General features: G+C 44.9%; 1 protein-coding gene across 1 annotated transcript; it reads right to left on the reverse strand.

Annotated features, from left to right (window-relative positions):
* Positions 1-7,137: 7,137 nt before the first annotated feature.
* MAL2 (mal, T cell differentiation protein 2) lies at positions 7,138-46,260 on the reverse strand. The gene is made up of 4 exons (XM_075827977.1): positions 46,042-46,260; positions 27,204-27,374; positions 14,744-14,896; positions 7,138-7,716 (listed from the first exon to the last, which is right to left on the reverse strand). The coding sequence occupies exons 1-4, from the start codon at positions 46,168-46,170 to the stop codon at positions 7,645-7,647; spliced, it is 525 nt and encodes a 174-aa protein (XP_075684092.1). The 5' UTR covers positions 46,171-46,260; the 3' UTR covers positions 7,138-7,644.
* Positions 46,261-72,089: the final 25,829 nt, after the last annotated feature.

Below are 72,089 nucleotides of genomic sequence, written 5' to 3' on the forward strand. Positions count from 1 at the left end.
ACACCCGATGAAGCCTTCAAGTGACATACCTTCTACCAGAAGACCACTTCAAAGGGATAACACCCGATGAAGTCTTCAACCATGTACCTTTTTTGGGGGACGCATACCCCCGATGCGACCCCCCCACCATTTTGTACTGACTGGCCTCAAGGACTCCCCCCGCCAGCTGCCATGACAACAGAACCTACTCCGGAAAAAAGAAAAACATGTTAAATAAACACACAAAATAAAACACAACGCTCATATACGGACGTACAGAAGACCTAAGGAGTAACAAAACAAGGGTGGGAGGGTGGGAGCTTTGCTTCTTGTGTACTACTCCTCCCGCTGCTTCCGGCTCAATGCCGAGAAACAGCGGGAAGCGCAGTAACGGCCCCCCCGTCCCCCCTAGCTCCTCCCCGTCCCTCCTTCAGCTTCTTCACCTTTCCCTCACCTCTTAACGTTAACCCTTTCCCTACCAGGACGGTCATGTCGGCTTCCCTCAAGCCTGCAGCTGCGTCCAGCCTCTTCTTGACCTGCCTAGGTAGAGTCGTGTGTTAACCTTAAACCATACTATCCCCCACCCCCATTTAGTAACGACACATGACACCGAGGTTGGATGTGAAATGGCCACAGCAGCCGTTTATTAATTTCACAGTTTTATAAAAACAATTTAAATCCGAAACATTCGGATAACTAGTTAGGAATCCACCAGAGAATTCCTCCTAATAATTCACATGACCCAACATGGGTCAGAATCATAAATAACCATTAAACGTTAACATTAACCCGAGCAGAGGAAGTCCTTGAAGCCCCTTCAGATGTTCCTTTCAAGAACACACCGAATTAGCCATCTGCAAACCACTAATTACCTCCAGCCGTAAACCAGCTCGGAAGCACCGTTCACCTCTGCAGATGGCTCCACCCACTAGAAGTCCACTTCAAGGGGATAACACCCGTTGAAGCCCTCAAGTGATATACCGACCACTAGAAGTCCACTTCAAAGGGATAACACCCGATGAAGCCTTCAAGTGACATACCTTCTACCAGAAGACCACTTCAAAGGGATAACACCCGATGAAGTCTTCAACCATGTACCTTTTTTGGGGGACGCATACCCCCGATGCGACCCCCCCACCATTTTGTACTGACTGGCCTCAAGGACTCCCCCCGCCACCGCGAAACAGGCCTTGACCACCTTAAGCCTGTGAGTTCCTCCACACCACCACCGCCCTTTCTATGCCTTCTGCTATAGCCAAGCTCCAAATATCAATGCCAACCTCGGTCAGATGAACCCCGTCACTCCTCCAGAAATTCCCCAATCCTGACTCCAAATCCCTATGCCTCACGCAAATGCCCCCGTTCTTTGCCACAAAACGGGACACCGCCCGGTTAACTTTTATCCGAGCCTTATTGACTCTCTCCACCGATCTAGCTAACCGCCAATGCTTCCTTGGGACTATGTCCGACCACACTACCACCAACTTGGGATAAGATACCCACAAACACAACAAATCATGTTTGATATCCCGCACCAACTCACGAAAAGGGCGGACTCCTAAGTCATTCCCACCCACGTGCAACACTAAAACCTCCGGAACCCTATCAAGCCGCACATATGTCTGGAATTCCGCCAACACCCTGTTCCACGACATACCTCTAAACCCCAGCCAATGCACAACCGCATCCTGTCGCGGAATGCGCAACTGGCGACCATCCGGGCGGGCGTCCGCCCTCAAAGCCCCCCAGTGCACGTACGAATGACCCATCAACCACACCAGACAAGGAGGCGAATCTGAAACGGAAAACACAGTTAGGCACCACCATATACATTTGCAAGCATAAACAACAAAATTACAACATATGGGGGCGGACATAGGACTTAAACCTTTTAGACTCCCAACGACCAATACGCCTCACCCCCTCATCATCCAACCCCCAGCGCCCTGCTTCCGTTGCTGCGCCAATCCGGAAGGAATGAGATGAATATGAGCCTGCCGCAACCCCAACCGCCGTCAAACATTTTTTTAAAAACAGCTCCAAACTGAAACCTGGACAAGAACGACCCGTCCACATGACGTAACAAAGGCAAATCTGGAGACCCCCTGTTTTTTGTAAAACCACGCATGCACTCTACTGGGCACATGACCGACCCCGGGAGAGCGAACAAAACTATCAGTTTTCCCTTCCCTAATTGGTCAGTTTTTGATCTACGCAACCATACCTCCAACCGATCTGCAAAAAGGCTCACCTCCCCAGATCTCAGACCGAAACAAATCCATTTCATCTGCAGAACGACATACCGATGCCAATGAACCACCCAACAAGCCCAGCAAAGCAAACGACACCGGCCTTCTACTATCCGCCTCCACCCTACCTCTGCGCAACCCCTTCAAAGCCTGCGATACCAGAAATTCCTTCGATACATCCCGCAAGCCCCGCAACTTAAGCCCAAACGCCACCGCGGATATAAACCGGTTCACCTTCGCTACTGAAAACCCTCCACGTCGTGCCCGCCAAAGACCTTTGTAACAGCTGCTCTACGGGACCGATACCAGATCCCATAGATGATCCGGACACGCCAAACCAATACGTTCCGCTCCCGGAGCCAATTGCCGAAACCGGTCCCACTGCGAGCGAGAAAGAGCATCAGCAACACAATTCCGTACACCCGGGACATGCACCGCCACCACCCACGCGTTCAGCGACAAACACACCAACACTAAATGTCGCAACAATTGAACTACCGGAGGAGAGGACGCCGTGATGTTATTAATGGCAAGCACCACACCCATGTTGTCGCAGTAAAAACGGACCTTCTTATCCCTGAGCCTGTCCCCCCAAATGGTAGCCGCCACCACGATGGGAAACAGCTCGAGCAGGGCCAGATTCCGCGTCAATCCACTGGACACCCAGCTAGCCGGCCATTGACCTGCGCACCACGGACCTCCCCCGTAAGCTCCAAAGCCACCCGCCCCAGCCGCATCCGTGAAAATATTCAGATCACTCGTATCCTGCGCTGGGCCATCCATAGCGAGCGACCATTGTACTGGCCCAAGAAGTCATCCCAAACCTGAAGATCAGCTCGGTGCTCCTCCTTGAGCCTCACAAAATGATGCGGCGCCCGCACTCCCGCCGTTGCCGCCGCCAACCTTCTACCAAACACCCTCCCCATCGGCATAATCCGGCAGGCGAAATTCAACTTCCCCAGCAGCGACTGAAGCTCCCTCAACGACATTTTCTTCCTTCTACAAGCCCGTCGCACCTCCAGCCTCAAAGCACCCAGCTTATCCGCCGGGAGCCGACACTCCATTGCCACCGAGTCAATTTCGATTCCCAAGAAACAAATCGTCGCTACCGGGCCCTCCGTTTTTTTTTTTTTTTTTTTTTTTTCCGGCGCCAAAGGGATCCCAAAATCCCTCGCCACCTTCTGCAGGGCATGAAGCAAGTTACCGCAAACCGGCGAACCCCCCGGGCCAACGCACAAAAAATCATCTAAGTAATGGATCAACGAATCGACCCCGGATACTCCCCTCGTTACCCACTCCACGAAGCTACTAAACGCCTCGAAGTATGCACAAGAAAGAGAACACCCCATCGGAAGGCACCGATCCACGTAAAAGGCCCCATTCCAAAAACAGCCCAACAGCCGTTGGCTTTCTGGATGCACCGGCAACAACCTAAACGCCGCCTCGATGTCGGTTTTTGCTAGCAGCGCCCCCAGACCCGCAGCCCGCACTAACCCCACCGCCTTATCGAATGAGGTATAAACTACGGAACACAACTCGTGATCAATCCCGTCGTTTACCGACGAACCTTTGGGATACGATAAATGTTGAATCAAACGAAACTTTCCGGGCTCGCGTTTAGGGACAATACCCAAAGGGGACACAACTAAATCTTTCACCGGCGACTCCACAAATGGCCCCGACATGCGCCCCAACGAAACTTCTTTTAACAACTTTTCCGACACGACTTCCGCATGCACGTAAGCCGATTTTAAATTTCTCCGCGTAACCGGAACCTCATAAGGAGGCGGAGGAATAACAAAACCAACACTAAACCCTTCATAAAGCAACTTAGCCGCCGCCCTATCCGGATACTCATTTAGATAAGGGGCCATCCTTTCCACCCTCACCGGCGACACCCCCTTGACCAGCCCCGTGCTGGTTCCCGGACCTCTTTTTACGCAGACATTTTGCCGCCCCGTGTGATGCCCCATTACACTCGGAGCACACGTGCTTGAACTTGCACGTGGCCCCGAACTTACACTGGCCTTCATTGAATTGCCAGCAAAACCCCGCCTTTCCCCCGCCGCTTGGTCCACTCTGACTAGTCTGGCCTCCCTGGCCACCGCTCCCGGGAAAGGGCTGCCTAACCGGAACCGTAACCCGTAACCAGAGAGCAATATCCTTCTGGTCCCACCGAATCGCCGGCCGAACCGCCTTCCGCTGACGGAATTGCTCATCATATCGCAGCCACGCCTGACCCCCATACGCCCTATGAGCCTCCCCAATAGCATCAAAATAACAAAATAACGCCGAACAATTTTCCGGCGCCTTTTCCCCTATCACACTAGCCAATATGGCGAACGCCTGCGACCAATTAACGAACGTCTGCGGGATAAGCCTATACCGCCGCCGTTCCTCCTCGTCCTTTTTACTCTCATCCCGCTTGCTCTTATCCAAATTGAATTTAGCCAGCGGCAAGAGAGAAAAAATTTCAACATATTCATCTTTCCAGATCCGATCACGCACCTCCTGCTTTAAATGCGCCCCCAACGGACCCTCAAAACAAACATACACCTCCCCCCGAGCACGATCGTCCATGCGCACTCGATCGCCGTCCTTCTGTGCCTCAGTCTGCACCGACACCGCGACCGCCTCTCTAACCGCCACCACAGGACGCGCCTGCAACGATCCCACTTCCCTGGGGCCTTCCCAAACTACCGCAGGGGACACTTCCGTTACTACCGGCGCCGCGGCCCTATCCAGGCGCCCCACCAGCTCCCGTAAGCAACCCACTAAATCTGCCAAACCCGCTCCGTCGCGTCCGCCCGCGCCACTACCGGCCCCCGATGCTATGCTAGCAGCCCCCCCGCCGACACCCGACATAAAAATCGCTGGATAAGACAATAAAGGAGTTATACACTCACCGGGCTGCACAGGCGCTGTGTTCCCGTCAGCCGGACCATCCTGACCTCGACGATAGACGTCCAGTTCACCTTCCTCCAGTTCTTCTCTCGCCGACGACTGTCCCTCCCAACGACCTCTTCGGAAAGGGGATGAGGACGCGCTGACCGATGGGCCGGCAACCTGCCGCCCGACCGCCGGGACCCAGACTTCCGACCGGACCTGTTGCCTCGACGTCGCTGCAGATCTAGTCGTCCGTCTAGACGATCCTGACGAAGCCTGCCCCCTGGCCGGAACATCACCATGCGGGGCGGCCGTACCTTGCTCTTGACATCTTCCATCTGATGGGGGAGGGGTGACAGGGAGCCCGGCCTGCGACTCCCTGCTTACCGCCGGACCCCGTCGCGGCCTGGGATTCCTGCCAGGACGCAGGGCCTGGGAAGGGGCGGTCCTCCCAGCTGCCTGGCCTGCAGCGTCCGGGATCGGGCTCCCTCTGCGACGCCGTGTCCGCGGGACTACCTCCGGACTCAGGCGCTCTGGAGGTCGGGACCGCCGAGAGGGACGGGTCGACACAGCCTGCATCGCCGTCACCCCTGCTACCGCTCTCTGCCTGCCCAGCGCAGGAGCGGTTGTTGCCGACTCCCCCCCCGCCGCCATAGCCATGCTCGTAGGGGGGCCGGGGGAGGGGAGCCTGTCCCTTACAACAGACCCCGAACGCCGTGCCCGACGTGGCGAAACGGCGTCCGGGATCCGCGTTAATGCAGCCACGGTCTCCTCCAGCCATCCGGGACCGTGGTGCACAGCAGCGGCACGCAGCCGCTCTAAAATCAGGGCCTCTGCCATACTAAAAAGCCGGGCAACGGGGAGCTTTGCTTCTTGTGTACTACTCCTCCCGCTGCTTCCGGCTCAATGCCGAGAAACAGCGGGAAGCGCAGTAACGGCCCCCCCGTCCCCCCTAGCTCCTCCCCGTCCCTCCTTCAGCTTCTTCACCTTTCCCTCACCTCTTAACGTTAACCCTTTCCCTACCAGGACGGTCATGTCGGCTTCCCTCAAGCCTGCAGCTGCGTCCAGCCTCTTCTTTATGTGGGGACCAAAAAGTATTAGCAGCATAGTCACAGCAGAATGTGAGTACACTCGCTAATATACATTCCGTCGCACTGATTCTGAGATTTTCATCGATTTTTGTACCGCTGCCGGGGGACCGGAAGTCTAGTTGCACAGTCTTATTTGGTAATTCATGTAACTGGCCCCGCTGTAGTCTACATAAAAGTAGAGTCGTAACGTCCTCAACTAGACTTCTGGTCCTCCGACAGCGCTATAAAAATCTCAGAATCAGTGCGACGGGGAACCGGAATGTGTATTAGCGAGTGTACTCACAAACTGCAGTGGCTACACTGCTAATAGTTTTTGGTCTCCACAGAACCCCTTTAACCACTAGACCACCAGGAATCAATGGTGAATGTACCATAGAGGCCACACATGCAGTTACTATGTGGCAATCGGAGAGAGAGGCCAGACCTAGTTTTTCCATTCCTTTTGCTATAGGGTGGTGAGAACCTGAGCAGGGCTCCTCTTCTCTTGGCGTTCTGCATTGTTTGCAAACATGGGGGTGTGGATTTGACCTTGGTGTCATGGAAAGCACATGAATGGGGAAAGAAAAACACCCGACCCTTCTATTCTGGGAGGCAAAACCCGACACTATAATAGGAGGCCCATTTTGATCTTTGCAAGGAGGACCCTCTCTCCTCTATGTACGCCACTGCCAGGGACATTATATATTAACCCATAACACCCTAGAGCCGCTATGGATAATGGATATCAATATTAACTCTTTCATTACGCTAGACCACAATAAATACTAAGTAGTAACTGCTAAACCACTCTAGGCCACCAGGAACACTATTAACCCGTAAACCATCCTATATAAAAGTGACTGTAATGCGTGGATATTTTGGATATTTTAAAAATCATGTGTTTCCCCTGAATGCACCCTATAAAATGAAAATAAAAAAAAGATGACACCTAGCATTGCTGAAAGGACCTGGACAGGTCCCCTTTAAATGGTACCATTCAGGAGATATAAAACATCTAGAACTCGGGACCAGCAGTACTGTGCATTATACATAAAAAGCAGTTTTATATTTGTCTTTACATTTTCTATGATGAATGACCTTTGATTTTTTTTATTGTAAAACTCCCATATAAACACATCCCCGCGCATTACTTCCCAGTACGAGAATAGATGTCCACCTGGGATAGATTTATATTACAATGTACAAGATCGGCAGCTCCCCCACTCTCTGCGGTGTTGTCGTAGGTATGTGATTTACATTTCTCCGCCAGCACAAGGACAGGTGGTCAGTGATCAGTCTTTTCAGGCTGTAATGTCTCTGCAATGAGGCCCGGTTCTCTCGCCCTCCCCGGGTGACTCTTGTAATAAGCCCATTCATATGACAACACATTCTTGCTCTTTTTATCCATTGACTGCTATCAGATTCCAGCGGGTCGGTCTGGTTCAGTTTGTTCCAGGACGTTATTGTTTCCATCTGCGAAATCCCAAGACCATGCTACACCCATAACAAACAGTGACTGCGAAAGCAAAAATCTGGGGGGAAAAAAAAAAGGAAAAAGGAAATTCATGTTATTTTGATCTGCAAAATGAAGGAATTATATTTTTTTCTTGAAATTCCTGTCTAGTGGTTTATGGCTTTGACCAAGCCAACTGTTAATAGTATCATGGAACATTAATGTGCCATAATTTTAACATAAATTCACAGTCCGGAATATTTAAATGGGTTGTCCATGTGCCCTATTAGGGCTAGTTCACATGTGGCGTAAACACTGCAGATTTCCACAACATATTTTGTTGTGGGAAATCCGCAGCATAATACAGTAGCAGAGGAGTGGATGAGATTTCAAGAAATCTCATCCACACGCTCCGTACTCGATATGCGGAGATAGCGTGCACAAATTGACCTGCGGAGCGTTTTTTAAAGCCGCATCATGTCAATTGTGGTTACAGAATCGCCGGTATTTTGTTGCGGGTTTTCTCCATAGGGAATACATTGTATTAAAAGTTTCCGATATACTTTTTGTGTCAATTCCTCACAGTTTTTAATATTCATTGTTTACTTCCAGTAGCTAAAAACCTCTAAGGATGTGCAGTAACTTTTAATGAATGACCTTAGGATAGACAAAATTCATCCTTCCCAGCCCTCAGGCGGCCATAGACGGATTAGTCATTGGGCCTTATGACAAATTCAGCTCTGCTTAAACAATATGACCATTCAGGTGCTGAAACAGGTTCAAAGGCACACAACCAAAGTAATAAATAGAATGGGTGAACTACAGGAACCAGAAAAGACTATCAAAATTAGGGTTATTTAGTTTGGAAGAAATAGGGCTTAAAAGGTTGTCCACGAACAGGCAACTGATGACCTATCCACAGGTTAGGTCATTAGTATATGACTGGTGGGGGTCCGACACCGGAGCCCGGACTGATCAGCTGCTTCAGCTGCCTTCGAGCACTGGGCGTCCATGCAGGAAGCAGATGGCTCCGGTCACGGAATAGCGGCCAAACTGTAGTACTGCAGCTCTGCTCCTATTCAAGAGAGTAGGAGCAGAGCTGCAGTTCTGCAGAACGTCCGCTATGCAATGTACGGAGCCTTCTGCTTCCGGCTCAAACTACTGCAAACCCTTCAAAACATTCGGCGCCCGGAGGCAGCCAAAGCAGCCGATTGGTGCGGGGTCCAAGTGTCGGACGCGTACTGATCATATACTGATGACCTGTGGATAGATCATTAGTTGTCCATTCGTGGACAACCCCTTTAAGGGTGACCTAATAACTAGGTTTAAACATTCAATGCATTTGGAAAGTCTTCTGACCCTTTCACATTTTGTTATGCTGTGGCCTTGTGCTAAAGTAAAAAAAAAAAAAACAAGTTTCACATAGACATAAATATTCAGACAATTTTCTATAAAATTTGACATTTAGCTCTGGGGGCCTCCCATTTCTCTGGATCTTTAAAAAAATGTTTCTATACCTTGATTGGAGTCCACTTGTGGTAAATTCATTTGATTGGACAGGATTTAGAAATACACACCCCTGTCTATATAAGGTCTCACAGCGGACAATGCATATCAGAGCAAAAACCAAGTCATGAGGAAAAAAAACTGCCTCTAGAGCTCAGAGACAGGATTGTGTGGAGGCACAGATCTGGAGAAGGGTACAAAAAAAATGTCTGCTGCACTGAAAGTTCCCAACAGCACAGTGGCCTCCATAATTCTTAAATGGAAGAAGCTTGCAACAACCAGGGCTCTTCCTAGAGCTGGCCGCCCCACCAAACTAAGTAATTAGTGGAGAGAGGTGACCAAGAACCCAATGGTCACTCTGGCGGAGCTCCAAAGATCCTGTGTGTAGATGGGAAAACCTTCAAGAAGGTCAACCATCACTGCAGCATTCCACCAATCTGGGCTTTATGGCAGAGTGACCAGAAAGAAGCCTCTCCTCAGCCAAAGACACATGAAATCCCGCCTGGAGTTGGCAAAAAAAAAAAAAAAAAAACTCCAAAAGGACTTTCAGACTGTGAGAAACAAGATTCTGTGATCTGATGAAACCAAGATTAAAACTTTTTGGCCTCAATTCTAAGCGTCATGTCTGGAGGAAACCAGGCCCTGCTCATCACCTGCCCAATACCATCCCTACAGTGAAGCATGGTGGTGGCAGCATCATACTGTGGAGGTGTTTTTCAGCGGCTGGGACAGGGGGACTGGTCAGGGTTGAGGGAAAGATGAATGGAGCAAAGTACAGAGATATTCCTGATGAAAACCTGATCCAGAGTGCTCTGGACCTCAGACTGGGCTGAAGGTTCACCTTCTAACAAGACAATGACCCTAAGCACACAGTCAAGACAACACAGGCGTGGCTTAGGGAAAACTCTGAGAATGTCCTTGAGTGGCAAAGCCAGAGTCCTAACTGGAACCCAAGCGAACATTTCTGGAGAGACCGGAAAATGACAGTCCACCGACGGTGCCCGTCCAACCTGACAGAGCTTGAGAGGATCTGCAGAGAAGAATGGCAGAAAACCCCCAAATCCAGGTGCTTTAACCGTGTGGCATCATAGCCAAGAAGACTGGAGGCTGTTAGTACTTAGAAGAAGCACCTTTGGCAGTGTTGAGTAAAGGGTCTGAATACTTATGGCAATGCAAGATTTTAGTTTTTCCTTTTCCAAAAATTAGCAAAGAACTAACATTCTGTTTTCACTTTGTCATTATGGGCTATTGAGTGCAGAATGATGGGGAAAATCATTTTATTTTAGCAGAAGGCCTCAACATAACACAATGTAAAAATATTGAAAGGGTCTGAAGACTTTTCGAATGCATTGTATCAAAGGTCAATACAGAGATCTCTCTTATGATCTATTTATACACAGGACTGTAAATATAAACTGTAAAAATAAGGTTTCTGCACCAACATAGAAGAGGATTCTTTACGGTTAGAGCAGTGAGACTATGGAGCTCTCTGCCAGAGGAAGTTGTTATGTGGAATTCACTAAAGAGTTCAAAAAGGGACCTGGATGCATTTCATGAGTGTAATAATATTACAAGTTATAGTTACTAGATCATTTGGGCTGGATCATTGATCCAGGGATTTATTCTGATTCTCAGATTTGGATTTTTTTTCTAAGATGAGGAAGCTTGTAAGTTTTTTTTTTGTCTCGCTCTGGATCAACATTGTAGAATAATAGGCCGAACTGGATGGTTTATGTCTTATTTTAACCTTAGTATGTTACTTGCTCAAGCTTCCCTTAGGAAAACTGAAAAAACCCTTTCCCATTAAAAACTAAAGTATTTTTCCTAGTGAATATTCTATTTTGTGGGCAGGACCCTGAAGAACATAGATCGGGGGAAGCCTCCAGTATCTAATTAAAAACAAGTCAATTTTTCTTGCTTCTAGATTGACTTTAACCTAGTTTGAGGGTATTTGAAATGGTTATATAGTTTCAGACAATCATTTTTTTTTCAATGACAAACCCTTATTATATAATAGGACACTCAACCAGCCCCAAAATCCCTTCTCATTAGCCTTTTGTGACTGCTGAAACCAAATCACAAAGTCCTAAACTCAACATTTATACTCGTGCTATGACTGGCGCGGGGCCCAAGGGGGCGGTGAATGACACAGAGATTTAAGAAACACCACAAAGTTTTCCTGTGTCATGTACTGCCACCTCAAGCCCTGCACTAGGAATAACTCAGCCAATCAGATTTGCTTGGAGTGTTCCTTTAGGATACAAGCATGAATTGACCAGCCACATTTCCATTTCAACACAGTCATACCCAAGGAAAGAAACCTTTGAAAGTTGCATGGTGATATAACTTAGGCATCAAGTGTCCTGTAATTGCACTACAAATACTCAAATGCAATGAAACCTTATCTGCAGCATTCCAGCATGGAGTATAAAATACTTACACAACAGTGCAAGACCTTGTACTTCTAGAGAGTAACGTAAGACAAGAAAAATGCAGAATAAATCACAGGACCAACAGCAGAGAAAATCAATACACAAGAACAGGAAGAATTTCTAGACACAAAAGACAAAGTAACTCCACAATGTATATGTCAAATGTCAAGACACTATATAAATAACAGGATTTACTCAATCATATTAACCACAATCTCACGTTTTCTGCAAAGATGGATGACAAACATATTGCTATCCACAACTCTGACGTGGCATTGAACCCTAGATGTTCAACGCAAGACAATCCCATTAGGAGCGGACTATGGAGACAATCACTTGCCACTGGGCTCTATTTATTATGGGATTATTCACAAATAACCTCTTAGAATATATAGAGGATATGTCCTGTGTATAGAATGATCACAAAAAAAGATGATGAAATTAAAAGTAGACATGTTCTGTATAGATGGAGGGTGGGACACAGAGTCATTTCCTCTGGAGAGTCCAAAGGACCTCAGTCCGACACTGGTAGAGACAAAGTCTATGTACACCTTCCTAACCGATTATTTTTTATTATTATTGTATCCAAAATGAAATGTGAAGAAACTTTGTAAAAAGTCTTCATTACAATGTTTCCTACCGTTTTGTGCCCTTAGTGCTATGCAGACCTATGTGTCTCCATGGCAACTGACTACAAACAAATCCTGTGTAGTCTGATCCTGCAGTCATACTCCCTTCCTATTTATCCTCTTTTTCTTCCTCACATATATGTAGTTGATTACAAAAAAGTAGAAGGCAGATGGAAGGAAGTATGACTGCAGGTTTAGGCTATATAAAGTTTGTTGTTTGCAACCACGGAGACACATAGATCTGCATAGGAGCAGCGGACACAAAACGTTAGAATTTTTTTGTTTTATTTTATATTGGGGAAATAATTAAAAATGATTGTCAAGGTTGACATAGACTTTAAAAGGAAGTGTATCCCTTTAAAAATTAGGACACATTATTTAAAATCAGGTTTTTGTTATATAAAAAACATTTTTTTTTTTAATTTTTGGTGTGTTTACTTTTTAATATATGTCTATACACCTAATTTTTTTTTTTTTAAATATTGCAGTTTCCACACTGGCCACTAGAGCAGTCACAATAATCTGATATTTCCTGTTCTCTGTTGGTCAGTTGCCAGCTTAGCCATATATACAAGCACAAGATGAGGCACATCTGAGATTTCTCTGTAAATTTACTTAGATTAATTTCAGCTGCCATAAAGCGCATACACCCCGCTGCACTGACTACACTGCATGCACAGGAATTAAGTGTGTCTCTCCAATATGGCCGACCAAAAAAGTTTAATGAATAAACCTCTACGACATTCAAAAAGAACACTAAACATTATGCATCATCTATATACTTAAATCTAATTCATGAAATTAAAATTAAATGCATGACAGCATCCTTTAAAGAGGCTCTGTCACTACATTATAAGTGCCCTGTCTCCTACATAATGTGATCGGCGCTGTAATGTAGAGAACAGTGGTTTTTATTTTGAAAAATGATAATTTTTGACCAAGTTATGAACAATTTTAGATTTATGCTAATTAATTTCTTAATAGACAACCGGGAGTGTTTTTACTTTTTACCAACTGGGTGTTGTACAGAGAAGTGTATGACGCTGACCAATCAGTGACCAATCAGCGTCATACACTCCTCATTGTTCCAGCCCATTGTTACAGTGTGATTGTGCAGGGAAAGAAGCTGCGCTGGAACAATGAGAAGTGTCTGACACTGATTGGTCACTGATTGGTCAGCCTCATACACTTCTCTTCACAACACCCAGTTGGTGAAAAGTAAAAACACGCCCAGTTGTCTATTAAGAAATGAATTAGCATAAATCTAAAATTGCTCATAACTTGTTCAAAATTCATCGTCTTTCAAAATATAAACACTTATCTACATTACAGCGCCGATCAGATTATGTAGGAGAAGGGGCACTTATAATCTGGTGACAGAACCTCTTTAAGCAATGGAAAAAGTAAGTAAATACCTATCTTCCAAAAGGTAGACTCTCGACTGCTACTTATCTGGGTAGACATCCAGTAGATCCAGATCTACTGACAGATCTTTGATATGTCCTGTTTAGATCACTGATGCCTTAGTTAAAAAAATATAAAGTGGCACTTCAGTCCATAGTTTTTGGACTAAAGCATTGTAATTGTTATACAATAGTCCACAGGAAACCTCTGTTTCTGTTTGTTACCATTCTGACCAGTGCAGTGTCAGACTGGGTTTACTTGGGACACCAGAGGAGATGATTTTGAGGCCCCCCCTTCATCAGAACATGAACACATCCACTTTTAATTGCTTTGTTATCATTGTACACACAGGACATGTCACCTAGAAGGTCAAATAGGTTATATATGTTGTAGGACATCAGCATAGAACATAATTCTCAAAAACTACAGAACATGAGATGCCCTGTTAACATCTGCACTGAAATACTGCTTCTCCTTAAAGTGAATCTGCCACCATGATAGATTTAGGGTCGAATACATCTGTTCTTGTCGTGGCAACAAAGCACACTCTGTATGTAAATGCCCCCTCAGTTAATAAGCGGAGATGAACCATGTGGTCACATCCATGGCTTCGTAGTAAGAAAATTACAGTGAATGTAGTCGCATGGCCCAACTCAGCCAACTAAGAGGGCCGTGTTATATACTTATAGAGCATACTTTGTTGTGACACCTAAAAATAGGTGTTCAGAGGGTCATTTAGCATGTCCACTGTTAAAGGAACCAATATTTCCTGAGACAGTAGCTAAAACAGGACCATAAATGTAAAATTTTACCGCATTCTTTAAAGCCTGAAAAAAAAATGAAGGCCAGCAGACGCCATATTTTTCTGCATTTCCCATACAGTTTTAAAGGACAAAAAAAAACGGAATGAAAGGCCACCAGAAATGTGCATGCATTGGTCCTCAAAATGCCCTTGTACCCAACCGGTAATGCAGGCAGCAATACTTGTATATCAATGAAATTCTTAAAAATTGAGGATATCCATTCTCTCGTATCTAGTGATATCATTGCTGCCTCAGTGATGTCAGCAGTTTGTGACAAGTTGGCTGCCATTAATGTGTGTACGAATGGGACAACTCATCATTTAATATCATACCGTTGCTGCTACATTCAGTCCAATCTTGCGGTTATCGAGATGAATAACAGTCGAGTTTTCATTCTTCATTAGATTTGCTAGTGCGGACACAGCAGCTTGCAGAACAAAGGCTCCAAAATAAAATACAAAGGCAAAGAAGTGGAAAGAGAGGTCCTGAAAAATAGAAAAAATATAATAATTAGTTATATCATGGAGAATAAGCAGGCCGTGAGCTTCACAAATATTACTCAACCGAAAATCTAAGGGTATGTGCACACGATAACTGCAATTACGTCTGAAATTACAGAGCGGTTTTCAAGACAAAACAGCTCCTGAATTTCAGACGTAATTGCTCTAACTCGCGTTTTGCGGGGCGTCATTTACGGACGTAATTTGGAGCGGTTCTTCATTGGAGTCAATGAAAAACGGCTCCAATTACGTCCCAAGAAATGTCCTGCACTTCTTTTGACGAGGCTGTATTTAAACGCGCCGTCTTTTGACAGCGACGCGTAAAATGACAGGTCGTCGGCACAGTACATCGGCAAACCCATTGAAAGTAATGGGCAGATGTTTGCCGACGTAATGGAGACGTTTTTTCAGACGTAATTCGAGGCGTAAAACACCTCCATTACGTCTGAAAATAGGTCGTATGAACCCAGCCTAAGGGGTGGCCCATGTTCAATGGGACATCGACCCATCCTTCATCCCGGATGTGCTACTGATTAAGGGTTCAGGTTCTTCCCTTTTCCATGAGAAAGGAGAGGGTTAGGTTGCTGCTTCACAGTTTCCAAAATCAAGCCATCACACACGGACCTACATATATTAGCAGTCTACACTTGGTTGGATACTTAGTTGAAGACGTCATATACGGTTAGTTTTAGATGTTTTTGCGTTTTATTGCATCATATTTAGTAGGACCTAACAATGAGGTATGGCATAAGTGCTGAAAAAAAACTTGGTAATACTTTAAGTCAACAAATTGCTTTGATGGGCCAAGAGGGGGTCTTCAAAAAGGGTGTCCGCACCTACCATAAGTACTGGTACAAACATATAGCTACAATCCATGGCACCCGATATGCAAAAGACTATTCTCTCACATAACTTGTGTAATTTCTCAAACTTTTAATACACTGCACATCCTCATATTTTGTGTGTTATTATTATTATCCTGCTAGAATATAGGTCATCCCTTACGGCCCAGTCCAATTTTGGCCTTGATGACCAGAACAATTTCTTGAATTTTCCTCTTTACATCCCGAAGCTCATAACTTTTTATTTTTTGTTTGACGTAGCTGTAGGAGACCTTGTTTTTTGCGGCACAAGTTGTACTTTATTTAGGTGGCATTTTTTTGCTACATCTACATTTATTGTTTAATTCATATAAATTTTTGGGCTACATTCAGACGAGCGTGTCAGATTTGTGCGTGTAAAAAACGCAGCATTTTTTCTACATTTCATGTCCGTTTATTGGCATCAGTGTGCTTGTGCGTGGCATGAGTTTCACGTCCATGCAAGCACTTTTTAAAAAAAAATTCCTCTGCATTTCTTTAGTAACGGCTGCGTGAAACACGTACAACACACGGATGTTGTCCGTGTGCTGTCCGCAGTTTTCACGCACCCATAGACCTCAATGGGCGACTAGGTTCGCAAAAATGCAGCAATATAGGACATGCAGTGAGTTTCATGCAACGGACTCTTACTGCTTGAAAACTTGCGCATGTCTTAATAGCTGCATTGAAATTAAAGGGTCAGTGTGCTGTGTGTGATTTCAACGGACAGCACACGGTCGAATATTACGCTTGTCTGAACGAGCCCTTATTTTGGCAAAAATGCAGAAAAGAGCAGTTCCGCTGCAGTTTTTTTTTTTTTTTTTAAAGCCTACACCAGTCATCATAAATTATGCTTTACATTTATTGTGCAGGTTGTTACGGTTGAGACGATACCAAATGTTTATATTATTTTATGCTTTTGGACTTATATTTAATCAAGTTGATTTATTGTAAGAAAAAAAAAAAGTGCATTTGTGTGTATTTTTTACGGATTATACTGTTATGTTATCTAAGGATTCTCTGCCTGATCTACTGACAGAATTGACAGGCGACGTCTGTTTTCAGAAACCCACTGTTAAATACCCTATTGGAAAATTCTGAGTTAATAGAGAGGAGTCCCTCATTTGGGACTTTTATTAATTAGCCAGAACGGAGAGCAACTACAAAACACAGGTCTTCCCCTCTGGAGGACCCAGCATGTCCACGATTTAGTCCTCATGCACACGACCGTATTTTTTCCCACCCGTAAATACTGGCGTAAATACGGGTCCGGTGTCACACGTATTCGACCCGTTTTGCACCAGTATTTACGAACCCGTGCCCGTAAATATGGGTCCGGTGTCACCCGTATTCCACCCGTATTTACAGGCACGTTTTTGGCTGCAAAATAGCACTGCACTAATCGGCAGCCCCTTCTCTCTATCAGTGCAGGATAGAGAGAAGGGACAGCCTTTTCTGTAATAAAAGTTAAAGAAATTCATACTTACCGGCCGTTGTCTTGGTGACGCGTCCCTCTCTTCACATTTAGCCCGACATCCCTGGATGACGCGGCAGTCCATGTGACCGCTGCAGCCTGTGATTGACCTGTGATTGGCTGCAGCGGTCACATGGCCTGAAACGTCATCCAGGACGTCGGGCTGGATGTCGAGAGGGACGCGTCACCAAGGCAACGGGCGGGAGACCGGACTGGAGGAAGCAGGAAGTTCTCGGTAAGTATGAACGTCTTTTATTTTTATTTTTTACAGGTTTATTCTGATCGGTAGTCACTGTCCAGGGTGCTGAAAGAGTTACTGCCGATCAGTTAACTCTTTCAGCTCCCTGGACAGTGACTATTTACTGACGTCGCTTAGCAACGCTGCCGTAATGACGGGTGCACACATGTAGCCACCCGTCATTACGAGAGCTCCATAGACTTCTATGGACTGTCCGTGCCATTATTACGGCCTGAAATAGGACATGTTCTATCTTTTTCAACGGCACGGGCACCTTCCCGTGAGAAAACGGGAAGGCACCCATCGCCAATAGAAGTCTATGAGCCCGTTATTAGGGGTCGTAATTACGACCCGTAATAACGGGAGTTTTTACGGTCGTGTGCCCATTGTTTTCCATAGGTACCACGCAATGCTTCATTTTCCTTGTGGTGGCGCTGCAGGAGAATTAAACACTGGCTGCCAGGTTCCCCTGCAGATTTACAGCTGATCGTCGAGAGGAAACTCAACAAGAAAATAAAGTGGGCAACCTCTTTAATTTTTGGAAAGCAGTATGGGATATAAAAATGTAGAGCTTTCACAATATCATTGCCTGCGCTAAAGATTGAAAATCATTTTTTTTATATTTTAATATATGACGTGAGATACTTTTGTATAAAAAATTATTTGTATATTTTTGTAGGTATTTTAAAAATTATCTGATTAGCATATTACATTTTACAAAATAAATACTCTTGTATAGAATACTTTAGCTGCACATCTTTTACTAAACGTTAAAAGGTTGTCTGCTTTGGACAATCCCTTACAATAATCTTACCACAGGGTGTCCTACTGCTGGAATCCCTAGGGATTAGCTAAAATCTGTATGGGAATCTGGCAGTAAGTTTTCGATTTACCTGCAGCACCACCAGAGGTGAAATGAAACATTACACAGCTCACATTGAATTCAATGGGCTGTCTGTGTAATGCATGGACGTACGCGGTCCTAGATGCTCTTTGTAGCCACTCTCTGCTCTAGCTCATAGATGACGAACCTGAACAACCACCTCTATTAATTCAGAATTCGCCAGTAGGTTATTTGTAAATTGTTTTTCTGAACCAGACAAACCTATTAAAAATTAAAGCAATTTTAATAATTGGCATTGATGTCAATCAGACTTGTCAGAAGTGTCTTACCAGCACTCACAGGTTTCCATAACTCCCTTTGACATGGATGGAAAGGTGGCCATGCAAGTTTAAATTTGTTCTGAACATTTTTGAGAGTCCACGCTTTATGCCCTCTACTAATGAGACCCTTCTGACACGTAAGGTTGACATGTCATGAAAAAATCCGGGAAATACAAAAACAAAAAGAATAATTTACTATTTGTAAAATAGTAATAAAAAGAAAAAAAGTCCCACAGAAAATAAATAATTCTCACACCTTAGGGCCTGTTCCCATCATGTTTTTAACAGAATTAATAGCGCAGTCAACTGCCCATCACAACGGTCACAAACGGAAACCATAAGCAAAGTTTCCGTCACCATCGAGATCAATGGTGATACAAACGGAAGCTAAGGTTTCCGTTTGGCTTTCCGTTAAGGGGTTCCCCCGACGGAAAGCTCAGACGGAACCCCTCAACGGAAAGCAACGCTGATGTGAGCACAGCCTTAGGGTATCCAGAAGAGATAGTAACAAGGTGGTTTCATGATTTAGTTTCCTCTCACACACACCCATTTCATAACTCACCAAAACTTGTACAACGAGACAACACCCAAGTGCTCGATCAGCCTTACAACATCATTCAGAGAAAGGGCAGCTGCAAATCACTCCATTCATTAACTATAGACCTAAAATCCAGATGGGTGAGGTTTACAAAAATTATAACACGGGAAATAAAGACGTCTCAGCCTGATGATGGGGTCAGTTGTGTGTTCCCATGATAGCGGTGCAGGGAAATTGGCTGCTTTGTGTAAAGCAATTGAGGTAAAACATAAACAGTCTATATCCTAAGGTAAAATTTAAATGGTGCCGAAAAATTTACCAAAAATGGACGTAAGATCTCATGAACATAAAGATAGAAACTAATGAGCCCATATTGTACCTTTATGGGCCTTTCATGTCATACAGAGGTGCCATTAAAAAGCAGCACAAGGAGGGCTTATAAGTCTGTAACAAGGGACCTGTAGTGACACAATGTGCCGCCGTACAGGCTGCGCCATGTGCATTAGGCCTAAATATCTTTTTGAGCATCAAGTCAGTGTAAGATACAAATTTAATACTACTTTATAGGGGTCGAAGACTGGTTGAAAACCGGTGGTGAAATTTCAAAAAAAACGATCAAAGAAAACTTTAATTGGACATTGAAAAGATCCAATTCTTCCGCAAAGTGCATTGCCCATGTCCAGACTATTAAAATGTTCTACTTTTCAAAAAAAATTTACAGGGTCTTTACATTTTGAATGTTTTTAGAATATCATCCTTTTTGCCTTTATGTATGATGTAGAACATTAACTTTTGTAAACTTTGTCACCCGCCTGTCACAAGACCTTATAATCTAAACTCATCAAGCAATAAACTCACAAATGAATGATGTACCTAAACAAATCTTACTCACTAGTATATAAATACCCACAAACCCCAGATGACCAAATCTGAATAGAGGCTTATCTCAAAAACGTCAGTCATATAGACATAAATATGGTGACAACATATCATGTGGTAAAGTGTCAAATCTTACAATGATAACTAAAGAGCGTGTCACAACATAAAAACTTTTAGGATATGTCAATCAAGTGAAGGCGATCGGAGGCTTCTGCAATTCATTTCAATAGAGAGTATCTGTTCATATTCAGCCAACGCTCCATTGCTGGACAGGCCCATTCCTGGAATTGGTGGTGATTGTGTTGGATTTTCAAAAGCAAAATGTACTGGAGAAATGACAATACAAGTTTTTTTAAAAGGGAAAAATGAGCACAGCTAAAAGCAAAGTAACAAACCAGAAAGGTCCTGTACTCAATGCTGTAGTACATAGGTCCATACCGAAACCACCATGTATGAATTCATGGGGGTAAAAACGTTGGCATGCTCCATTACGGAAGTGTTCTTCACTAGACACACTGCTTCTAAGGGAGAGTTCCGGGCCTACGTAGGCACGAGACTGCGGCCCATGGATTGCCCAAGGGTTTAATAGACCATAAGAGACTCCATGTGGTACTGTTCTGTGCATGCAGATGGACCCAAAAAGACATGTTGAAAGACTTTTGCGACATGTTATTTACATGCCATCCCCTTTATGTGAGTGAAGAGTTTAATATCCCCTCTGAAATACATTCTCGCCACACCCCAAGGCAGGGGTTTCAGCAGAGAGTGCCCCCCCAGAAGATTAGCATGATCACTGTCGTCTTTAAAGAGAACCTTTCACCTCCCCATACATGCGCTTACACTGTCCGTAGCAGACACGTCAGTTCGGCAGGCAATACAAGACTGATCTCTCGCAAGAGCTGAATAGATGCGAGTGCGTTTAAAACGATATGATCAGCAAATGAACGATCATTTGCTCGTTCACCTGCTGATCGCTGCCCTGTTTACACAGGGCAATTATCGGGAACGAGCCTTCTTTGAACGCTCGTTTGCCCGATAATTGTCGAGTGTAAAAGGGCCTTTAGTGACCGCTCTATTGTATTACTGGAAGGCTAGATAATGTCAGATAGCAACCCTATACACTATGTACACAGATAAAGCTCTGTATGCAGCTCCCCTGGCCTCTGGGGGAGGGGGCTGTATGCCGTCAATTCCTGTAGACTCTAATAATCTATGAGATTTCTATGAAAACTGACTCCCATTAATTTTAGCTGCCATAAAGCACACACACCCTGCTGCTCTGACTACACAGGAAGTACAGGAATGAAGTGTGTGTTTCCAATATGGCTGCTACCGGGGAAGGTTTCAAAGATAAAAAATAAATAGTTATAAAACATTTTTAAAAAGACCCAACACCTTATTTATCACGTATATACTAAAATCGAATTACTGAAAGTATAGTTAAATACAGGACACATTCCCTTTAAGGATTCGGGAACTTTTAAATGTCAGAAGTTTTGATCGGTGGGGGTCCAAGCACGTTTAACCATTTGGATCTTAGTTATCTCTGGTCCCGGTAGTTAGATCAGGGTGTCAATGTAATATACAGATGACCCTAGCTGCATATGAAGAGGGCTCAGCTGCTGAGCCCACTCCATACTTCCCCCCTCTGACTATGAAGTACATGAATATCAGTTATCGGGAAGGGGTAACGGTTGATGGACGACCCGGGCATTAATAATAGTGGGCGCCCTTCTATTTTTTTGATTAGCAAATCAATTTGTTGTGGTAGCCAGCAGCCACTTCAACTAAAGTTAAGGATAGGGCTCCTTATAGATGCTGGAATGGTCCCTAATGTGACCAAAAATTACAGAAGGGCATCTGAATTTTAGTCCTGATCGCTATTTCCAGCTTTTACTACTGAAGATGACGTTCTCCCCTTCTGCTACTTTCAAGCTGCTTCTCTTTGATGTGTCCGACTGTCTGTATGTCCTTTCCAAAATTTAGCATTTGAGAGGCACGGGACGAGAGCGCTGGAGAAAAGGAATAAGTGGTTATAGGCCCCGTTATTTAGCACTCATGTGTATTGGGGCAATAGCTAAACCCTGTGTTTGCTAATAACGCTGTTACTCTGTAGAGGTGAGTCCTGCACAGATTATGGTCACCCATTTGCAAAGGGGATGGGAACAAGCACAGCTGGTCCCATTTCTCCAATGGCCCCATATCAGCCATATGGTCTGCCTCTGTGGTATGTATGCCCTTAATAGTGACCATTAAAAGAAGATCTCCATCCAACCACATTGCAGGACAACGGTCCCAAGCAAAAGGAGGATGCCAGTAGGCAAAAGATGGGAAGACAATATCCATAACAATAGTTTTTTTCTTCTGTATGACTACTTGGGCACAGCCTTTACACTAGACTTTGGAATGACTGACTGCAGCGTTTACTTTGGTTGTGACTGGAATTGTAGATCCATCCTATTCAAGTCATTGTGATGAGCTGCAATACCAGATCCCATGAATAGGGGGCGCTTTACTAATCGCATAGACCCCTATTATTGAAAGGATGATTGAGATCTATGTTTCAGGTCTAAAGGATGTTAAAACAATGCTGCAGTTATTTGCTACACCATAATATGTAACCTACTGTAGCTGCAATGTGTGATTACCGGTCATAAAGTGTAGGATTATTTTACACGGGTTAATCACGCTAATTCAGTCACATGGAAATAAGGCAGAAAACCGCCTCGATAACCTTTGTATCCACATGGTATTATAATCTAGACTAAAGGACACTGATAAGCCTTACTTAGTATGTATCTGAAATCCTATGCTATCTTTCATTTTTTTAGCTCTACATTACAAAATTCATGAATCCAGTATACAATCATCAACAACAGATTATGGCTCTCTTCACATTTGTGTTGAAGGCTCAGTTGGAAACTCTGTCATAGATTCCCTAAGATTTGGCAAGAACAATAACTGCATGCAGCGCTATTCTTCTCAATGATGGCCACAACAACGGAAGCCGACGGTACCGATTAAAAGTCAATGGGTATGTCAGGCACTGACGGTATTTATCGCACGACGGATCTGGCAGTGCTTCTTGGTTTCCATTAAAAACGAAAACCATGTTGCAGATGTGAACAGAGCCTAAGACCTACCCAAGCATCACTCACCCCTCAAGAGTGGCGGGTACAGGAAATATCGAAGAAATAAAAAACCTGAACAAAAAAACACGAGTTGGAAATCACCAAAGGTTCACATAACTTCTTAAATAGGTTTATTTCCATGACTTTACATTGACGGCCTATCCTTCTCCCATCCCCTTGTTCTGCTGATCGGCTGGGATCCCAGGGGCAGGAAGTGCTAATAATGTAAAATGAAAAAAAAAATCCTTTAAGGCCCCATGCACACGACCGTATTTTTCATCCGTAATTACGGACCCATTCATTTCTATGTGTTGCGGACACCTTTCCGTATTTTTATGGATGGGTGTCTGTGCCGTATAAGTGATCAAACATGTCCTTTTTTTGTCCGTAATTATGGCATGGACTACTTTTAGAAGTCTATGGGCGTTTCGGTAATTACGGACGGCTACGGATGTGCATCTGAAGCCATCCATAATTACGTAAGCATTGCTATACGACGCCAGGGGATCACCCAAGATTCCGCCCTGTTTTTTTGCGGATCCGTAAATCCGGATGCATTACGGACCATATTTACGGACACCCTTCCGTATATGCGGATGATTTACGGATGACTATAAAAGGACTATGGATCCGTATTTACAGATGGATGAAATCTACGGTCGTGTGCATGGGGCCTTAGGCCTCATGCACGCGGCCGTGCACGTAATCACTGGCAAATATTGCGGGCACGGCCAGCCGCCGACGTCCGCTGACAGCCACTTTCGCAAAGTATGGGAGCACAGTCCGTAAAAAGGATAGGACATGTCCTATCTTGCGGTACACTTCTACAGCCTGAACACCTTCCCGTAAATATACGTGAAGGTGTCCGTAGACAATAGAAGTGAATGGGTCCGTGATTTTTACGGTCATGTGCATGGGCCCTTAGAGAATATGAAATCCAAATATTTCATTCAGTATTTTTTAAACCGTCGTCCAATATTAACGCAGCTTTGAAATCTCTACGATAGACTTTATTTGCATTATCCCGATTATATCTGGGGCAGTTTGTCCATTGATATAATCCGATCCCATGCAAAAATAATGGGTTTCTATACAGTAAAAAATAAACTGGGAAAACTTTTATGAAAAATTTAATTATTAAATAAAATGTATTATTTTTTTTCGTAATATATTAATGGCTCATTCACACTAAAGTTTGAGATACCCTTTTGGTTCCCAGCCAAGTAAATAAGGAAAAGCTTTTCTTTGGGAATGTTCTACTCATTCCCTAAACCGGAAGCCGTTCCTATTTTTTGGAATATATAAATAGAAGGTAAAAAGATGTATCAGATGAGGGTGTGAATAAGCCCTTTGTATTACACCTAGAGGTCATTCCCAGCCTAGTTTGGCCTCAGTCATGCCAAGCAGTTGACTTTGAGACCACAAGTCCATATTCCTTTTGGAAGGACTATATTAAGCAAGCAAAATAGCGAAAGTTTGAAAATAAGGGCTATTCCCATTACAGACACTTATGGCATATCCACAGGATATCACCCAGGCAATGAATGAATGTGCACAGCTCTCTCCATTCACCTACGGTATATGGGAGTTATGGAAACAGTCGAGCAAGATGGGAATACCCCTTTAAGGCCCCATTCACATCACGATGTTGTCCTACGTTTTTCGTGTACATCGGGAAAGCTCCTGACATACACGATAAACAGGTTTGTAGGGCTCCATTATAACGATGGAGACAAAAAGAGTGTCCTTTTTGGCCTCTGTCTGGCTGGTACACGTCGGTATACCTTTTTTTTGGAATGATGGAATCGTGTAAAAGGATACGCTATTCCATCCTGAGGGATCCACAAAAGAAAATAAAAATTGTATACCGGGGACTCCAGCACTGCTCTTGACATCACTGTCCATTTAGGCACAGTGATTTCAGGGGTTTTCCCAGGGATGGTCCCCGGGTGACGTATTACACTGTATGCCATACAGTGGGATACATTTGGGCCTTCCATCGGAGGTATACGTATAGGGTCTTCCCGATGTATACCTCCAAACCAAGGCCTAAATTTCATGTGAATGGGGCCTAAGTGTTGATTCTGAACATATCTCCCATTGACGCCTGGTGAAAATTATTTGGTACTTTAGTCAAAGGACTTGATGGACATTCCTATGAAGTTCTCCTACTGTGTATATGTAACACGGATGAGAAGAAAAAGATGGATATAGGCAATGGTAAACTCTTAAGAAATCAATCACGGAACAGACTATTTGTTGAGGAGGACTCAAAAAAGGTTTACGCAACCACTTCTGGATATTCAATGACCGCTCAGAAGGAGGAAACTGCCAAAACTCTCATTGTTGCTCTGATTCACTCTCGTCTTGACTACTGTAACTCATTACTAGTCGGTCTTCCCCTCACTAAACTCTCCCCTCTCCAATCTATCCTCAATGCAGCAGCCAGGCTCATCTTTATGACCAACCGCTACACCAACGCCTCTAATCTGTGCCAGTCACTGCACTGGTTGCCCATCCCCTTCCGAATAAAATTCAAACTTATTACTCTCACCCACAAAGCTCTCCACAGTGCTGCACCTCCTTACATCTCCTCCCTCATCTCTGTCTACCACCCTACTCGGGCTCTACGTTCTGCCAACGACCTTAGATTAAAATCCTCCATAATCCGAACCTCCCACTACCGTCTCCAGGATTTCTCTCGTGCTGCACCCGTCCTCTGGAATGTGCTACCCCAGACAATCAGATTAATTCCCAATATCCACAGTTTTAAACGTGCCCTGAAAACACATCTATTTAGACAGGCCTATAACATTCCCTAATCTGACTCCTTTCCATGGCCCTCCATTTAGATTAGTCATCAGAATAAGATTCCCTCACACTCCTTCTCTTCATGTCCGTCATACACGGATAGTGGCTGGTGACCGGCTCATGCAGCTTTATGTTACCACCGCATGTGTATAAAAATGGCCGGACTATTGTGCAGAACAAACACTGTTACACTTTGTGTCTCCCTTATGTCCTCATAGATTGTAAGCTCTTGCGAGCAGGGTCCTCACTCCCCAGGTTTGAATTGTAAATGAACTTTGTCACTATGTAATGTCTGATATTGTTTGTTTCATGTTCCCTCTAAATTGTAAAGTGCTGCGTAATATGTTGGCGCTATATAAATAAAGATTATTATTATTATTATTATTATCTTTAGATTTCCAAAAATTCACATTCAAAACACTCAAAAAAAAGTTATCCTAACATTTTTTTTTTCACGGAGGTTAGTGGAAGCCAGGGAAAAAGATCTGTGTGTATCCAAGTGAAATATGCCAAAATAGGAAGTTCTCTTAGAGACTTAGGTTAAAGCCTGGGATCCATAGCAGACATTCTGGGGTCAGTGTTGGGCTGGATTCACACGAGCACATTACGGCCGTAATGGACGGACGTATTTCGGCCGCAAGTCCCGGACCGAACACACTGCAGGGAGCCGGGCTCCTAGCATCATAGTTATGTACGACACTAGGAACCCCCTGCCTCTCCGCAGAACTACTGTCCCGTACTGAAAACATGATTACAGTACGGGACAGTTGTCCTGCAGCGAGGCAGGGACTCCTAGCGTCGTATATAAGAATGATGCTAGGAGCCCGGCTCCCTGCAGTGTGTTCGGTCCCGGACTTCCAGCCGAAATACGTCCGTCCCTTACGGACGTAATGTGTTCGTGTGAATCCAGCCTTGGAGAAACTCTTGCTATGATTTACCTTCGAGGTCTACATGGTGGATTACATAGCAACTAGAGCAAGACCCATCATATGGGGATGCATTTTGCGGTCTATCCAACAGCTGCATTCTGGGAAGAGCAATAGTTGGTTTACCTATTCTAAGTGCAATGTTCAAATATGTGTTGTGCTCTACATGTATTTATCTACATTTCATCTTTCAAAAACAATCAATGTCCCAATTTTGGGAGTGCAGTCGCAGAAATTGACATTCCTAAAGAGTATTAATCTTCATACTTACCACAAAGTTCCAGTTAGTAGGGATCCTATGGGCCAGACCGCAGAGAAAGACACACAGGAATAGAAGAGAGCAGAAGAAGGCCGTTACAGATACAAACATCACCCATCCTTGTACAATTGGCACCGGGACGTTAGAAGCTGCCACCAAAATCCAAACAAGTCCTCCAAAAATCTGTAAGACATTAGATATAAACATCAAAAATAGTCTTGAAGAGAAATACCACTTTATAAAATGGTAAGTTCAAGACAAATACTTTGAGCAGTCATTAGAATTTACTTCTTTACCCAATAGGTCATTGGTTTCCAACCCATGACTCTCCAGCTGCTTACATATTCATATTCTGAAGGATTAAAGTCTGGTCATTCCCGTCTTAGACATTTATGACATATCCACAGAATATGCCATGAATCTCTGATAGATGTGAGTCTCACCTCTGAGACCCGCACCTATTCCCAGACCGGAAGTCCCGCTGCTCTGACCCATCTGGAGAGATGGTTGCTGGCTGCAGAGACCGAGAATCAGTATAAAAGTGTCCGGCAATTACGGAACAGCTCGCATTTCTTTTTTACGGTGCCCAACAGAAGCAGAGGGTACAGCATGTTGGTCAGTACTGTTACAGGTAGCGTCAGTGAGTAGTCACAATTTATAGTCAATGGTGTTATGTAACATAGGTACAGCCCGGCTATCTGTGTGGACAGTATCAGCTGCGATTAACAACTCTATCACACCAATCATAATCTTGGACTTTAGCACCTTCGACCTTCTTTACCGTATTGTGGATTCCAGAATATTCCCCGTCTTACTGGTCAAGCAGGAAATCTCTCGAACTTTTCTTTAGTGGTACCCATCTCTATTTGGTCTGCACTTGATCTCACATCCCTTCTTCCTACAGTCCACACCATGCCTGGCCTTACATTGAATGGTACCATATGCAGATCTTTCTCCTGGAGTCCCCCCTCCGTACGCTGTATTACTATACAGTGTACAAATAACCGTTCCATACAGTGCCTAACCTATAAACTCCATACAGTTCGGCCCCCAAATAACAGTGTCATACGTTGGCCAAATAACACTTGCCTAAATAACAATAATATACAGTGCTGCCACCACCATAAACAGCAAACAATCATTTTCTGTACAGTGCCTCAGTAGCAGTGCCAAACAATGCCTAAGCAAATGCCACCATACAGTGCTAAAATAATATCAACACAGAGTGATCAAATAACAGCTCCGAAAAACGGAACTATTGCCGACAAATATATATTAAGAAATTAATCAGCACATGCAGCGAGCGCGAATCAACGAGACATCGATTACTCCGATCGCTTGTCCCCATACTTCATCATATCGGCAGCGTGTCTCCCGGGTTACACAGGGGGATGTGCTGCTGACAACGATAATATTTACCTTTTTTTAAAACTATACGACCAGCAGATGATGGAGTGTTTGCTCGTTCATCTGCTGATCGCTGTCCTGTTTACACAGGGCAATTATCGGCAACGAGCGTTATATCACCGCTCGTCTACCCGATAATCACCTAGTGTAAAAAACCCTTAACATGTAGGGATTGTCCAAAGCGGAGAACCCGTTTAAGGTTATACAGTTATTTATCATTTATGGTATTAATGGGAATAAAGTACTTTATCTGTTACAGCTACTTACACATAAGAGTCCATTCAATCAGGAACTAAATGTAAGAGAAATAGCACTCAAGCACATACACTATGTCAATATTTTATGCCAGAAAAATAAGAAAAAAAATCTATACCAAAGCGGAAAAGTTACTAGACCAGAAAAAAAGGTACTAACAAAAGAAACGGCAAATATTTGTCCATGTCATATTTAACGCGTACCATAAATACATCAGCGTATATGGATTTACCACAGACGTATATTACATTATGTAGTTACAGAGATGTCTGAGAAGGCAATACCCCTATGATAAATTTGATTTAAAAAAAACCCACAGTAAGTCAGAAGCTACATGGTGACATTTGGCCACATGAGAGAGTGACCACAAAATCACAGGATTAGCAGGACCAGGACGCAACCTCAATGTTTCAATATAAAAAACAAGGTTACGGACGTCCTTGTGACAGCTGCACAAACTTCAACCTAGTTGGATTTTTTTTGCGATAGTCGGAAAGGTCCCTCTTTGATCTTGATTCCCATATGGAAATATTGAGGTTGTATCGTGGTCTCACTGAGCCCACAATTTTACCACAACCAAATGTCACCATGTCGCGTCTGCCTTAAACTTTGAGAAAATAAACGAGACAGTCAATACAGCTTCCAAAATATAAGAATTGTCACAAAGCTTCCCAAGACTTTTTGAATAGCAAATTTTCTAAGATATGGAGTAATATCACTGGCTTTTATGTTATTGCCCAAAAACATGAGATCTGTCTTTCACAGAGGTGGCCAATAAAGGAGATGAAGACATTCGGAAGGCCATGGGACACCATTTCAAGCCTTTCAAAAATTTGGGAAAGCTTAAGCCTAGTTATAGGGTGGGATGGGTACCTCAATAGCTGCCTTTTCCTGCATTGATTTTAAACTGGTTGCTCCCCCACTCCCTTTCTCTCCTAATGCCCCTACATTCCACCATTGCTGGTCATAACCCCCTCTCAGGAAAATGTGGCATCCATTCAAATGAATGAGTGGCTAATTCACAGTAGCGTGAGCCCCCTTCATAGAGTCCATAAGATATATGGAATAGGGTATATGGAAATGGCTTGTCCTGGTAACATAGCTTTTTTAACCCCTTCCAGACATTTGTCCTATGGATACGTCATGGAAAGCCAGTGCTTCCCGCATTTTGCCACATCCATACGACAAATGGTGGACACCGGCTCAGAAGCTGAGTCGGTGCCACCATCCCCGGGTGTCGGTTGCATAAAATAGCCGATAACCTGGGGGAATGGCGAGGACCGAAGTTTGCTCCGATCCACACCATTAACTCCTTAAATGCAGCAGTCAATAGAGATCGCTGCATTTAAGGTGTTTGCAGCTCATCGGAGTGCCGGTGGCTGCAAAGGCAACCGGAGGCCTAACACTGGCCTCCCGGTATGCCTAATATGGAAGACTTCCAGGCCCCGACCGGAGGCGGGGCCTAAAAGGCTTCCATAGCCCCGGCAAGACGCTGAGCCGGCATCATCAGCGGTGGATGTCAGCTATATGTTACAGCGGACATCCACCTGTAATGGCAGGAGCCAGAGCTAGATCAGATTCCTGCCTTTAACCCCTTAGATGCAGTGATCGAAAGCGATCGCTGCATCTTTGTTGTTGGTAGCAGATCGGCAGCCCTGTCATGCTATAGCAAGGGTGACTGCTGCTATGGCAACAGGAGGCCTAACAATGGCCTCCTGCTCTGCCATTACGGAAGCCGATTGGGCCCCGCACGGAGGCGAAGCCTAATCGGCTTGATGTCAGTGAATGACTGACACATCTAATACATTGCACTACATAGGTAGTGCAATGTATTAGAAAAATAATCTGACAGTTGGACCTGTAAGTCCCCTAGTGGGACTAAAGAAAAGAAAAGTGAAAAAAAAAAAGTTTCAAGTAATAAAATAAAAACACAATCGCCCTTTTAGCCTTATCAAGTCCTTTATTATCAAGTCAATTATTATTGAAAAAAATAAATAAACCATACATATTTGGTATCGCCGCACCCGTAACAGCCTGAACTATAAAAACATTATGTTATTTATTCCGGAGGCGGGGCCTAAAAGGCGTAAACAAAAAAGTAAAAAACAATGCCAGAATTTCGTATTTTTTTGGTCACTTTGCCCTACGAAAATTGGAATAAAAAGTGATGAAAGAGTCACATGTATCCAAAAATGGTACCTATACAAAACTATAGCTTATCTCGCAAAAAACAAGCCCTCCTACAGCTCCGTCGATGAAAAAATGAAAAAGTTATGGCTCTCACAACATAACACATTCTTTTTACAAAAGTTATTTTATTGTGCAAAAAGTTGTAAAACATAAAAAAAGTTCTATAAATTTGGTATTGCCGGAATTGAAGTGGCCCGCACAATAAAGTTAATATGTAATTTATAACGCATGGTGAACAGCGTAAAAACACCCCGTAAAATACGAAGCCAGAATTGCTGTTTTTTGGTCACCTTGCCTCCCAAAAAATTCGATGAAAAGTGATCAAAAAGTCACACGTACCCCAAAATGGTACCAATACTAACTACAGCTCATCCCACAAAAAACAGCCCTCATGCCACTACGTCCAGGAAAAAACAAAATTAGTTAAGGCTCCAATAAGTCAGGAAATAAAAAATATGCAGTTGTGCAGCCCGAGGGGAACATTTCTTCTGTTTCAAGAGGCGATTTATCAAGGCCCTAAAATTAGAGAACCAGGAAGGGGAGGGTCCAAACATATCCGCTGGAAGAGAGGGTGCCCGTATTATACAAGGAGAACACTACCCAGCAAAATTCCCCAAACTGCAAAGGTGCGGAGTATGGACTAAAAGGCGGATAAGAAAGGACATTTATCAGTGCGACACTGGCCTGCGCATAAATGATTGTTTCACAGCGTAACACACATCTATGGATTATTATACCACCTGACTATGCCCCTGATGTACTCTGCCCAGCTTACATTTGCCCCCACATTATAAACTGAAATACCAGTAAAACTCCAAACAAAACTACTACCAAGCGAAATCCAGGCTCCAAAAGCCAAATGGTGCGTCCTCAGGACGCAGATACAAACGAATACTATAGGCTGCAGGCTACTTTAGGCCTACAGCCTATAAGGCGCTGGGAAGACTCCCTGCGCAGGCTGGCGTGATGACGTCACATCATTATTCCGGTCTGCACATGCGTCCCACTCGAGAGACAGAAGAGCGCTCCGTTCCTTCGAGGGAGCCGGGCAAGGTAAGTACAATATTTAGTTTTTTGAGGGTGCTGTGTGGTAATATACAGGGGGGGGGGATTGCTGTGTGGCAGTATATAAAAGGGGAGTGGGGGATTTGAGGTGTGGCAGTATATAAAAGGGGAGTGGGGGATTGCTGTGTGCAGTGGCGGATTATCATATGGGCGGTTCGGGCGGCCGCCCGGGGCCCGAGTCTCCCAGGGGGCCCATGGCAGCCCAAACCGCACATCGTTTTATAAAACTATTCAGCGCGCTAGCGCTGCTAACTGCCGCTACGAAGATGGGGAGGAGCAGGGAATTGGCTGGGGTAGGTAGCAGGCGTTAAGCACATCTGCTAGTGCTTAGGACACGCCTCCCTGACAGTGCAGGCGCCGCCATGGAGTAACAGAACAGCGACGGATAGCTGTTCTGTTACTCCAAAGCTGTAAGAGAAGAGCCGGGCGGGCGGTCACCGTTGCTGAGGTTAATACCGGCTTATCCTCCTGCCCAACTGGTTCCTGACCGCTGGCTGTATTTTTACGGCCAGCGGTCAGGGACGGGTCCTTAAAACTCGAGCCATAGACTTTTTACGGATCGGGTTTTAACTTGCTGCCCACGCGATCGGGCAGCTGAATGTCGGGTCTCCGGCTGTCAGTGACTGCCGGGGACCCTGAGGAGAGGATAGAAGCAGCTTTCACTGCTTCTATCTTTTCCGATCTCTTTTACACAGCGCTCAATGAACACTGTGTATATGTATAGAGACAGCAGCGGCGCTGTCTCTATTCCTCCCGGTGATCATGTGACTGGTCACATGATCGCCGGGTGCCGTTAGTGACAGACTGCTCCTGGGTCTTACTAGACCCAGCACAGCCCTATTAGTGACAATCCTTACTATGAGAGGGCTGATTTCCCCTGTAACTAGGGCTGCTGTGGTGCATGGTGTAAAAGAAAGAAAAAATATATATAAAGTTCCCCAAAGGTCTTTTTTGACCTTTGGGGGACAGACCATAGTAATAAAAAAATAATAAAGTAAAGTGCAAAAAAAAATTAAATAATAAAACGTTCCCCTCCCACCAATCATTGTTGTAACGCTAGCGCTGACCCAATTACCCTAATATAGACATGTAATATATTAAAATTTACGGTAAACAATGACGATTACAAATAAAAGGTCTATTTTAGGGTAAAAACAGCTGTATCTCAAAAAGTAAAATTATTTTTTAATAAAATCAATCAATCACACTGATACACACACATTATATATATATATATATATATATATATATATATATATATATATATATATATAGTATTATAATATAAAGTTTTTAAATGTGTACATAACCTTGTGGCACTATATACAAGGGGGAGCGCTGTGAGGCACTATATACAAGGGGGAGCGCTGTGAGGCACTATATACAAGGGGGAGCGCTGTGAGGCACTATATACAAGGGGGAGCGCTGTGAGGCACTATGTACAAGGGGGAGCGCTGTGAGGCACTATGTACAAGGGTGGACTGTGTAGCGCTATCCACAGTGGTATGTGTGTGGCGCTCTTTATAGGGGGGGCTTTTTGGTGCTATTTACAAGAGGGGTAGGGCTGTGTGGCGCTCTCTACAGGGGGGCTGTATGGCACTATCTAAAGGGGGCTGTGTGTAACGCTCTCTACGGGGGGGATGTGTGATATATAGAGGGGGCTGTGTATGGCGATATCTATGGGGGTGTGTAATATCTACAGGGGCTGTGTGTGTCACTATGTACAGGGGGCTGTGTGTGGCACTATGTGGCCTGTGTGTATGTGGTGTTTTACAGTGTGTGGTATTATTATATTCAGGCGCGCAGTGTTTGGTGCTATTATATTTAGGGGTACAGTATGTGGCACCATGATAACTTTATTTTCGTTTATAGGTGTGGAAATGTTGGAAAAGTGAGGAGACGTCTGAGTGGCAAATTCTGCAGAAATTAGTCATGGCCGGGAGAAGTCGTCATGAGCGCTGGACCGGATGGAGAAGAAAAGAGGAAAACTACTACTAGAATCTGAGACGTCGTCGCCTGTGAGTCACTAGATTTATAGAGAATCTGTCACTTCTCCTGACATATTTATTATAGGAAATCCTTGTATTTCACAAAAAGTCTTTCTGCAGTCCAGGACTGATAGACAATTCCCCTTGTCAGGAGGATGTGTCCCTGCACAGTGTGATACTGTCAGTATGTAGGGACACAGCCCTGTGACAAGGGAAATCGTAACACTGTTAATGCTTGCCCAAAAAGTAGTGTTAAAAATAGTTACGGCGCGGCAGGGCGGCGGTGAGGAAGGGGGTCCCAAGTTTGGGTAACAGCCCAGGGCCCATGGTCTACTTAATCCGCCACTGGCTGTGTGGCAGTATATACAAGGGAAGAGGGGGGCTGTGTGGCAGTGTATACTGGGGGGATTGCTGTGTAGCACTATATACAAGGGGAAGGGGGGCTGTGTAGCAGTATATACAGGGGGAATTGCTGCGTAGCAGTATACACACAAGGCGAGGGGGAATTGCTGCGTAGCAGTATACACACGCGGGGAGGGGGGATTGCTGCGTGACAGTATACACACGCGGGGAGGGGGGATTGCTGCGTGACAGTATACACACGCGGGGAGGGGGGATTGCTGCGTGACAGTATACACACGCGGGGAGGGGGGATTGCTGCGTGACAGTATACACACGCGGGGAGGGGGGATTGCTGCGTGACAGTATACACACGCGGGGAGGGGGGGATTGCTGCGTGACAGTATACACACGCGGGGAGGGGGGATTGCTGCGTGACAGTATACACACGCGGGGAAGGGGGGATTGCTGCGTGACAGTATACACACGCGGGGAAGGGGGGATTGCTGCGTGACAGTATACACACGCGGGGAAGGGGGGATTGCTGCGTGACTGTATACACACGCGGGGAAGGGGGGATTGCTGCGTGACTGTATACACACGCGGGGAAGGGGGGATTGCTGCGTGACAGTATACACACGCGGGGAGGGGGGATTGCTGCGTGACAGTATACACACGCGGGGAGGGGGGATTGCTGCGTGACAGTATACACACGCGGGGAGGGGGGATTGCTGCGTGACAGTATACACACGCGGGGAGGGGGGATTGCTGCGTGACAGTATACACACGCGGGGAGGGGGGATTGCTGCGTGACAGTATATACACGCTGGGAGGGGGGATTGCTGCGTGACAGTATACACACGCGGGGAGGGGGATTGCTGCGTGACAGTATACACACGCGGGGAGGGGGATTGCTGCGTGACAGTATACACACGCGGGGAGGGGGGATTGCTGCGTGACAGTATACACACGCGGGGAGGGGGGATTGCTGCGTGACAGTATACACACGCGGGGAGGGGGGATTGCTGCGTGACAGTATACACACGCGGGGAGGGGGGATTGCTGCGTGACAGTATACACACGCGGGGAGGGGGGATTGCTGCGTGACAGTATACACACGCGGGGAGGGGGGATTGCTGCGTGACAGTATACACACGCGGGGAGGGGGGATTGCTGCGTGACAGTATACACACGCTGGGAGGGGGGATTGCTGCGTGACAGTATACACACGCGGGGAGGGGGGATTGCTGCGTGACAGTATACACACGCGGGGAGGGGGGATTGCTGCGTGACAGTATACACACGCGGGGAGGGGGGATTGCTGCGTGACAGTATACACACGCGGGGAGGGGGGATTGCTGCGTGACAGTATACACACGCGGGGAGGGGGGATTGCTGCGTGACAGTATACACACGCGGGGAGGGGGGATTGCTGCCAAAAACATTTCTGCAAAAAAAAAAAAAAATTTGTACATTTCACCTCTACTTTGCTTTAATTTTAATTTCTAATATATAAGGCCCTCAAAGCCACTACACAACTGAACTGGCCCTTTTGAAATTTTCTTGAAAATTTGAGAAATTGCAGCTAAAGTTCTAAGTCTTGTAACGTCCTAGAAAAATAAAAAGACGTTCAAAAAACGATGCCATTCTAAAGTAGACATATGGGAAATGTTAATTAGCAACAATTTTGTGTGTTATAACTGCCTGTCTTAAAGGCAGATACAATTTGAAGTATTAGTGGTATATTTGAAACCTTCCACCGTAGGACTTGATATTTTGTATACTCTACAAGAATTTGTAATTAAATCACTGGAATAGCACTAGAGTAAAGGCAGATACATTCAAATTTAGAAAAATGCAAATTATTGAAATTTTTGCAAATTTTTGGTGTTTTTATCACAATTAAATACTGAATGTATCGAGCAAATTTTGCCAGTGAAATAAAGTCCAATGTGTAACACGAGAAACCAAACAAATCTCAGAATCGCTTGGATAGGTAAAAGCATTCCGAAGTTATTACCACATAAAGTGACACGTCAGATTTGAAAAATGAGGATCTGTCAGGAAGGTCAAAAGTGGCCAAAGAGGGAAGGGGTTAATATAATATTATATCAAATAAATATATTTTCAAATAAATATATTTTCTGCCGGCCGAATAGAAAAAAAAAATCTTTCACCTTAAGCCTATGTGATAGCCCCAACACTCTTGCTTGGACACATGGTACATAGCGTAAGTGCCTAAAAAAAAAGAACATTTATATGGGGTGATCCTGGGGTTAATCACGGTACAAATTCGTCTATACATCATTTTCTTTTACAGTCCTTGCATATCTACACATAAAGGATTTAAAATTGCATTTGTCATTCTCTAGTCACGTAAGGTCAATGGGTAGTGGTAGGAATGTAACAATCTATAGCAAAACTTGGAAGCATACCCCTCCAGCTGGGACATGAACAGCCAACAAGCCCTTTGGTCACTTTAAAGAGGCTCTGTCACCAGATTATAAGTGCCCTATCTCCTACATAATCTGATTGGCGCTGTAATGTAGACAACAGCGGCTTTTATTTTGAAAAACAGTCATTTTTGAGCAAGTTATGAACAATTTTAGATTTATGCTAATTAGTTTCTTAATAGACAACTGGGCGTTTTCTAACTTTTCCTCTAGGAGCCGAATCCCCGGCCAGATCATCGGCAACTATCAGCCCCCTGCCTCAGAATTAGTTCAGAGCAGAGAGAGCTCATCCGCTCGCCGAAGTCTCCCTGGACACACCGCTACTTTAAGCTCTGTTCTCGGGGGAAGCCCTTGACGGTACTGTCCATATATGGACAGTGTCGTCAGTGGCTAATCGCCGTTGCCGACTCTGGCCGGGGATTCCGCTCATAAATGGACAGTACAGTCAAGGGTTTCCCTGAGCACAGCACATAAAGTAGCACTGTGCCCGGGGAGCCCTCGTCCAGCGGAGGAGCTCCCTCTGCTCCTATGAACTAGTTCCCTGCTTCAGAATTAGTTTGACAGCGGGACATACCCCAGGCCACCCGGGACAGCGGGACACCTCCCGGAATCCGGGACGGTTGGGAGATATGTCTTTAAGTGTAGGGCCGGCAAAATAAAATGCAAGTGATAAGCGCTCCTTAAATTTATTAACCCAAACAAAGTTATATCATGGCTTTTGTGGTTAATAAGGGGATCATGACCTTTAATGTTTGGGGGATCCACATCACTCCACATCATCCGTGAACTACTGAATAAAATGTTCATGAGCTACATGGGACAGGTTTATGGTACACACCTCCCTAAAAGTCCTTCGTCATACAGTGACAATGGTCTGGAAGGGGTGCATCCTATGGTGTCCCAGGCACTGACATTAATGTGTCCCACAGTTCCAGCTGACTAGAACCCCATTTGGAGCGGACTTTGGGACCAATCACTTTTTACAAGGGTCTATTTCATATGGGATGATTCTCAAATAACCTATTACACCTTATTGATGATATGTCATATATATACAATGATAACCAAAATCAGAATGTAATAAAAGTGGATGTGCACATGTTCTGTATGGTGGAGGTGGTCCTCAGGATCCAAGGAAATCCAGTTTGACGCTGCGTACTATATACCATTCTCCGGCAGTTCTATCTCTATATGCAATCCATGTAAACAGTGTCAGAATCAATGTTCACATGTAGTACATTGGTAATGTAAGTCCATTATCCTTTAAGGGAGACTTGTGCATTCCTCTGTGTACTGTAGATCGGTATTTGGCGATAAGCTGGTATGTAGTTTATCATTAATGAACTACATTCATTGTTAGGGCTCATTCAGACGAAAAGAATACTCGTCCGTGTGCTGCGCATTGAAACAACTCACAGCACACGGACCCATTAATTTCAATGGGGCTATTCTGACATGCGTAGGTTTTCATGCAGCCAGTGTCCATTGCGTGAAACTCACTGCATGTCCTATATTAGTGCGTTATTTTCGCACCTATTCACCCATTGACGTCTATGGGTCCGTGAAAACCACGGACAGCACACGGATGACATCCATGGTTCACACATCAGTTACATAGAAAAGTAGAGAAATAAATAAAATTTTAAAAAAAAGTATACTATAGGTAACAAGTATAAACGACTAAAATTAAACCCCACATGGCTTACACCTTCTGTAAAAAGGGCAATGTATGACAAAAAAGGGAATTTGAAAAATACAAATCGGAGGGTACTGCTGTAGCCTTTGTAAATTATAAAGAGCTTAATAAAATCTGTACAAAAAGGAATACAAATCAGCAAAAAATACAAAATGAAAGGCAGGTGGCCAAGGATAGTAAAAGAAATCCCAAAAAATTCTTCAAGTATATAAATGCAAAAAAGCTAAGGTCTGAACATGTAGGACCCCTAGATAATGGTAATGGGGAGTTAGTCACAGGGGATCAAGAGAAGGCAGAGTTACTAAATGGGTTCTTTAGCTCTGTATATACAACAGAAGAAAGAGCAGCTGATGTAGCTGGTGCCAGTGCTGTTAATATATTAGTTGATATACTGAATTGGATGAATGTAGAAATGGTCCAAGGTAAATAAAATAAAATAAGGGTATGTGCACACGGTAGCAGGCTGTAACGGCTGAAAAGACACTGTTTTCAGGAGAAAACAGCTGCCTCGTTTCAGCCGTAAAAGCTCCTCCTCGCATTTTGCGAGGCATCTGAGACGCTCGTAAATCTTTAGCTGTGCTTCATTGACTTCAATGAAGAACGGCTCAAATTACGTGGCAAAGGAGTGTCCTGCATATAATGTATATAAGTGCCCTGCACTTCTTTGCCGAGGCAGTCAATTTACGCGTCGTCTGCACAGTACGTCGGCAAACCCATTCAAATGAATGGGCAGATGTTTGCCGACGTATTGTAGCCCTATTTTCAGACGTAAAACGAGGCATAATGCGCCTCGTTTACGCCTGAAAATAGGTCGTGTGAACCCAGCCTCAATGTGCACAAGGCCCCGGGACCAGATGGGTTACACCCTAGAGTTCTTAGTTCAGTTATTTCTGTCCCCATCTTCATAATATTCAGAGATTCTCTAGTGACTGGTATAGTGCCAAGGGACTGGCGCAGGGCAGATGTGGTGCTTATTTTCAAAAAGGGCTCTAGGTCTTCCCCGGGTAACTATAGACCAGTAAGCTTAACATCCATCATGGGGAAAACGTTTGAGGGGCTATTGAGGGACTATATGAAAAAAAAAAACAGTACTATGAGTGACACCCAGCACAGTTTTACGAAGGACAGAAGTTGTCAAACCAACCTGATCTGTTTTTACGAAGAGGTGAGTAGAAGCCTAGACAGAGGGGCCACTGTGGATATAGAGTTTTTGGACTTTGCAAAGGAATTTGACACTGTCCCTCATAGACGCCTAATGGGTAAATTAAGGACTATAGGTTTAGAAAGTATCGTTTGTAATTGGATTGAGAATTGGCTCAAGGACCGTATCCAGAGGGTTGTGGTCAATGATTCCTACTCTGAATGGTCCCCAGTTATAAGTGGTGTACCCCAGGGTTCAGTGCTGGGACCACTGTTATTCCACTTATTTATTAATGATATAGAGGATAGGATTAATAGCACGATTTCTATTTTTGCAGCTGACACCAAGCTATGTAATATAGTTCAGTCTATGGAAGATGTTCGTGAATTGCAAGCAGATTTAAACAAACAGTGTTTGGGCGTCCAGTTGGCAAATGAAGTTTAATGTAGATAAATGTAAAGTTATGCATCTGGGTACGAACAACCTGCATGCATCATATGTCCTAGGGGGAGCTACACTGGGGGATTCACTTGTTGAGAAGGATCTGGGTGTACTTGTAAATCATAAACTAAATAACAGCATGCAATGTCAATCAGCTGCTTCAAAGGCCAGCAAGATATTGTTGTGTATTAAAAGAGGCATGGACTCGCGGGACAGGGATGTAATATTACCACTTTACAAATTTTTTACTTCCCTTTCTCATCCCTTGGTTGTACATGATGGACATGTGTCTGTTTTCAACTGTACTATGTAACTGCTTGCACGGAATGTGAAAACGCCTGCCACACGCAAAGCACACTGATGTCAATGCGCAATGCACACAGACAAGAAATGTACGAAGAACGCTGCGTTATTTACGCGCGCAAATCAGACACGCTCATCTGAATGTAGCCTATGTTGAAAGAATGAGAATGGTGTTCTAATAAAATAAATTAATAAAAAGTACACCTGGATGTATTCCATATGCATTGAGAACAAAGTGTACACATTTGTCTGATTCCTTTTTCCTATTTTTTCTTTACATTCTTTTATTAATAAAAATAAACAAGTGAAACACAAGGTAGAAAATATGTCGGCATTTCCATATATCAACATTTCTGTTGAGACAGACATTTTCCCTGACGTAGCAGGTTATCAGTTTGACATATAGGCATAGCATAAATGCTAAATCTTGGGCGAGAGAAAGTCCCGAACCGGTCAGTCCTGACAGGAGCAAGTATCAAATATCACAATAGCAATTATTATGCATAACCAAAGTTAGGCTGGATTCACACGAGCGTGTGATGGATATTCAGAAGAGGAACAGAAATCTATCCAATCCCACCAGATTCAGTATGAGGGCCTTAGACGAAAGGTTAGATGGTTGCACCGCTTCATCCATCCGTTGCAGAAGAAGTATCTCCCGGAACCATTCTGAAGGAGTTTTATCAGTCTTCCAAAGGCGAGGAATGACCGATCTGGCTGCTATCAGTAGGAAGCCAACGAGGGTGCGGTTGAATCTTTTAATTTGGCCAGGAAGCATGGAGAGTAGCAATGCCTCTGGTGTATTGGGTATATCCCTATGACTGAATGACTGGGCCACCTCTACACCAGGAGACTGCGCGCCCCAGTTCTCGAATGGTCAGGACCCTCCAATCTGAATATTTTGGCATTTCCAGTCAATGTGCCACAAAAGTCTGTGATAGGAGAACCGGTGTAAGATCGAGAACGAGAAGGTACAGAAACCCTCTACATCTTCATGAAAAGGAGCGGTGTACATAGCAAAGGTCAGCCATGTATACAAGACAGAACTAGGCAACTTATGGCTTCCATATATTTCACAAACTTGATGCACAACCATATACACACCCTGCATGCCAACTACTCACAGATAATGAAAATTTAGTCCCTATATGTGACAACATGCATAGAATTGAAACCACTCCTTAAACAGCCTAGTACATAAAATATTCTACAACTAGTTAAACTGCCTTTTGTCTGCAAGACTTGTTCATGACAACCAGGATTTCGCAGACAAGCTAAGGATGTGTGTTGGTGCCCTGCCCTAGAAAGCTGGCTCAACCCCAGATTTCACAGTCATAGATTGTTACACGGGGCCTGAAAGCCAAGATTCTTGTTTTTTTTTTATTATTATGTTGACTTATTCAAAAACATGAAAAAAAAAAAATCAAACATTTTTCGAAAAAAACCTATTGCTATGACACCGATGAATCAGGGTATTTATAACATCCGATGACATTTACTGGACATTTTTAACATGCCTATAATTTTCTTAGTGCCGAAAATAAACTCTCAGCTTTACCTAGATCATATGCAGCATTTATACAAGACTTGGAGGTTAAAGGATTATTGCCGTCTCATATAGTAATAGCATATCACTGCTATATCTGATTATTTTCTGATCGGTGTGGGTCTGACCGCTGCATCTCTTTCAAAGTTATCCTGCACAGCGACGCTCCTGCAGTCGGGGCCCCTTCATTCTTAGTATCATGGGGGTCTCAGCAGTCAGAACCCCACTGATTAGAAAGTGATAGCATATCTTAATGATTTATGGAGGTGAGAATAAAGCATTTATCCTCATTTCAAAAAGTTCATTAATATTGACGCGCAACTTTCAAACAGTACTACATGGCAAACCTAACTAGTTACACAGCGATACATCCTCTGCTCCCTGATTTACTGAAATACTGAGACAGAGACTGCAGCTGCATCCCCCTCCTCTCCCTTCCTTCTATTTACGGTTCCTCACTAGATTATTTTTTTTTCGAGATTTCCGAACATTTACAGAGGAAAGGGGTACTACAGACTACTGGAAGGCGAGGATAATGCCACTTTTCCCTATAGGTTATATTACAAGGTTTAATATATTCACCTGTACTGTAGTACTGATTTATATATTTTAAAAAGTTACAATAATAGGTACACTTTAAGTCATACCTCAAAGGGTCTGTGATGTGGAGACATCTAGAAGTGTGATAATCCCACTCCAACAAAGTATTGTACAGACCCATGATACATCGACATTGCCGGCTATGGGCCTATACTATGCCTCCAATTTAGTTTTTTTTTATGGATTCTGTATGTATTTTTGTGGAAAGAAAATCCTGATATGAGTCAATGCATGCTATATTATCAGGTATTCTGACATAGACAGCACACAGAGTGCCCTTGGGTCTGTAATAGGGACTAGTAGGGACTCCTTGTGTCTCCGTACAGGGAGCTACAGGGAATTGTGTAGCCCACATGACAGCGCAGCCCCAGATAGATACTACTCAGAGAGGTTTTCAGGAGTTGTAAGAGAGAGTGTTGAGTAGACGAGAAGACATTGAACTTTATTCTCAGCTGTTTACAGTACGAGGACGGCATTCCGGTTCTCCATGAAGACACCTGACTCATGACACAATACAGCACGCTATTGAATGCAAAGATCAATTTACACCACACACAGATTAACCCTGCCAAGGTAAATAACCGGCAACTCCTTCATTTCATGTCCTACCTATCAAAGAATCCCTTTGTTGCTTTGGGAGACTGTATATGGCGAGAATTATGTTTTATATAACAGACATATGGGAAATCATTCATTTGTAAGTTTACAGGGAGTTGTAAATTAGGGAAGACAGGGCTCTGCATGGATTTAGCCCACATATCCTGTCCATGGTTAAGAGTCCCAGTAATAAAAAGCCTGAGTACCGATATTTTTCGTTTAATATCTGGCTATTTTTAGATGGTCGCAATATGACTGAATTTTATTGTCCAGAATACGGATTTAACACCTGGTCCTCCCACAGTTCTACTGAACCGAACATATATTACCATAGGGTTCTAATGCCTGGATGGCCCATCCTATCACATAAACTACAGACCACAAGTACCCAGGCGTGATGACCTATATATTTATTTTATGTTGCCTACAGTATATAGCACCAACATACCCACAGTGCTGCCTATATAGCACCAACATACCCACAGCGCTGCCTATATAGCACCAATATACCCACAGTGCTGCCTATATAGCACCAACATACCCACAGCGCTGCCTATATAGCACCAATATACCCACAGTGTTGCCTATATAGCACCAACATACTCACAGCGCTGCCTATATAGCACCAATATACGCACAGTGCTGCCTATATAGCACCAACATACCCACAGTGCTGCCTATATAGCACCAACATACCCACAGTGCTGCCTATATAGCACCAACATACCCACACTACTGCCTATATAGCACCAAAATACCCACAGTGCTGCCTATATAGCACCAACATACCCACACTACTGCCTATATAGCACCAACATACCCACAGTACTGCCTATATAGCACCAACATACCCACAGTACTGCCTATATCGCACCAACATACTCACAGTACTGCCTATATAGCACCAACATACCCACACTACTGCCTATATAGCACCAACATACCCACACTACTGCCTATATAGCACCAACATACCAATAGTACTGCCTATATAGCACCAACATACCCACAGTACTGCCTATATAGCACCAAAATACCCACAGTACTGCCTATATAGCACCAACATACCCACACTACTGCCTATATAGCACCAACATACCCACACTACTGCCTATATAGCACCAACATACCCACACTACTGCCTATATAGCACCAACATACCCATAGTACTGTACATGAGTTATCATTGCTCACTACAATCAAAATTCCCCATCTGTATGGTTTTTGTAGTGTGGAAGGAAACTGGAGTTCCCTGAAGAAACCCAAACAAACATGGGGAGAACATACAAACTCCCTACAGATGTTGCCTTTGGTTGGATCTGAACCCGACATCAGTGCTAACCACTGAACCACCGCGCTCCGTTTTCACAGTAGCGTTAAGCTCTCTTTTATTGAAGGAAGAGATGAACGAGAGACCAAACGGAAAGTATCGCTTCCGTTACAATTACCATTGATTGATTTTAATGGTAATTGTTTTGTTTCTGATGCTTTCCGTTTGCCTCTGTTTGCTAGGTTTACGTTTTGTTTTTATCACGGAAACAAAAGTTCTGCAGACGGAGGCAAACGGAAAGGAAATAACAAAATAATTAAAATTGAAATCAATCAATGGTAATTGTAACGGATGCTTTCCGTTTGGACTCTCGTTCATCTTTTCCTCTGACGAAGAGAGCTAAACGTGCTATAGCGGTAGTGTGAACCTAACCTTAGAGGATACATAGATAGATAGATAGATAGATACTGTATGGAATAGTTGTGTGTGATGAAATCCTGTCTTCCTGCAGCCACAGTCCCGGAGATCAGCGTCCAGGGACCAAATTTTTTGAAATTATATATATATATATATATATATATATATATATATAAATTGAAGTAATAGATGTAGTGTTGTATCTTGAAGCTCTTGGGCCTCAATGCAAAATCTATTTCAGCCAACCACCCGTCCAAAACCATCTTGTGCCAGTTATAGTATTATACTATTGTCCTCTATTGTGGTACAGGGGTGTCAGTCTGTATCCTGTGATATTTTAATTTACGTTGTAGCAAATATGTAGTCCAAGACGGAGTTCACACAGGACAAATATGTGGAATTTGCCCAATGGGGTGTTTCATACATATTGCAACATTCAAATATTAAGTTGGAGAATTTGCTGTACTTTTTCTTCTCCCCATAGTCATCAATGGAGTAAACGACAAATACAATATATAAATGCGTCAGTACTTTTAGCATGGAGTACCACTGGCATAAATATTAATAATAAAAAATAATAATAATACAAAAAAAAAAAAACAGGAAAGGGGGCACTACTTCACCAAATATCGCACGTTGTACAGGACAGTTTAGCATGATTTTTGGATGCAGAATTTCTCGATCACTTGTTGTCCTGGTGTGAACCACGGCTAATAGTACTTATGGAAGATATAGTTGCACATCACATACAAAGTCACAGGTTATCTAACATGGTCATGCAAACTAAAATAAAAATAGTATGCACAATATAGTTATACACAGCTATGGAACGAGGTGGATTGGCATTAGGGCAATGCCTGAGATCCCACGCCAGGAGAGGCCCACAGTCCCTGCAATAAATTTACGTGTGAGATGCATGAGATAAATGCAACGTCCTAACCCAGCTGAAGTGTATTATCACTATGGTAAGGGGCCTATGACTATTACTGCCCAAGGGGCACCGACCCCCCCACAGTCCTCCCCTGTGTGTAACATAACACAGATGCTGGTGTAAAATGACCGTATACCACCGCCAATTATCGTGACACTTATAGAGCAGATATAGCAGCTTTAACAAGGGAAGGATCAGAGTATATACTTACAATTTCCAGACAGATAAATGCTCCAGAGTAAGTCCTCAGGACCTCAGGTCCAGTGGGCAAGCTTACCGAGGCCGCAGGGTAGGACATAGCAGCGGGGCTCGGCACTGGGGGGACTCCTTGTTCAGCCATGCTTGCTTTGTTTGTGTGACAATCAGTGTGTCAGGTAGCAGCAGCACTCACAATGCACTGTCAGACAGGTATACTTGAGGGCGTCATGTGACCTGCAAACAGGTACAGCCCAAGTCCCGGCCCTGCCCAGAAAGTCTGAATGCTGGCTTAGGTTCCAGCTATGGGAAAAGAGGGCCGGACAGGAGAGGTGACACTCCAAATGAAACTGCTAGCATATAAAAGAGCCAGGGGATCAGAAACATGTCAAGAATTGAAGCCGGAACAGGTTGCCAAATGGCATCAAAGGTGACTGTAAAAATACCTGACGACTATTATTTTTGTAGAATAGGTGCTGCATGGTAAAAATGCCGGACTGTGTCTACGGAAGGAATGTGAAAGATATTATAATGCCAGTGTGTATAGATTATTTTTCAACTTTTATTGCTAGATAGTTATACTTATTTTATCTGAGTTATATGCAGGAATTACTGTAAATATAGGGATATAACCCTAGGGCTACGTTCACACAGGGCGTAAAAGCACACAGCGTATCTGCCCTGGGCGCCGCAGGGAATTCTGGCTGAAATACCGCATCGAATTGTGGTGCAGTTTTTTTGGCCGTAATGTCCACTCTGGAAAACTGCATGTAAAAAAAGAAGCCTTTTTTACATTTTCGGGCGGTTTTTGAGGAGTTTTGCGGCGCGGTTTCCGCGTCAAAAAACTCGTAAAAAAAACCTCTGTGTGAACAGGGCCTAAACACATACTTACCCTCTGACGTCCTGCAGACCGGCCACCTGGGCTGATGTTTAATCCCATGTGACCGCTGCAGCCTGTGATTGGCTGTGGTGTTCACAAGGGATGGAACGTGATAACAGGAGGCTGGCCTGGACAAAGTAACACAGAATTGTGGGTAAGTATAAGATTATTTTTTTTCTGAGTTGCGTTTTTTTGCAGAGCAATCGCTGCTTTTCCACCGCAAAAAAAATGCAATGTATGCTATTTGTTGTGGGTTTTACCTCCCATTGAATTCAATGGGTAAAACCCACAACAAAAAAGCAGCGATTACGCAAATACAATTGACATGCTGCGAATTAAAATCCGCACCTCAGGTCAATTTCTGAGCGTTTTTTCCGCTTATCATTTACGCAGCGTGTGGATGAGATTTGTTCAAATCTTATCCACTCTGCTGCTACTGTATTATGCTGCGGATATACCGCAACTAAATCCGTTGTGTAAAATCCGCAGTATTTACGCTACACGTGAACTTCCCCGTAGGCCGGGTTCCCACGGGTCGGATACGCTGCATAAAAACTACGCAGCGTATCCGACCTGGATCCCGCAGCACGTTCTGTCCGTAAAACCACACCACATTGTGGTGCGCTTTTTCAGTTGGAACTTCCGCTGCAGAAAGCAGCGTTTAAAAACATAATTCAATTTGACATGCTGTGGATTTAAATTCCTCACCGCAGGTCAATGTATTAATGTTTACACTACATTTTTTTTCCACACCTTGGGCATAAGATTTTCTAAATCTCATCCACTTTGCTGCGACTGTAAATGCTGCACAATTTCCGCACAGAATTTTGTTGCAGAAATTGCGCAGCATATACGCTACGTGGGAACCCGGCCTTGCAGTGGACGTCAAGTCAGCTTCTAGATAGGGAGGGCAAAAAATGACCAAAAGGTCCAATGGTAATGCAGGGGCAGACACAACATATACCTAACATGGGCTCAGTCAGTAAGGGGGCCCATTGCCACCATAAATGTAGCTAGCAGATTTCATGTAAGGCACTGAAATAATAATTTTCATAGCTAACGGATACGAATGGATTGTTAGACATAACAGGGGGGCTCAATAATGAGCAATTGGGAATCAATGGGCCACTGTTCTTGCATGGCAGGGGGTCCTCTGCTGTGTCTTCCTCTGTTGTAATGCAGGGGTGTAGCTAGGGGGGCAGACGGGGCATGTGCCCCGGGCGCAGCTTAGAGGGGGGCGCCAGCGCCACCTCCTCCTGCACTATAATTGTACCTGTGTCGCAGAAATGTTGGTAAAGTGAGAAGCTGAAAACATGTGAGCGGCAAACTGCAGAAATGGACCGGGAGAAGCCATCATAGAGGTCTGGACCGGATGGAGAAAAAGAACTAGAATCTGAGACGTCACCGGTGAGTCACTTAATCTAAATGTTCATTCTGCCTCTAATCAGCACTGTAGTCACTGTATGATCTGCAGCGAGATGATGGGTGATATGATTATGATAGGATTTCTTTTTGTGAAACGGCATCTCCCAGCACATCCTTATCATTGTTTGGGCCATGCTGGGAGCTGTAGTTTTACGCCGTACATACCTATACAGCAGGGGTTGCGCTAAATTGAGCTGTATTTGTGCTGGTTCTGTATATATGTACTGAGCTTGGTTCTGGGGCTGTATATATGTACTGAGCTTGGTTCTGGTGTTGTGTATAGAACCATATTGCTTGTAAGATGTACAAATGTGTTACATAAAAAGCAATGACACGTCGATTGGTAGAGAAAACAAACACGGCGAGGGGGAAGGAGATGTCGGGAAAGAGGTTGGGGGGGGGGGGGGGGGGCGCCAAAACTGAATCTTTGCCCCGGGTGCTGGAGAACCTTGCTACGCCTCTGTGTAATGCATCACAAGGTGCACATTACATGGTTTTATGATCCAACAAAACATACTCTAAACATAATGAACCCCTTTAAATGTGCATACTTCATAAAAGGCTATTACAAAGACAGCAGTCACACAACCTATTTTAAGACGTTTTTCAGGCCGTAAATGCCCCGAAAAATGGCTGAAAATACGGGAGCTGAACGCCTCCAAACATCTATATATAACCTACAAAAGAAGATGCCTGAAGACTGGAAGTATATGAAATTGAGAAAATACTTTATTGAAAACAACATATAGACATACTGGAATAAAAAACGAATCCATAAACCAACAGGTTAAAAGGACATACAAGCCATGCAGCTCATAAGGTAAGTAATATATGAATATAGATGCATGAAAAAATGCCTGGTAGTGGACACTATCGCTATAACATTTAACACAGAGACAAATGAACTCCTACCCAACACAGTTAGTAACAACATAAGATAAGGAAAAACATAATGAAATGATAATAAAACAGGTATGTGTGAACAAGGCAGATAGAACACATTTCTAATAAATGAGCGAATAGTGATGGGAAAACGTACCCATAACGAGTCCAGGACTGGATGCACAGCAGTATGTCCACCCCAACGCGCGTTTCGGCGCTAATGCCTTCGTCTGGGGGTCAACTTCAATGGGAAAAACATCATTCTGTTCCCACGGGGCGTTTTTTACGCGGCCGTTTTTAAAAACTGCGCGTAAAAAAATGCCCTGTAAAAAAGAAGTGCATGTCCCTTCTTGAGCCGTTTTTTGAGTTGTTTTTCATTGTCTCAATAGAAAAACAGTTCCAAAAATGGCCGTAAAAAACACATAAAAAAACGCTTGATGCTTAAAAAATGGCTGAAAATCAAAGGCTGTTTTCCCTTGAAAACAGCTCCGTATTTTACAGCCGTTTCTTTTAAGCGTGTGAACATAGCCTCAAGTGTTTTTTTATATGTTTTTTACAGCTGTTTTTGGAGCTGTTTTTCTATTGATCCAATGAAAAACGGCTCCAAAAACAGCTCAAGAAGTGACATGCACTTCTTTTTACGAGGCGCTTTTTTACTGGCCGTTTTTTCAAATGGCTGCGTAAAGAACCGCCCTGTCAGATCGAACTGCCGTTTTTCCCATTGAAATCAATGTGCAGATGTTTGGAGGAGTTCAGCCTCCGTATTTTTAGCCGTTTTTCGGGGGGGTTTACCGCCAGAAAAACCACTGAAAATAGGCTGTGTGATCATACCCTCAGTGCTTATTCACACGAACGTTGAATACGTCCGTGTGACGGCTGTTAACACGACCGTTGTTTGAAAGGACCGCGTGAAGGGTCTGTTGAAAAATAGAACATGTCCTATTTTCTTCCGTTTTCACGGATCCCTCCATACACTCAAGTATATGGGGATCTGTAAAAACGGGTCCCACACGGGTGACACCTGGACGGGAAAAACTGCCGTTTTCATATCCGAGTTTCCCCACATTCGTGCGAATAAGGCCTTAACCAGGGGTTACAGGACCACTCCTATCCCAATCATCAGTGGGCCTAGAGGAAGGACCCGCACTTGTCAGACATTTATGGCATATCTGACAAATCAGAATATCCCTGTTAGGGCCAGTTCACACAGAGTTTTTTGACACGTTTTTTAATGCGGAAACTGCATTGAAAAATGCGCAGAAAAATGCCTCCCATGATTTCAATTGGATGCGGAGGTGTTTTTTTCCCGCAAGCGACATGCCCTATCTTGGGTGTTTACGTCTCTGACCTCCCATTGACATCAATGGGAGGCAGAGAAAGCGTATTTCGCAGCGCTCAATGGCTGCGGGTGACAAATACCGCAAAAAAAGCTGCAAGAAACGCGGCAAACAGCGTGCAGGCAGATCAAAATCTTTCTGCCTGCAAAAAACTCAGTGTGAACATAGCCTAAGGGTATGTTCATATTTGTGTTTACTAGCACCTATGCTCTATCCGGCTATTTTATGTGTTTTTTATGTTTCTATTTATTCTGTCTTTGTTTTCATTTTTTATTTGTGTTTTATTTTTGTTTTAAAATAATCTTCTTTGTCCTAGGATAGATTTCTGTTTACAGTATTTTAAGAATTCTTTAAGTCACCAAGGCCCCATGCACACGACTGTAAAAAAATCTCCGTAATTGTGGACCGTAAGGCCCTATGCACACGACCGTATTTTTTCCCTCCTGTAAATACAGGTCCTTTGTCACACGTTTTTAACCCGTATTTAACCCGTATTTATGGACCTGTAAAAAAACAGGGGGCTAGAAATGATGTCACAATCATGTCCAAACCCCTTAAAAGGGTCACATGATCGCTCAGACCCCATTTTCTCTGCTTCTCTTTATTCAAAAATTAAAATCCCCTGACGTCGCCTAGCAACGCTCCCGTAATTAAGGGTGCACACTCGTAGCCACCTGTAATTATGGGAGCCCCATAGACTTCTATGGGCCTGTCCGTGCTGTAATTACGGCCTGAAATAGGACATGTTCTATATTTTTCAACGGACCGGGCACCTTCCCGTATGCAAACGGGAAAGTACCCGTGGCCAATAGAAGTCTATGGGCCCGTAATTACGCACATTTTTACAGTCATGTGCATGGGGCCTAAAATGGTCCACAATTACGGACCTGCCCTGTATATTTCAGGAGGACTTTCTAATCTATATCTCCGACAGAGGCCTCCGATGTATGCCACTTTATTGGCATACAGTGGCATACATCACCTATAAGTTCCCATGCTACAAAACCAAATACCGACTACACCACTTCATACAGTTGAAAAATGTATACTGACCTATATCGGAAAAAGTCATAGTAACAACTGGAAAACAAGCGGTCCATAGAATGTTCTTGCACATGTTTTCAATGTCCGTCCCCGTCTATGGATATGTTAGGAGTTTGCACCATGTGGCTTCTCGGTGAATACTCTGAATGTACATACTGTATGTGTCCTTACTCACCTTTCCTCCTATTTCAACATATCGTGTGGCGCAAAATGACCAGCTTTAAAAAATACATAATTTTGCGATACTCGGTCACGAGATGTATATGCTATATGTGCCTAGGTGTGGCCACCCAGTGGTTGTGATGTGATTTTCAGTCTGTCAAGGGTTTTTCTAGCATGTCGCCGATATTGTATTAAATTTGTTTCATGAGAAAGTGGAGTCCTCAACCAAATTCAAGCAAAAATAACAGTGGACACATCTGTACACAGCAAACATAGTGTAAATAGACCCTTAGGCTATGTTCACACTATGATGTTCAAATTGTCAATTTTCAACAAAATTAGTGGAACATACAACAAAAATTTAGCCCCTGACGGACCGCAATAGAAGTCAATGGAGTCCTAGGCGCCATTGAGATCTGATCTGGCACAGAGTTGCGACTTCTGTTATGATTAGGACTAAAAAAAAATTAAAGATAAAGTGTATTTAACAAAAAGAAAAAATGTCTCCCAAGGGGGAAAAATAATACAACCCCTTGTATTCTAGAAAAATTCTTTTATGCTGCAAAAGTAATAAAACATAAAAAAAAGTATACTTATTTGCTATCTTGATAGTCGTTTCAACCAGTAGAATGAAGATAACATTTTTTACACAGGAAGGTAAATGGCGTAGAAAAAGCGAAAGCAAAAAAACTATAGGCGGAAATTCTGTTTTTACGGCTTTCCCCCCAAAAAAGAATGTTCAAAAATATATTGCTAAGTTATAAGTTCCCCAAGATAGTGCCAAATAAGCCTCCTCTATACTACACCACACAGAAGAACTGACAGCTCCTCTATACTACACAACACAGGAAAGCTGACAGATCCTCTCTACTACACCACACAGGAGAGCTGACAACTCCTCTATACTACACCACACAGGAGAACTGACATATCCTCTATACTACACCACACAGGAGAGCGGACAGCCCCTCTATACTACACCACACAGGAGAACTGACAGATCCTCTATACTACACCACACAGGAGAGCTGACAGCTCCTCTATACTACACCACACAGGAGAGCTGACAGCTCCTCTATACTACACCACACAGAAGAACTGACAGATCCTCTATACTACACCACACAGGAGAGCTGACAGCTCCTCTATACTACACCACACTGGAGAGCTGACAGATCCTCTATAATACACCACACAGGAGAGCTGACAGATCCTCTATACTACACCACAAAGGAGAGCTGACAGATCCTCTATACTACACCACACAGGAGAGCTGACAGCTCCTCTATACTACACCACACAGGAGAACTGACAGATCCTCTATACTACACCACACAGGAGAGCTAACGTGTCCTCTATACTACACCACACTGGATAGCTAACAGATCCTCTATACTACACCACACTGGAGAACTGACAGATCCTCTATACTACACCACACTGGAGAGCTGACAGATTCTCTATACTACACAACACAGGAGAGCTGACAGCTCCTCTATACTACAGCACACAGGAGACCTGACAGATCCTCTATACTACACCACACATTAGAGCTGACAGATCCTCTATACTACACCACACAGAAGAACTGACAGCTCTTCTATACTACGCCACACAGGAGAGCTGATGTGTCCTCTATACTACACCACAAAGGAGAGCTGACATGTCCTCTATACTACACCACACAGAAGAGCTGACAGATCCTCTATACTACACAACACAGGAAAGCTGACAGATCCGCTATACTACACCACACAGGAGAGCTGACCGCTCCTCTATACTACATCACACAGAAGAGCTGACAGATCCTCTATACTACACCACACAGGAGAGCTGACAGATCCTCTATACTGCACCACACAGGAGAGCTGAAAGATCCTCTATACTACACCACACAGGAGAGCTGACAGATCCTCTATACTACACCACACAGGAGAGCTGACAGATCCTCTATACTACACCACACAGGAGAACTGCCAGATCCTCTATACTACACCCCACAGGAGAGCTGACCGCTCCTCTATACTACAGAACACAGGAAAGCTGACAGATCCTCTCTACTACACCACACAGGAGAGCTGACAACTCCTCTATACTACACCACACAGGAGAACTGACAGATCCACTATACTACACCACACAGGAGATCTGACAGCTCCTCTATACTACACCACACAGTAGAGATGACAGCTCCTCTATACTACACCACACAGAAGAACTGACAGCTCCTCTATACTACACCACACAGGAGAGCTGACAGCTCCTCTATACTACACCACACAGGAGAACTGACAGATCCTCTATACTACACCACACAGGAGAGCGGACAGCCCCTCTATACTACACCACACAGGAGAACTGACAGATCCTCTATACTACACCACACAGGAGAGCTAACGTGTCCTCTATACTACACCACACTGGATAGCTAACAGATCCTTTATACTACACCACACTGGAGAACTGACAGATCCTCTATACTACACCACACTGGAGAGCTGACAGATTCTCTATACTACACAACACAGGAAAGCTGACAGCTCCTCTATACTACACCACACAGGAGACCTGACAGATCCTCTATACTACACCACACATTAGAGCTGACAGATTCTCTATACTACACCACACAGAAGAACTGACAGCTCTTCTATACTACGCCACACAGGAGAGCTGATGTGTCCTCTATACTACACCGCAAAGGAGAGCTGACATGTCCTCTATACTACACCACACAGAAGAGCTGACAGATCCTCTATACTACACAACACAGGAAAGCTGACAGATCCGCTATACTACACCACACGAGAGCTGACAGCTCCTCTATACTACATCACACAGAAGAGCTGACAGATCCTCTATACTACACCACACAGGAAAGCTGACAGATCCTCTATACTACACCACACAGGAGAGCTGACAGATCCTCTATACTACACCACACAGGAGAGCTGACAGATCCTCTATACTACACCACACAGGAGAGCTGACAGATCCTCTATACTGCACCACACAGGAGAACAGCCAGATCCTCTATACTACACCACACAGGAGAGCTGGCAGCTCCTCTATACTACACCACACAGGAGAACTGCCAGATCCTCTATACTACACAACACAGGAAAGCTGACAGATCCTCTATACTACACCACACAGGAGAGCTGACAGCTCCTCTATACTACATCAAACAGCAGAGCTGACAGATCCTCTATACTACACCACACAGGAGAGCTGACAGATCCTCTATACTACACCACACAGGAGAGCTGACAGATCCTCTATACTACACCACACAGGAGAACTGCCAGATCCTCTATACTACACCACACAGGAGAGCTGTCAGCTCCTCTATACTACACAACACAGGAAAGCTGACAGATCCTCTCTACTACACCACACAGGAGAGCTGACAACTCCTCTATACTACACCACACAGGAAAACTGACAGATCCTCTATACTACACCACACAGGAGAGCTGACAGCTCCTCTATACTACACCACACAGGAGAGATGACAGCTCCTCTATACTACACCACACAGAAGAACTGACAGCTCCTCTATACTACACCACACAGGAGAGCTGACAGCTCCTCTATACTACACCACACAGGAGAACTGACAGATCCTCTATACTACACCACAAAGGAGAGCTGACAGATCCTCTATACTACACCACACAGGAGAGCGGACAGCTCCTCTATACTACACCACACAGTAGAGATGACAGCTCCTCTATACTACACCACACAGAAGAACTGACAGCTCCTCTATACCACACCACACAGGAGAGCTGACAGCTCCTCTATACTACACCACACAGGAGAACTGACAGATCCTCTATACTACACCACAAAGGAGAGCTGACAGATCCTCTATACTACACCACACAGGAGAGCGGACAGCCCCTCTATACTACACCACACAGGAGAACTGACAGATCCTCTATACTACACCACACAGGAGAGCTAACGTGTTCTCTATACTACACCACACTGGATAGCTAACAGATCCTAAATACTACACCACACTGGAGAACTGACAGATCCTCTATACTACACCACACTGGAGAACTGACAGATCCTCTATACTACACCACACTGGAGAGCTGACAGATTCTCTATACTACACAACACAGGAGAGCTGACAGCTCCTCTATACTACACCACACAGGAGACCTGACAGATCCTCTATACTACACCAAACATTAGAGCTGACAGATCCTCTATACTACACCACACAGAAGAACTGACAGCTCTTCTGTACTACGCCACACAGGAGAGCTGATGTGTCCTCTATACTACACCACACAGAAGAGCTGACAGATCCTCTATACTACACAACACAGGAAAGCTGACAGATCCGCTATACTACACCACACTGGAGAGCTGACAGCTCCTCTATACTACATCACACAGAAGAGCTGGCAGATCCTCTATACTACACCACACAGGAGAGCTGACAGATCCTCTATACTACACCACACAGGAGAGCTGAAAGATCCTCTATACTACACCACACAGGAGAGCTGACAGATCCTCTATACTACACCACACAGGAGAGCTGACAGATCCTCTATACTACACCACACAGGAGAACTGCCAGATCCTCTATACTACACCCCACAGGAGAGCTGACAGCTCCTCTATACTACAGAACACAGGAAAGCTGACAGATCCTCTCTACTACACCACACAGGAGAGCTGACAACTCCTCTATACTACACCACACAGGAGAACTGACAGATCCTCTATACTACACCACACAGGAGAGCTGACAGCTCCTCTATACTACACCACACAGTAGAGATGACAGCTCCTCTATACTACACCACACAGAAGAACTGACTGCTCCTCTATACTACACCACACAGGAGAGCTGACAGCTCCTGTATACTACACCACACAGAAGAACTGACAGCTCCTCTATACTACACCACACAGGAGAGCTGACAGCTCCTCTATACTACACAACACAGGAAAGCTGACAGATCCTCTCTACTACACCACACAGGAGAACTGACAGATCCTCTATACTACACCACACAGGAGTGCTGACAGCTCCTCTATACTACACCACAAAGGAGAGCTGACATGTCCTCTATACTACACCACACAGAAGAGCTGACAGATCCTCTATACTACACAACACAGGAAAGCTGACAGATCCGCTATACTACACCACACAGGAGAGCTGACCGCTCCTCTATACTACATCACACAGAAGAGCTGACAGATCCTCTATACTACACCACACAGGAGAGCTGACAGATCCTCTATACTGCACCACACAGGAGAGCTGAAAGATCCTCTATACTACACCACACAGGAGAGCTGACAGATCCTCTATACTACACCACACAGGAGAGCTGACAGATCCTCTATACTACACCACACAGGAGAACTGCCAGATCCTCTATACTACACCCCACAGGAGAGCTGACCGCTCCTCTATACTACAGAACACAGGAAAGCTGACAGATCCTCTCTACTACACCACACAGGAGAGCTGACAACTCCTCTATACTACACCACACAGGAGAACTGACAGATCCACTATACTACACCACACAGGAGATCTGACAGCTCCTCTATACTACACCACACAGTAGAGATGACAGCTCCTCTATACTACACCACACAGAAGAACTGACAGCTCCTCTATACTACACCACACAGGAGAGCTGACAGCTCCTCTATACTACACCACACAGGAGAACTGACAGATCCTCTATACTACACCACACAGGAGAGCGGACAGCCCCTCTATACTACACCACACAGGAGAACTGACAGATCCTCTATACTACACCACACAGGAGAGCGGACAGCCCCTCTATACTACACCACACAGGAGAGCTAACGTGTCCTCTATACTACACCACACTGGATAGCTAACAGATCCTTTATACTACACCACACTGGAGAACTGACAGATCCTCTATACTACACCACACTGGAGAGCTGACAGATTCTCTATACTACACAACACAGGAAAGCTGACAGCTCCTCTATACTACACCACACAGGAGACCTGACAGATCCTCTATACTACACCACACATTAGAGCTGACAGATTCTCTATACTACACCACACAGAAGAACTGACAGCTCTTCTATACTACGCCACACAGGAGAGCTGATGTGTCCTCTATACTACACCGCAAAGGAGAGCTGACATGTCCTCTATACTACACCACACAGAAGAGCTGACAGATCCTCTATACTACACAACACAGGAAAGCTGACAGATCCGCTATACTACACCACACGAGAGCTGACAGCTCCTCTATACTACATCACACAGAAGAGCTGACAGATCCTCTATACTACACCACACAGGAAAGCTGACAGATCCTCTATACTACACCACACAGGAGAGCTGACAGATCCTCTATACTACACCACACAGGAGAGCTGACAGATCCTCTATACTACACCACACAGGAGAACTGCCAGATCCTCTATACTACACCACACAGGAGAGCTGTCAGCTCCTCTATACTACACAACACAGGAAAGCTGACAGATCCTCTCTACTACACCACACAGGAGAGCTGACAACTCCTCTATACTACACCACACAGGAAAACTGACAGATCCTCTATACTACACCACACAGGAGAGCTGACAGCTCCTCTATACTACACCACACAGGAGAGATGACAGCTCCTCTATACTACACCACACAGAAGAACTGACAGCTCCTCTATACTACACCACACAGGAGAGCTGACAGCTCCTCTATACTACACCACACAGGAGAACTGACAGATCCTCTATACTACACCACAAAGGAGAGCTGACAGATCCTCTATACTACACCACACAGGAGAGCGGACAGCTCCTCTATACTACACCACACAGTAGAGATGACAGCTCCTCTATACTACACCACACAGAAGAACTGACAGCTCCTCTATACCACACCACACAGGAGAGCTGACAGCTCCTCTATACTACACCACACAGGAGAACTGACAGATCCTCTATACTACACCACAAAGGAGAGCTGACAGATCCTCTATACTACACCACACAGGAGAGCGGACAGCCCCTCTATACTACACCACACAGGAGAACTGACAGATCCTCTATACTACACCACACAGGAGAGCTAACGTGTTCTCTATACTACACCACACTGGATAGCTAACAGATCCTAAATACTACACCACACTGGAGAACTGACAGATCCTCTATACTACACCACACTGGAGACCTGACAGATCCTCTATACTACACCACACATTAGAGCTGACAGATTCTCTATACTACACCACACAGAAGAACTGACAGCTCTTCTATACTACGCCACACAGGAGAGCTGATGTGTCCTCTATACTACACCAAACATTAGAGCTGACAGATCCTCTATACTACACCACACAGAAGAACTGACAGCTCTTCTGTACTACGCCACACAGGAGAGCTGATGTGTCCTCTATACTACACCACACAGAAGAGCTGACAGATCCTCTATACTACACAACACAGGAAAGCTGACAGATCCGCTATACTACACCACACTGGAGAGCTGACAGCTCCTCTATACTACATCACACAGAAGAGCTGGCAGATCCTCTATACTACACCACACAGGAGAGCTGACAGATCCTCTATACTACACCACACAGGAGAGCTGAAAGATCCTTTATACTACACCACACAGGAGAGCTGACAGATCCTCTATACTACACCACACAGGAGAGCTGACAGATCCTCTATACTACACCACACAGGAGAACTGCCAGATCCTCTATACTACACCCCACAGGAGAGCTGACAGCTCCTCTATACTACAGAACACAGGAAAGCTGACAGATCCTCTCTACTACACCACACAGGAGAGCTGACAACTCCTCTATACTACACCACACAGGAGAACTGACAGATCCTCTATACTACACCACACAGGAGAGCTGACAGCTCCTCTATACTACACCACACAGTAGAGATGACAGCTCCTCTATACTACACCACACAGAAGAACTGACTGCTCCTCTATACTACACCACACAGGAGAGCTGACAGCTCCTGTATACTACACCACACAGAAGAACTGACAGCTCCTCTATACTACACCACACAGGAGAGCTGACAGCTCCTCTATACTACACAACACAGGAAAGCTGACAGATCCTCTCTACTACACCACACAGGAGAACTGACAGATCCTCTATACTACACCACACAGGAGTGCTGACAGCTCCTCTATACTACACCACACAGGAGAGATGACAGCTCCTCTATACTACACCACACAGAAGAACTGACAGCTCCTCTATACTACACCACACAGGAGAGCTGACAGCTCCTCTATACTACACCACACAAGAGAACTGACAGATCCTCTATACTACACCACAAAGGAGAGCTGACAGATCCTCTATACTACACCACACAGGAGAGTGGACAGCTCCTCTATACTACACCACACAGTAGAGATGACAGCTCCTCTATACTACACCACACAGAAGAACTGACAGCTCCTCTATACCACACCACACAGGAGAGCTGACAGCTCCTCTATACTACACCACACAGGAGAACTGACAGATCCTCTATACTACACCACAAAGGAGAGCTGACAGAACCTCTATACTACACCACACAGGAGAGCGGACAGCCCCTCTATACTACACCACACAGGAGAACTGACAGATCCTCTATACTACACCACACAGGAGAGCTAACGTGTCCTCTATACTGCACCACACTGGATAGCTAACAGATCCTAAATACTACACCACACTGGAGAACTGACAGCTCCTCTATACTACACCACACAGGAGACCTGAAAGATCCTCTATATTACACCACAAAGGAGAGCTGACAGATCCTCTATACTACACCACACAGGAGAGCGGACAGCCCCTCTATACTACACCACACAGGAGAACTGACAGATCCTCTATACTACACCACAAAGGAGAGCTGACAGAACCTCTATACTACACCACACAGGAGAGCGGACAGCCCCTCTATACTACACCACACAGGAGAACTGACAGATCCTCTATACTACACCACACAGGAGAGCTAACGTGTCCTCTATACTACACCACACTGGATAGCTAACAGATCCTAAATACTACACCACACTGGAGAACTGACAGCTCCTCTATACTACACCACACAGGAGACCTGAAAGATCCTCTATATTACACCACAAAGGAGAGCTGACAGATCCTCTATACTACACCACACAGGAGAGCGGACAGCCCCTCTATACTACACCACACAGGAGAACTGACAGATCCTCTATACTACACCACTCAGGAGAGCTAACGTGTCCTCTATACTACACCACACTGGATAGCTAACAGATCCTCTATACTACACCACACTGGAGAACTGACAGCTCCTCTATACTACACCACACAGGAGACCTGACAGATCCTCTATACTACACCACACATTAGAGCTGACAGATCCTCTATACTACACCACACAGAAGAACTGACAGCTCTTCTATACTACGCCACACAGGAGAGCTGATGTGTCCTCTACACTACACTACAAAGGAGGGCTGACATGTCCTCTATACTACACCACACAGAAGAGCTGACAGATCCTCTATACTACACAACACAGGAAAGCTGACAGATCCGCTATACTACACCACACAGGAGAGCTGACAGCTCCTCTATACTACATCACACAGAAGAGCTGACAGATCCTCTATACTACACCACACAGGAAAGCTGACAAATCCTCTATACTACACCACACAGGAGAGCTGACAGATCCTCTATACTACTCCACACAGGAGAGCTGACAGATCCTCTATACTACACCACACAGGAGAGCTGACAGATCCTCTATACTACACCACACAGGAGAGCTGACAGATCCTCTATACTACACCACACAGGAGAGCTGGCAGCTCCTCTATACTACACAACACAGGAAAGCTGACAGATCCTCTCTACTACACGACACAGGAGAGCTGACAACTCCTCTATACTACACCACACAGGAGAACTGCCAGATCCTCTATACTACACAACACAGGAAAGCTGACAGATCCTCTATACTACACCACACAGGAGAGCTGACAGCTCCTCTATACTACATCACACAGCAGAGCTGACAGATCCTCTATACTACACCACACAGGTGAGCTGACAGATCCTCTATACTACACCACACAGGTGAGCGGACAGATCCTCTATACTACACCACACAGGAGAGCTGACAGCTCCTCTATACTACAAAACACAGGAAAGCTGACAGATCCTCTCTACTACACCACACAGGAGAGCTGACAACTCCTCTATACTACACCACACAGGAGAACTGACAGATCCTCTATACTACACCACACAGGAGAGCTGACAGCTCCTCTATACTACACCACACAGGAGAACTGACAGATCCTCTATACTACACCACAAAGGAGAGCTGACAGATCCTCTATACTACACCACACAGGAGAGCTAACGTGTCCTCTATACTACACCACACTGGATAGCTAACAGATCCTCTATACTACACCACACAGAAGAACTGACAGCTCCTCTATACTACACCACACAGGAGAGCTGACAGATCCTCTATACTACACCACACAGGAGAACTGACAGATCCTCTATATTACACCACAAAGGAGAGCTGACAGATCCTCTATACTACACCACACAGGAGAGCGGACAGCCCCTCTATACTACACCACACAGGAGAACTGACAGATCCTCTATACTACACCACACAGGAGAGCTAACGTGTCCTCTATACTACACCACACTGGATAGCTAACAGATCCTCTATACTACACCACACTGGAGAACTGACAGATCCTCTATACTACACCACACTGGAGAGCTGACAGTTTCTCTATACTACACAACGCAGGAGAGCTGACAGCTCCTCTATACTACACCACACAGGAGACCTGACAGATCCTCTATACTACACCACACATTAGAGCTGACAGATCCTCTATACTACACCACACAGAAGAACTGACAGCTCTTCTATACTACGCCACACAGGAGAGCTGATGTGTCCTCTACACTACACTACAAAGGAGGGCTGACATGTCCTCTATACTACACCACACAGAAGAGCTGACAGATCCTCTATACTACACAACACAGGAAAGCTGACAGATACACTATACTACACCACACAGGAGAGCTGACAGCTCCTCTATACTACATCACACAGAAGAGCTGACAGATCCTCTATACTACACCACACAGGAAAGCTGACAGATCCTCTATACTACACCACACAGGAGAGCTGACAGATCCTCTATACTACACCACACAGGAGAGCTGACAGATCCTCTATACTACACCACACAGGAGAGCTGACAGATCCTCTATACTACACCACACAGGAGAGCTGGCATCTCCTCTATACTACAAAACACAGGAAAGCTGACAGATCCTCTCTACTACACGACACAGGAGAGCTGACAGATACGCTATACTACACCACACAGGAGAGCTGACAGCTCCTCTATACTACATCACACAGAAGAGCTGACAGATCCTCTATACTACACCACACAGGAAAGCTGACAGATCCTCTATACTACACCACACAGGAGAGCTGACAACTCCTCTATACTACACCACACAGGAGAACTGACAGATCCTCTATACTACACCACACAGGAGAGCTGACAGCTCCTCTATACTACACCACACAGGAGAACTGACAGATCCTCTATACTACACAACAAAGGAGAGCTGACAGATCCTCTATACTACACCACACAGGAGAACTGACAGATCCTCTATACTACACCACAAAGGAGAGCTGACAGATCCTCTATACTACACCACTCAGGAGAGCTAACGTGTCCTCTATACTACACCACACTGGATAGCTAACAGATCCTCTATACTACACCACGCAGGAGAGCTGACAGATTCTCTATACTACACCACACAGGAGAGCTGACAGCTCCTCTATACTACATCACACAGAAGAGCTGACAGATCCTCTATACTACACCACACAGGAGAGCTGACAGATCCTCTATACTACACCACACAGGAGAGCTGACAGATCCTCTATACTACACCACACAGGTGAGCTGACAGATCCTCTATACTACACCACACAGGAGAGCTGACAGATCCTCTATACTACACCACACAGGAGAACTGCCAGATCCTCTATACTACACCACACAGTAGAGATGACAGCTCCTCTATACTACACCACACAGAAGAACTGACAGCTCCTCTATACCACACCACACAGGAGAGCTGACAGCTCCTCTATACTACACCACACAGGAGAACTGACAGATCCTCTATACTACACCACAAAGGAGAGCTGACAGATCCTCTATACTACACCACACAGGAGAGCGGACAGCCCCTCTATACTACACCACACAGGAGAACTGACAGATCCTCTATACTACACCACACAGGAGAGCTAACGTGTCCTCTATACTACACCACACTGGATAGCTAACAGATCCTAAATACTACACCACACTGGAGAACTGACAGATCCTCTATACTACACCACACTGGAGAACTGACAGATCCTCTATACTACACCACACTGGAGAGCTGACAGATTCTCTATACTACATAACACAGGAGAGCTGACAGCTCCTCTATACTACACCACACAGGAGACCTGACAGATCCTCTATACTACACCAAACATTAGAGCTGACAGATCCTCTATACTACACCACACAGAAGAACTGACAGCTCTTCTGTACTACGCCACACAGGAGAGCTGATGTGTCCTCTATACTACACCACACAGAAGAGCTGACAGATCCTCTATACTACACAACACAGGAAAGCTGACAGATCCGCTATACTACACCACACAGGAGAGCTGACAGATCCTCTATACTACACCACACAGGAGAACTGACAGATCCTCTATACTACACCACACAGGAGAACTGCCAGATCCTCTATACTACACCCCACAGGAGAGCTGACAGCTCCTCTATACTACAGAACACAGGAAAGCTGACAGATCCTCTCTACTACACCACACAGGAGAGCTGACAACTCCTCTATACTACACCACACAGGAGAACTGACAGATCCTCTATACTACACCACACAGGAGAGCTGACAGCTCCTCTATACTACACCACACAGGAGAGATGACAGCTCCTCTATACTACACCACACAGAAGAACTGACAGCTCCTCTATACTACACCACACAGGAGAGCTGACAGCTCCTCTATACTACACCACACAGGAGAACTGACAGATCCTCTATACTACACCACAAAGGAGAGCTGACAGATCCTCTATACTACACCACACAGGAGAGCGGACAGCTCCTCTATACTACACCACACAGTAGAGATGACCGCTCCTCTATACTACACCACACAGAAGAACTGACAGCTCCTCTATACCACACCACACAGGAGAGCTGACAGCTCCTCTATACTACACCACACAGGAGAACTGACAGATCCTCTATACTACACCACAAAGGAGAGCTGACAGATCCTCTATACTACACCACACAGGAGAGCGGACAGCCCCTCTATACTACACCACACAGGAGAACTGACAGATCCTCTATACTACACCACACAGGAGAGCTAACGTGTCCTCTATACTACACCACACTGGATAGCTAACAGATCCTAAATACTACACCACACTGGAGAACTGACAGATCCTCTATACTACACCACACTGGAGAACTGACAGATCCTCTATACTACACCACACTGGAGAGCTGACAGATTCTCTATACTACACAACACAGGAGAGCTGACAGCTCCTCTATACTACACCACACAGGAGACCTGACAGATCCTCTATACTACACCAAACATTAGAGCTGACAGATCCTCTATACTACACCACACAGAAGAACTGACAGCTCTTCTGTACTACGCCACACAGGAGAGCTGATGTGTCCTCTATACTACACCACACAGAAGAGCTGACAGATCCTCTATACTACACAACACAGGAAAGCTGACAGATCCGCTATACTACACCACACAGGAGAGCTGACAGCTCCTCTATACTACATCACACAGAAGAGCTGGCAGATCCTCTATACTACACCACACAGGAAAGCTGACAGATCCTCTATACTACACCACACAGGAGAGCTGACAGATCCTCTATACTACACCACACAGGAGAGCTGACAGATCCTCTATACTACACCACACAGGAGAGCTGACAGATCCTCTATACTACACCACACAGGAGAGCTGGCATCTCCTCTATACTACAAAACACAGGAAAGCTGACAGATCCTCTCTACTACACGACACAGGAGAGCTGACAGATACGCTATACTACACCACACAGGAGAGCTGACAGCTCCTCTATACTACATCACACAGAAGAGCTGACAGATCCTCTATACTACACCACACAGGAAAGCTGACAGATCCTCTATACTACACCACACAGGAGAGCTGACAACTCCTCTATACTACACCACACAGGAGAACTGACAGATCCTCTATACTACACCACACAGGAGAGCTGACAGCTCCTCTATACTACACCACACAGGAGAACTGACAGATCCTCTATACTACACAACAAAGGAGAGCTGACAGATCCTCTATACTACACCACACAGGAGAACTGACAGATCCTCTATACTACACCACAAAGGAGAGCTGACAGATCCTCTATACTACACCACTCAGGAGAGCTAACGTGTCCTCTATACTACACCACACTGGATAGCTAACAGATCCTCTATACTACACCACGCAGGAGAGCTGACAGATTCTCTATACTACACCACACAGGAGAGCTGACAGCTCCTCTATACTACATCACACAGAAGAGCTGACAGATCCTCTATACTACACCACACAGGAGAGCTGACAGATCCTCTATACTACACCACACAGGAGAGCTGACAGATCCTCTATACTACACCACACAGGTGAGCTGACAGATCCTCTATACTACACCACACAGGAGAGCTGACAGATCCTCTATACTACACCACACAGGAGAACTGCCAGATCCTCTATACTACACCACACAGTAGAGATGACAGCTCCTCTATACTACACCACACAGAAGAACTGACAGCTCCTCTATACCACACCACACAGGAGAGCTGACAGCTCCTCTATACTACACCACACAGGAGAACTGACAGATCCTCTATACTACACCACAAAGGAGAGCTGACAGATCCTCTATACTACACCACACAGGAGAGCGGACAGCCCCTCTATACTACACCACACAGGAGAACTGACAGATCCTCTATACTACACCACACAGGAGAGCTAACGTGTCCTCTATACTACACCACACTGGATAGCTAACAGATCCTAAATACTACACCACACTGGAGAACTGACAGATCCTCTATACTACACCACACTGGAGAACTGACAGATCCTCTATACTACACCACACTGGAGAGCTGACAGATTCTCTATACTACATAACACAGGAGAGCTGACAGCTCCTCTATACTACACCACACAGGAGACCTGACAGATCCTCTATACTACACCAAACATTAGAGCTGACAGATCCTCTATACTACACCACACAGAAGAACTGACAGCTCTTCTGTACTACGCCACACAGGAGAGCTGATGTGTCCTCTATACTACACCACACAGAAGAGCTGACAGATCCTCTATACTACACAACACAGGAAAGCTGACAGATCCGCTATACTACACCACACAGGAGAGCTGACAGATCCTCTATACTACACCACACAGGAGAACTGACAGATCCTCTATACTACACCACACAGGAGAACTGCCAGATCCTCTATACTACACCCCACAGGAGAGCTGACAGCTCCTCTATACTACAGAACACAGGAAAGCTGACAGATCCTCTCTACTACACCACACAGGAGAGCTGACAACTCCTCTATACTACACCACACAGGAGAACTGACAGATCCTCTATACTACACCACACAGGAGAGCTGACAGCTCCTCTATACTACACCACACAGGAGAGATGACAGCTCCTCTATACTACACCACACAGAAGAACTGACAGCTCCTCTATACTACACCACACAGGAGAGCTGACAGCTCCTCTATACTACACCACACAGGAGAACTGACAGATCCTCTATACTACACCACAAAGGAGAGCTGACAGATCCTCTATACTACACCACACAGGAGAGCGGACAGCTCCTCTATACTACACCACACAGTAGAGATGACCGCTCCTCTATACTACACCACACAGAAGAACTGACAGCTCCTCTATACCACACCACACAGGAGAGCTGACAGCTCCTCTATACTACACCACACAGGAGAACTGACAGATCCTCTATACTACACCACAAAGGAGAGCTGACAGATCCTCTATACTACACCACACAGGAGAGCGGACAGCCCCTCTATACTACACCACACAGGAGAACTGACAGATCCTCTATACTACACCACACAGGAGAGCTAACGTGTCCTCTATACTACACCACACTGGATAGCTAACAGATCCTAAATACTACACCACACTGGAGAACTGACAGATCCTCTATACTACACCACACTGGAGAACTGACAGATCCTCTATACTACACCACACTGGAGAGCTGACAGATTCTCTATACTACACAACACAGGAGAGCTGACAGCTCCTCTATACTACACCACACAGGAGACCTGACAGATCCTCTATACTACACCAAACATTAGAGCTGACAGATCCTCTATACTACACCACACAGAAGAACTGACAGCTCTTCTGTACTACGCCACACAGGAGAGCTGATGTGTCCTCTATACTACACCACACAGAAGAGCTGACAGATCCTCTATACTACACAACACAGGAAAGCTGACAGATCCGCTATACTACACCACACAGGAGAGCTGACAGCTCCTCTATACTACATCACACAGAAGAGCTGGCAGATCCTCTATACTACACCACACAGGAGAGCTGACAGATCCTCTATACTACACCACACAGGAGAGCTGAAAGATCCTCTATACTACACCACACAGGAGAGCTGACAGATCCTCTATACTACACCACACAGGAGAGCTGACAGATCCTCTATACTACACCACACAGGAGAACTGCCAGATCCTCTATACTACACCCCACAGGAGAGCTGACAGCTCCTCTATACTACAGAACACAGGAAAGCTGACAGATCCTCTCTACTACACCACACAGGAGAGCTGACAACTCCTCTATACTACACCACACAGGAGAACTGACAGCTCCTCTATACTACACCACACAGTAGAGATGACAGCTCCTCTATACTACACCACACAGAAGAACTGACTGCTCCTCTATACTACACCACACAGGAGAGCTGACAGCTCCTCTATACTACACCACACAGGAGAGCTGACAGCTCCTCTATACTACACCACACAGGAGAGCTGACAGCTCCTCTATACTACACAACACAGGAAAGCTGACAGATCCTCTCTACTACACCACACAGGAGAACTGACAGATCCTCTATACTACACCACACAGGAGTGCTGACAGCTCCTCTATACTACACCACACAGGAGAGATGACAGCTCCTCTATACTACACCACACAGAAGAACTGACAGCTCCTCTATACTACACCACACAGGAGAGCTGACAGCTCCTCTATACTACACCACACAGGAGAACTGACAGATCCTCTATACTACACCACAAAGGAGAGCTGACAGATCCTCTATACTACACCACACAGGAGAGTGGACAGCTCCTCTATACTACACCACACAGTAGAGATGACAGCTCCTCTATACTACACCACACAGAAGAACTGACAGCTCCTCTATACCACACCACACAGGAGAGCTGACAGCTCCTCTATACTACACCACACAGGAGAACTGACAGATCCTCTATACTACACCACAAAGGAGAGCTGACAGATCCTCTATACTACACCACACAGGAGAGCGGACAGCCCCTCTATACTACACCACACAGGAGAACTGACAGATCCTCTATACTACACCACACAGGAGAGCTAACGTGTCCTCTATACTACACCACACTGGATAGCTAACAGATCCTAAATACTACACCACACTGGACAACTGACAGCTCCTCTATACTACACCACACAGGAGACCTGAAAGATCCTCTATATTACACCACAAAGGAGAGCTGACAGATCCTCTATACTACACCACACAGGAGAGCGGACAGCCCCTCTATACTACACCACACAGGAGAACTGACAGATCCTCTATACTACACCACTCAGGAGAGCTAACGTGTCCTCTATACTACACCACACTGGATAGCTAACAGATCCTCTATACTACACCACACTGGAGAACTGACAGCTCCTCTATACTACACCACACAGGAGACCTGACAGATCCTCTATACTACACCACACATTAGAGCTGACAGATCCTCTATACTACACCACACAGAAGAACTGACAGCTCTTCTATACTACGCCACACAGGAGAGCTGATGTGTCCTCTACACTACACTACAAAGGAGGGCTGACATGTCCTCTATACTACACCACACAGAAGAGCTGACAGATCCTCTATACTACACAACACAGGAAAGCTGACAGATCCGCTATACTACACCACACAGGAGAGCTGACAGCTCCTCTATACTACATCACACAGAAGAGCTGACAGATCCTCTATACTACACCACACAGGAAAGCTGACAAATACTCTATACTACACCACACAGGAGAGCTGACAGATCCTCTATACTACACCACACAGGAGAGCTGACAGATCCTCTATACTACACCACACAGGAGAGCTGACAGATCCTCTATACTACACCACACAGGAGAGCTGACAGATCCTCTATACTACACCACACAGGAGAGCTGGCAGCTCCTCTATACTACACAACACAGGAAAGCTGACAGATCCTCTCTACTACACGACACAGGAGAGCTGACAACTCCTCTATACTACACCACACAGGAGAACTGCCAGATCCTCTATACTACACAACACAGGAAAGCTGACAGATCCTCTATACTACACCACACAGGAGAGCTGACAGCTCCTCTATACTACATCACACAGCAGAGCTGACAGATCCTCTATACTACACCACACAGGAGAGCTGACAGATCCTCTATACTACACCACACAGGTGAGCTGACAGATCCTCTATACTACACCACACAGGAGAACTGCCAGCTCCTCTATACTACACCCCACAGGAGAGCTGACAGCTCCTCTATACTACACAACACAGGAAAGCTGACAGATCCTCTCTACTACACCACACAGGAGAGCTGACAACTCCTCTATACTACACCACACAGGAGAACTGACAGATCCTCTATGCTACACCACACAGGAGAGCTGACAGCTCCTCTATACTACACCACACAGGAGAGCTGACAGATCCTCTATACTACACCACACTGGAGAATTGACAGATCCTCTATACTACACCACACAGGAGAGCTGACAGATTCTCTATACTACACCACACAGGAGAGCTGACAGCTCCTCTATACTACATCACACAGAAGAGCTGACAGATCCTCTATACTACACCACACAGGAGAGCTGACAGATCCTCTATACTACACAACACAGGAGAGCTGACAGCTCCTCTATACTACATCACACAGCAGAGCTTACAGATCCTCTATACTACACCACACAGGAGAGCTGACAGATCCTCTATACTACACCACACAGGTGAGCTGACAGATCCTCTATACTACACCACACAGGAGAGCTGACAGATCCTCTATACTACACCACACAGGAGAACTGCCAGATCCTCTATACTACACCACACAGGAGAACTGCCAGATCCTCTATACTACACCACACAGTAGAGATGACAGCTCCTCTATACTACACCACACAGAAGAACTTACAGCTCCTCTATACCACACCACACAGGAGAGCTGACAGCTCCTCTATACTACACCACACAGGAGAACTGACAGATCCTCTATACTACACCACAAAGGAGAGCGGACAGCCCCTCTATACTACACCACACAGGAGAACTGACAGATCCTCTATACTACACCACACAGGAGAGCTAACGTGTCCTCTATACTACACCACACTGGATAGCTAACAGATCCTAAATACTACACCACACTGGAGAACTGACAGATCCTCTATACTACACCACACTGGAGAACTGACAGATCCTCTATACTACACCACACTGGAGAGCTGACAGATTCTCTATACTACACAACACAGGAGAGCTGACAGCTACTCTATACTACACCACACAGGAGACCTGACAGATCCTCTATACTACACCAAACATTAGAGCTGACAGATCCTCTATACTACACCACACAGAAGAACTGACAGCTCTTCTATACTACGCCACACAGGAGAGCTGATGTGTCCTCTATACTACACCACACAGAAGAGCTGACAGATCCTCTATACTACACAA

The sequence above is a fragment of the Rhinoderma darwinii genome, chromosome 5 (genome assembly GCF_050947455.1).
Source record: "Rhinoderma darwinii isolate aRhiDar2 chromosome 5, aRhiDar2.hap1, whole genome shotgun sequence".
Classification (NCBI taxonomy): Eukaryota; Metazoa; Chordata; class Amphibia; order Anura; family Rhinodermatidae; genus Rhinoderma; species Rhinoderma darwinii.

What these genes read in the sequence shown, in the direction of transcription:
- MAL2 (XM_075827977.1), bottom strand. Translation starts at nt 46,170, where the DNA reads ATGGCTGAACAAGGAGTCCCCCCAGTGCCGAGCCCCGCTGCTATGTCC. An exon ending in CTACTAACTGGAACTTTGTG is followed by an intron (nt 14,897 to 27,203) that starts GTAAGTATGAAG and finishes TCTATTTTTCAG; the next exon opens with GACCTCTCTTTCCACTTCTT. An exon ending in GACTGAATGTAGCAGCAACG is followed by an intron (nt 7,717 to 14,743) that starts GTATGATATTAA and finishes TTTTCCCCCCAG; the next exon opens with ATTTTTGCTTTCGCAGTCAC.